Source organism: Hipposideros armiger, unplaced genomic scaffold (genome assembly GCF_001890085.2).
Source record: "Hipposideros armiger isolate ML-2016 unplaced genomic scaffold, ASM189008v1 scaffold_349, whole genome shotgun sequence".
NCBI classification, from domain to species: domain Eukaryota; kingdom Metazoa; phylum Chordata; class Mammalia; order Chiroptera; family Hipposideridae; genus Hipposideros; species Hipposideros armiger.
The window spans coordinates 308506-380594 of record NW_017731699.1 but is presented as its reverse complement, the minus strand read 5'-3'; the positions used below and the strand labels follow the sequence as shown (position 1 = coordinate 380594).

Genomic DNA, 72089 nt, shown 5'->3' with positions numbered 1-72089 from the left:
ATATTGAAGTACCTTCCAAGTGTCTGGCATTGAGCTATATTCCAATAGTGGTGACTCCTAATATGTATACACTTGGGGATTATTTTTTTGACAGACAAGCAGGGAGTAACACACTTAAGCCTAAAGTTAGTGTAGACGTGGACATTTGCTCAAAATGTTAAAACAACACCTCTGTGGAAATGACTAGATCTACAAGTGTGTGCTCCCAACACTTCAGTAAAAATCTGTTCTGTGATGGTACCATCATGGGATTAAACAGAGAGAACCCATTTCTGGCTTGCTCTGCTCTTCCAAGCAGGCTGGTTAAGCTAAGAGTACTTCCCCTGAACTGAGCAGAACCTCGGGGGGAGGAGAGGAGAGGTAAACAACATCACCTGGAGCCGGTTTTGCCCAGTTCACCAAGAGTGAGCTCCCCCTCACATCCGGGACGCACCAGGAGCTTCCCAAATTCTCGCCCTGGGTGAACCTTCTCAAGGACCTGAAAATCCTTAAAACCAAATTTGCACCCATCAATTCCCTTTTCCCTCACACCCATTCAGTCACCTCAGACTGCTCTGCTTCCTCCAGGGTGATGTTCGGTTGAGTTTCCAGTTGTGCCATTTGCAAATAAATGCCTATTTTCTTGACCTCGCACTTGCAGAGACGTGTCCATTTTAACAGATGTGTTGGAAATCACCTGTTTTCTCATTGCAGATTCCGTGCTTGTGGTGAAGGCGAGGCAGCCAAAGCCTTTCTTTGCTGCAGGAAATACATTTGAGATGACTTGCAAAGTGTCTTCCAAGAATATTAAGTCACCGCGGTACTCTGTTCTCATCACGGCTGAGAAGCCTGTCGGGGACCTCTCCAGTCCCAACGAAACCAAGTACATCATCTCCCTGGACCAGGATTCTGTGGTGAAGCTGGAGAACTGGACAGATGCCTCACGGGTGGATGGTGTTGTGTTAGAGAAAGTGCAGGAGGATGAGTTCCGCTATCGAATGTACCAGACTCAGGTGTCGGATGCAGGGCTGTACCGTTGCATGGTGACAGCTTGGTCTCCTGTCAGGGGCAGCCTGTGGCGAGAAGCAGCAACCAGCCTCTCCAATCCTATTGAGATAGACTTCCAAACCTCAGGTGAGCAGGGGACACTGTGGGATCATAGATTCAGCTAGAAGGGATCCTAGGGTTCTTTAGATCCAATGTCTTCATTTTTTTAAAACAGGTTTGTTGAGATGATTCGTATGCCATGCAATTTACCCATTTAAAGTGTATAACCCAGTGGCTTTCAGTATATTCACAAAGTTATATAACCATCGCCACAATCAATTGTGAAACGTTACACCCTAGAGCAACCCCACACCGCTTAGCTGCCAGCCTTTAATTCTACCCCCCGACCTCTGGCAACCTCCTATCCCCCAGCCACCACTCTCTATAAACTTGCCTATTCTGGACATTTCACACACGCAGAATTTACTATGTGGTCTTTGTGTCTGGCTTCTTTCACTTAAGCATAATGTTTCCACGGGTCATCCATGTTGTATACAAGCATGTGTCGGCACTTTATTCCTTTCTAGGGCTGAGTAATATTCCATTGTGGACACACCACATTTTGTGTATCCATTTGTCAGCTTGTGGCCATTGACTGATTCCAGTTTTTTTACTATTGTGAAATAATGCTGCTATGAACGTTTCCATACAAATTTTTGTGGGAATATACTACCCTTGTTTTGATACATATACATATATATATATATATTTTTTTTTTTTTAAGATTTTTGTTGGGGAATTTGGGAAGGGAACATTGTGTTTTCCCAGGACCCATCTGCTCCAAGTCAAGTTGTTGTCCTTCAATCTTAGTTGTGGAGAGTGCAGCTTAGCTCCAGGTCCAGTCACTGCTTTCAATTTAGTTGGGGGATGGGGGTGGCGGCGGGGGTGGCATAGTCCATCATCCCATGCGGGAGTTGAACTGGCAACCTTGTTGCACACTGAGCCATCCGGCCACCCGTCGGCAGTTCGCGGCTGCTCAGCTCAAGGTGCCATGTTCAATCTTAGTTGTGAGGGGTGCATCCCGTGCAGGAGTTGAACTGGCAACCTTTGTTAAGAGCACGTGCTCTCACCAGCTCAGCGCAGCTTGGATTCCCACTGGCCCATGTGGGAATCGAACCAGCAACCCTGTTGCTCAGAGCTCATATTCTAACCAACTGAGCCACTCGGCTGGCCCTGACCTTTATTTTTTTAAATAGGTAAATATCTATTTCAGAGTCTTTAGGGAACATGATGGAGTATGAATAAAGAGGGGATGGAACTGAGCTTTCAGAGAGGTTAAATAACTTTCCAAAAGTGGAAGATTCAGACCGAAGACCCCAATCATATCCAGCCCTGTTGCCATCACTCTTACAGGTCCCGAGGATTGAAGGTCATGGGCTATATCTGTTGATCAAAGCAGTATTTCTATACAGGGGCTGAGTATCCCAACCTTATGCCTGACCTTGCTTTTGGACTGGAAAGAGATTTCCCATCAGTCGAGTGGCCAGAGGTGCAGTGGGATGAATGAATTTATCTGCCAGCCTGATTGTTATGAGTAGTTACTAGGGCTGTTCATCTATGGGAAGGTTAATTAAAACAAGGGCATTTTTATGTTGATTCCGAATCGATTTTATCTTTGAGAAGTAAAATGTTCTTATGCTATAAGGTGGAAAGGTACACTTTTTTTTAATGACATAGATACATATTCTCAAATAGAAATATTCTTATTCATTGGTGTAATTCATTAAGCTTTTCTGACAAATTTTGTGTGTGTGTGTGTGTGGGGGGGTGTTTGTGTGTTTCAGCAGGTAGACAATTTAAAAGTCATTGAGCCCCAATCTTATTTAGAATATCAAGGTAAAGGATCATCATTTGTGAGTTTAAAACTGAGTGTTTTCACTAAATCTGCCCTGGATTCCAGTTAGAAATTCCCGAATGCATACATTCATACTCATCTGTAAAAATTCAGGTATTAATTGAATTAGCATAATGAATGCAAGGTATTTGTTGAATTAAATTATTACCATTTATATTAAGGTAAATGAGACCTTAATAAAGTTTGTTTTTTATTTAATACTATTTTGTATAATTATAACCTTTAATAGTATTTAGTGAAATAATCTTCAGACATCTTTTAATTTTAACCTTTAGCTTAATAAAGAGATATTGACTTAACTCTTTAGATTTGGAAGGAGCAGCAAAAGCAGTTCTCTTTTATTGTATATCTGCTTGTTTGGTTTTTAATAAAGGCTCTTTTGAGATATAGTTAACATACTATAAAATTCATCCATGCAAAGTGTAATAGTCAGTGGTTTTTAGTATGTTTATAGAGTTGAACCATCCCCACTGTATAATTCCAGAATTTATTAATCACTCTAAAAAGAAACTATGTACCTATTAGTAGTCACCCCCATTCCCCCACCTCCAGCCCCTGGCAACCACTAATCTACTTTCTATCCATGAATTGAATCATATTGTATGTGGAATTTTGTGATTGGCTTCTTGCATAAACCATAATGTTTTCAAGGTCCATCCATGTTATAGCACGCAGCAGTACTTCATTCCTTTTTATGACTGAATAATATTCCATTGTATGGATATATCACATTTTGTTTATCCATTCATCCATTGATTGGCATTTAGGCTGTTTTCATCTTTTGGCTGTTATGAATAATGCTGACATAAACATTAGTATACAAGTTTTGTGTGGACATAAGTTTTCATTTCTCGCCTAGGAGTGATGCTGGGTCATATGGTGACTTTGTTTAACTCCTTGAGGAATTGCCAAACTATTTTCCAAAGCAGCTACATCATTTTACATTCCCACCAGCCATGTATGAGAATTCTAATTTCTCCACATTCTCACTAACCCTGTTACTCTCCATCTTTTTTATTGTAGCCAACCTAGTGGTGTGAAGTATTGGGTTGTTGGAAAAGTCATGACGTATTTTTTTCTGTTTTTCATTGCAAAAATGTGTCATGACTTTTCCAACAACCCAATAGTATTTCATTGTGGTTTTCTTGCATTTCCCTAATTACTGCTAATGTTGAACATCTTTTAATGTAGTTGTTGGGCGTATATATATCTTCTCTGGAGAAATATCTATTCAAGTCATTTGCCCATTTTTAAATTGAGTCATTTTTTTATCACTGACTAGTAGAATTTTTCATAGAGTTTGGATGCAACTGTTTTTTTTTTAAGATTTTTATTGGGGAATTGGGGGAAGGGGAACAGACAAGTTGCTGTCCTTTTGTTCTTCAGTCTAGTTGTGGAGGCCATTGCTTCACTGGCCCAAGTTGGCACCATTATTGCACTCTTCCTGGGTGAGGCAGATCAGTCGCTGGCTTCTGGACGGTCGCTCACGGTGGCTGCTGGCCGCTCATGCTGGCTGCTGGCTACACACGGTAGCCCATGGCAACCCACTGNACGGTGGCTGCTGGCCGCTCATGCTGGCTGCTGGCTACACACGGTAGCCCATGGCAACCCACTGCCACAGGGGCTGCAGCCTACGCCGTTGCCGGTGACTGACGGCAGCCCAGCTCCAGGTTGAGCTGTTGTTCATCATCTTAGCTGTAGAGGGCAGTGTCACTGGCCCTCATATGAGGGATCCGAACCGGGGTCCTCTGGCATCCCAAGCCAGCTCTTAACCACCGCGCCACTCGGCCGGCCCCTGGATGCAACTTTCTTAACAGATATATAATTTGAAAACATCTTCAACTCTGTGGGTAGTCTTTTTACTTTTTTTTTTTTAATCTTCTTTTTTTAAAATTGGGAAGTTGGGGAAGGGGAACAGTGTTGAGGTATTGGGGAGGGGGACCAGCCAAGTTGTTGTTCTTCAATCTGTGTTGTGGAGGTCGCCAGTCGCCATCTGGCTTCCCATCAGCAGCTCGTGGCCTCTAAGCTCAAGGGCTGTGTTCAACCTTAGTTGTGGGTGGACGTAGCCACCATCCCATGCGGGAGTCAAACCAGCAGCCTTGTTGTTAAGAGCTCATGTTCTATCCACTGAGCCATCCTGGTGGCGGCTCAGCTCAAGGTGCCGAGTTCAGTCTTAGTTGCGGGTGGGCATAGCCACCATCTCATGCGGGAGTCGAACCAGCAGCCTTGTTAAGAGCACACTATCCACTGAGCCATCTGGGCAGCAGCTCAGCTCAAGGTGCCGAGTTCAGTCTTAGTTGCGGGCGGGCGTAGCAGTCTTGTTGTTAGGAGCACGTGCTCTCACCACTGAACCATCCTGCCACCCGTTGGCAGCTCAGTGGCAGCTCAGCTCAGGTGCAGTGTCACTGGCCCATGTGGAAATCAAACTGGTTGCCCTGTTGCTCAGAGCTCGTGCTGTTAAGCTAACTCTTAACCGACTGAGCCACTCGGCTAGCCCCGTTTTACTTTCTTAATGATGTTCTTTGAAGCACCCAACTTTTTAACTTTGATGAAGTCTAATTTATTTTTTCTTTTTGTTGCTTGTGTCTTTGGTATCATATCTAAGAAACCATTGCTTAACCTAAGGTTGTAAAGATTTATGCTTAGGTTTGCTTCCAAGAGTTTTATAGTTTTATCTCTTATATTTTGGGCTATGATCTATTTTGAGTTAATTTTTGTGTGTGGTATGAGAAAGGGATTCAGTTGTATTCTTTTGCATGTGAATACCCAGCTGTCCTATCATCATTTGGTGAAAAGTCTGTTCTTTTCCTCATTGACTTGTCTTGGCACACTTGTCAAAAGTTATTTAACCGTAAAGGTAAGGGTTTATTTCTGGACTCGGGGTTCTATCTCATTGATCTATATGTCTGTTCTTATACCAGTACCACATTGTTTGATTACTGTAGCTTTGTAGTAAGTTTTGAGATTAAGAAGTTTGAGCCTTCCAACTTTGTTCTTTTTCAAGATTGTTTTAATTATTCTGGGCCCCTTGCATTTCCATATGAATTTTAGGTTCAACCCATAAATTTCGGTAAAAAAGACAGCTGGAATTTTGATAGGGATTGTGTTGAATCTGTAGATCAATTTGGAGAGTATTGCCATTTAACAGCATTGTCTTCCAATCTATGAACATGGGATGTCTTTTCATTTATTTGGGTCTTTAAGTTTTGTCAGTGGTGTTTTGTAGTTTTCAGTGTACAGTTCTCTAAGTTCTTTCATTAAATTTATCCTAAATATTTTATTCTTTTTAATGCTATTATAAATGCAGTTGCTTTCTTAATTTCCTTTTCCGTTTGTTCATTGCAAGTGCATAGAAACACAACTGATTTCTGTGTATTGATTTTGTACCCTGCAACCTACCTGAATTTATTAGTTCTAATACCGTGTTTTCCTGAAAATAAGACCTAATCGGAAAATAAGCCCTAGCATGATTTTCAGAGTGCTTGTAATATAAGCCCTACCCCAAAATAAGCCCCAGTTAAGATCGTCAGCCAGACATGACTATTTGAATAAATGTAGATTTTTATACATGAATAAATGAATGAAATGCATCTTTTGGAGCAAAAACTAATAAAAGACCCGGTCTTATTTTCGGGGAAACACGATAGTTCTTTGGTTGATTCCTTAGAATTTTTAAAATACAAGATTATGTCATGTGCAAATAAAGATAGTTTTACTTCTTCCTTTTCAAACTGAATACCTTCTATTTCTTTTTCTTGCCTAATTTTCTTGGCTAGAACCCCTGGGACAATGTTGAATAGCAGTAGCACTTGTTCCTGATCTTAGGGGGAACGTGTTTGGTCATTCACATTAAGTGTTGTGGTAGTGGTGGGTTTTCCATAGAGGCCATTTATCGAGTTGAGGAAGTGTCTTTTCATTCCTAGTTTGTTGAGTGCTTTTATCATGAAGAGGTATTGGGTGTTTTCAAATGTTTTTTCTGTATCTGTTAAGATTTAAATGGTGATGTTTTTTTTCTCTTTTAAATATCCATTTTACTGTCTGTAGGAGTTGATTCCATGTTGTTTTACATTTCTTATTTGTTGTTTCTTTAAAACTGTTATGAGGAAGTGGGGAGACATAAAATCTTTTGTATTTCTAAGTGAGGAATGGAGATTGAATTGATTTCTCAATTCTTTAAGTCTCAGCATGACAGAAAAAGCTACCTTAGCTTCCAGGTTGAATAGACTGTCTAAGGCTTTTATGTTATTTAATCCCTGGAGTTGTCATGGCCAGTTCACAGTTTAAGAGAAGCTGCCATCAAATCCAGCAACCAGCAAATGCCAGAGCCCTGAATAGCTCCCAGCAAATACTGACTTGATACCGAAGAGCCATCACTTCCTAGCAAGCAGCAGCTCGCTGTCAGGCACATCTACCAGCGAGGCCCTGCCCGGTGTCTCTGTGCCCTGGTCCTGGGGCACTTGGCTCTTGGTGTGAGGACTGTGTTTCCCAACGGGCTCTAATGAATCACGACTTTCACCATCAAGGGGAAAATATGGTCTAAATGTGATGATGTTAAAGGTTTGGGTCTTTTAAAAGAATAATAATAAAGGTGTTCTCCTTAATAGAGAAAATGTGAAAAATATAGTGAAATAGAAAGAAGGACAAGAGAATCACCTATATAACCTGTTCACTCGTGGTGTTTCTCTTAGAATTTTTCTCTTGTATGTTGTCTTTATGACTTTGAGGTCAGGCTGTGCATACAATTTTATGACCTGCTCCCCCCGCCTGCCCCCTTTAACGTTATAAGATAAGCATTTTCCAGGTTTCAACATATTCCGGGTAAATATCAACTTAAATGACTATACATACTAGAATTGGTTACCCGTCACCCTATTGATGGACATGCAGGTGGTCTGTAGTTTTCACTTTCCCACAAATACTGCTGTTAGCAGCCTTTGTTTAGGGGCTGGGGTTGGAACATGGCTTGTGTCAGTGTATGTATTTCAAAGCCAAGTGTTCCGTGTACTCTCTGCAGACTAGGAATCTGGGGACATCTAGTGACTCTGGTTGTTCACTTAAATTCTCTGTGCCGTAGTCTGTCACCTCTGAAGTTAACCAGACAGATCCCCTCACCAAAACAGCATGACCACAGAAATGGACCATGAGAAAAATATTTCTCGGCCTGGGATAATGACCCCCATTAACAGTGAGTGGTTGGTTTCGTTAGACGGAAATCCACGCTGTGAGCAGTTCACAGTGAAAGCCTTCCCCTGGTCCTTGTTTGCATGGTGAGCCGTAGCGCAAATGCTCTCGTTCCCACAGCCACAGCCACTGGGGGAAATGAGAACTATACCTTGTGACCCAGAAGGCATTTGAGGTTTTCTTTGGAAATATAAAGGAAAGAAAGTGAAATTTGTCCAAATTACCTAAGTCTCTGTTTGCTGGTTTAAATTAAGTAAATAAAACCTAAATCCATTATGAGAATCTCTTTATGGTTTACCATTTTATATTCTCTCAGAAGGGGCCTGGACACTTTAAGAAAACCCCTTAGTGTAGCTCTATTTTATTACCATGAAATTTCTAGTCAGAGGAAAAAAAAAGGTGGCCCCATTGCTGACCATGGGCGCTCCCAACCTATACAGATGGCCATATCTGGCATGAAGTTGTCCCCGCAGTCGTTACCACAAAGCCAGCTTGGAGCACCTGGATGAATCCTTTGCCACCTCCCTGCTATAAGCAGAGCAAACCCAGGGCGGTAAGAACATGAGGGGACCATGACTGAGAGCCGAGTGAACTGAAGGGCATGACGTCCAGCAGTAGCTAAAGTTACCTTGTCCTCTTTGCTTTCATCCCTTTCCCCATTTCCAGGTGCTGTCCTTTATGTGCTTGATCCCCTAGAGTTAAGACCCCACCTGCTGCTCTCTAGCTAATCGGAACTCTCAGCAGAACCCGCCCAGGGCAGCCTGACCTCTCTATGTTCCGTATTCTACCAGTGCCCCTTTCCTTCCTCCCAGCAAAACACAGATTCCTCATGTGCTTGGTGTTAGGAAAGCAATCTGATGAGTTCATCTTACTACTGATGCTGAAATGAAAATACAGCCTTTGCAATTCTTTGTCTCATTGGGTTATACGACCTTGTACTCCCTTTCTCATGGTCATTTCTTTTAGATGTTTTTATTTTTTTTCAAAAGTACTTTTTTGGGCCAGCCGAGTGGCTCAGTTGGCGAAGAGCTCGCTGAAGAGTGTGAGCTCCCGGCCCGAGCTGAGCTGCCAACAGGTGGCAGGATGGCTCAGCTAAAAAAAATAAAAAGTACTTTTTTTCTTTCTGGTAATCTGATTTAAAAGGTGTGGTACCACTTGTATTCTTAGCTTTGAATGAGTTTCAGAATCAGTGTTCAGGGCCATCTATCTTTGCTTCCCAGGAAACCCAAAGAAAACCCCTAGCGTTGGTATTCTGGAAACTTCTTTAGATTTGCCTGTTCCTAGATATTAGGAATGGAGATAAGATACTGTATTTCCCCATGTATAAGACGCACCCTTTTCCAAAAAATTTGGGGTCTAAAAACTGGGCGCGTCTTATACAGTGGTTGTAGATTTTTTTTTCTTGCATTTTCCACTTTTTCGTGCTTGTTGTCTTTGCGCTCATTGTTTCGCACTTGTTACCTGTATATTATGGTAGGTTACGTTTTGCCACGTTCTGCCCAGAAATGGCTCAGAAAAGATTTTCGTACAGTGCTGAATTCAAGTTAAAAGTGATCCAGTTTGCAAAAGTGAATGGAAATCGTGCTGCTGAACGTAAGTTTGGTCCTCCTCCAACTGAGAAAACAATCCGAGACTGGCTATGGGAAGAAGAAACTACTGAAAATGCCACGGCCGAAGAAGGCCATGAGAGGCAATATATGAAGACAGTGATTCGTCATCAGACACAGAGGAGGACAAGCTAATGGTTGGGAGTTTTGACAGTGATGAGGAGTTGTATGAATTTTATGATGAATAAAACTTGAGTTCAATAACTTTATGTAACACATTATTTTTCAAATTTCAGGCCCCAAAATTAAGGTGTGTCTTATATATGGGAGCATCTTATACATGGGGAAATACAGTAAATGTTGGGCTCTTTAGGATCCGGTTGGCTTAGAGCCATGTCACTCTGTCACCTACAAGTGAGCCATAAAGGGGTTAAAAAAACAAATGCACTAACTGGCCCCTCTCTCTGCCTAAGAAGGGGGCAGGAGCCACAGGTAATTCTCTTACTGTGTTCAGCCTTTACACTTCATATTTTGTTGCTCATATGTGGGCTTATTACCTTACAACTCAGAAGCTTAGAGGGGGCACTGCCTGCAGTGAGAGATGGTACTCTGAGGGAGGGAGTTAGCATGGTTTGGGCAGAAACGTCTCTTGCTTTGGAAGAAGGAAAAGCAGTCTTTTTTAAAAGTGAACTGGATATCAAGAGAGTGTCCTTGGAAAGATGTGCCAGACAAATCCTGTCTGGGTAGTTTTTAAAAGGAGTATCCGTGTCACCTCAGTGTCCCCAGCAGATCGGAGCTGTGCCTGTAGTGGTCCCATGACAGTTGGTGGAAATGTCATCACTGTTGGCATGTCTGTCCCCTTACTGGATTTCCACCGCTCTCAGGGCCCCTGTCCCCAGCGTGCAGCACAATGCGGCTGCCGCTCCACCAAGACCCGGTGTCCCTGACTCAGCCCTAATCCTTCTGATCTCCAAGCCATCTGGCCTGGATGGAAATAAACCACACAGAACCAGAAACAACCCAGGCTGTACCTGAGTGGGAGGTGGGGATGGCCCGCAAATGAAACTATGGCTGTCATCAGAGAAGAGGTGAAACGAAAAGCCGTAAGCAAAGGAATTCTTTCGGAAGAGTTCTGTTTTGGTTGTAATCTTCCAGTGAAGCTCATTGGGATGTGCCTAGGCTTGAGTCTCTCTCAGTAGAAAAACAGCAACCTTGGCACACCCATTTTGTGAGTTTCTAGCCCAATTCCAAGGAAACGGAGGCCCATTTAGATAGCTGTCTGTTAGAGCATCAAGGATGGAATTGAAACAGAAGTGTGAAAGACGCTAATGAGGCGGCATCACTTTCTTCTAGGTCCTGTATTTAACGCCTCCGTGTATTCGGACACGCCATCCGTCATCCGGGGAGATCTGATCAAATTGTTTTGTATCATCACTGTCGAAGGAGCAACATTGGACCCAGGTGCGTCCCTCCACCCTTTCTCCCTCCCCATGTGGCGTTTTGTAAGTGTGTCTTGCGTCATCCCACTATGTTACACTGACATGGAGGTCAGGGATTGGATTGTCTGTTTATCCCCAAACTGCTCAGCTCAGGACTTCGTTCTCTGAAGACGTTTAATAAATACTGTTGAATGGATGAATCTGTCAGTTAGATGATTTTGGAAACACCTGCAGACATTTAATCTGAGTTGTCAAGATGATCAGTGGGCCACTTCCAGGGCTGATTCAAGCTGGTTTGAAATCCGCTGGCAGAGGGCACTTACACAAACCTAGGTGGTACAGGAATTGTCGGTGCTATACTTTTATATGACTAGCAGCACAGTCGGCTTGTTTACACCAGCCTCGCCACAGACACGAGAGGAATGCACTCACCACGTCATCACCAGGCAGTAGGAGTTTTCAGCTCCATTATAATCTTATGTGACCGCCTTCATAAATGTGGTTTGTCGTTGACCACAACGTCACTACGTGGCCCGTGACGACTATGCCTGAGGTGCAGAGGATTGAGAATGCAAAGTAGGATCCGGAAGTGAAAACGAAGGTAAAAGTAGACAAAGACTGCCAGGGAAAGGGAGGGAAATCTTTTTAAAAGTTGGTATCATATAATACCATTTTTACCCTTGAAGTTCATTTATGGGATATACAAAAAATAAATCATTTAAATGCTCTTTCGCAGTAAATTAATGGGTCACCAATTGTGCCCTTGATATAAAAAGTCTTCCCCTCCAGAGTAATTGCCAAAGCTGCAGGTAGCCCTGAATCTCGCAGGTCACACTTCTCCAGAACTTTGCACTGTTGGACTGTGTGGGTGGAAGATTCTGAATAATTAAACACAATTTGTGGTTTAGTTTTTCCTCACGCATCCTATGGGCTGTGATGGAATTCTCTTTTGGAAAGGACGTGTTGTGTCAGTGGGCCAAGTGCCAAGGTGCTCCTATGCCAAGGTGGGCGGAGGGACGGGGCAGAGGGTGGCCTTTCCAGGCGCCATCTTGGGTCAGGTTCTCTGGAAGCAAAGCCTGAGACAAGTGTGTGAGTGATTAATTGAAGATGTGCTCTCTGGAAAACCTTGAGGGAGCAGGGGAATCGAGATAGAGCAGAGAAAGAAGCCAGGCAAAGGTGAATTCGAAACAAGCCTACCTCCCCACGGGGAGCTCTGGGGCACGGGTCGTACCACAGAATATGACCTCCTTGACGTGAGGGACTGGGCTTTTATCCCCCCCAGTCATTGTCCATAGTCTGCATGACTGGAGAATAAGGGTATTTCTTCACTTCCAGGAGGTGGCTTCTGTCAGCTAAGGCCAGTCCTCTGGAGCACAGCCAGGTGTGAGAGCACACAGCGGCTGGGGGCTCAGCACACCAGCAGGTCAGGATGGGGCACCAAGAGCCCCCTCCTGTTAGCAGCACCTACTGGGTTGTTGGAAAAGTCATGACGTATTTTGTCTGTTTTTCAAAGGTCATTTATTTATATAAAGAACAAAGATCAATAAATGATATATTACCCGTTTTGTTCGATAACCTTTTGCCATCTTTCAGTGAGCTTCATAATTCCTCGTTTGTAGAAGGACCTGTCTTTAGTTGTGAAAAACTGAACAAGGTGCTGATTTACAGCCTCATCTGAATTGAACGTTATACCACGCAAGGAGTTTTGAAGAGAGCGAAACAAGTGCAAGTCTGACGGCGCAAGGCCAGGGGAGTATGGTGGGTGTGGCAACACATCCCATCCAAGCTCCAGTAATTTTTGACGGGTGATCAAACTTCTGTATGGTCTCGCGTTGTCGTGATGGAACACAACTCCATTACCATTAACAAGCTCTGGACATTTCTGGATGATGGATTCGTTCAAACTGTCCAATTGCCAACAGTACACATTCGAATTGATTGGTTCCTTGGTAGGAGCTCGAAAAAAACGACACCTTTAAAATCCCACCACACTGAGAGCATAACCTTCCTCTGATGAATGTCAGCTTTCAATGTCATTTGAGGCAAATCATCACGTCAGGACCAAGACTGTTTGTGTAACACATTGTTGTAACCAGTTTACTTCTCATCACCAGTTATCAGTCGCTTCAAAAAAGGATCGTTTTCCTCACATTTAGTGAGTATATTGTAGATGTTTATACACGCCGTCAAATGAACTTCTTTGAGTTCAGGCGGATATCAAGCTTGCTTATGTATCCCAGATTCTTCAGGTGATCGTGATCGCTTGAATGATGGATGGTTAATGTTTCTGCCATCTCTCGTGTTGTGTAACGTGGGTTTGACTCGATCAATGCCTTTATTTTGTCGTCATCAACCTCGGTGGGCCTCCCTGACCAAGGAGCGTCGTTGAGATCAAATCACCAGCACAGAATTTCATGAATCGTTGACGTTCTTGTAGAGCCTTGTCACCGTAAACTTTATGCAACTTTTCACAAGCTTGACGCGTGTTCTTCCCTTTATGGAAGTAAAACAGTAAAATATGGCAAAAATGCACAGTTTGGTCTTCCATCTTCCACTTGTTGTAAAATCTCCAAAACTCAACCAAATCGCTCAATTTTTTTTAAGAATGAAGCTAGAACTGTCAGCTGTCAAATGACATAGCAATAACATTGGTATGAATGACTAGTACTTCCGAAAATGAACTAGCGCCATCTGTCGCAAACATGCGTCATGACTTTTCCGACAACCCAATATTTGTAGAGAGTTGTGTGTTCAGCTGTGGAGATGAGGATGTTGTCTGTGGCAACCATCTTTTATTGAGCACTGACTATGGTCCGGGTGCTGTTCTAAGCATTCTAGAAAGATAACTAACTTAACTATGGTGGTGTCGTTATTTTCATCTTACAGATGAGGAAACGAAGTCACAGTGAATTTAAGGGACTCCCCCAGGTCACACAGCTAACAAGTGCTGGTGTTGGGAGTCAAGTCTGGGTAGCCTGGCCCTGTAGCCTGGCCACCACACTGTAAGGACTGGGGTTAGAGCCTGGGTACAACTAACGAGGGTATGGTGTGACCTTTTGCTTTTGGAAGCACCTGCTGTGACCTCAGTGACAGCGGCCCTGAGCTAGAGTTTTTGTACACGACAGTGATTTTTGGGTGCCTGTTCTGCTCAGGCACCAGGAGGGTGTGACGATGTTGACAGCACTCCCTCTGCCCCGCAGGGAGTTGGTCTTCCTGGCAAAACATGACCTATACACTGGAAACAATCCAATTTTATGCCCAAGTGCCACACTGGGTCAATACGACGAAAAGGAAGGTATTTTGAGCGTCAGAGGAGAGAGCTGTCACCCTGTAGGTAGAGCTGAGATTCGCAATGGCCTTTGATATTTTTAGAGTCAAGTTGAAAAGGAATTGTCATTTGGATAATTTTGTAGAAATACTTGCAAGCATCCAAATGCTATTTAGCTACCTTATGATGTGCTTTTTGAGGTTATTAACAGTCTAGTTTTACTAAATGAGTAAGCATTACTGTGTTTAACAAAAATGGTGTCATTTAACATTTGCGTAGAAAGCCTTGTCAAGCGAATTGAAGATAAAACTGTGGCTTTACAGTCCTCTCTTGCCTGCTGTATGAATCTCAGACCTGACACAGCTAATATCAGCCAGTAACAGTTAAAAGAAGGGGTCAGGAGCTCATGATGTACACTCTGTTTTCACATTCTTTGAGAATTACCACTTGTGCCAAAGTCTCCTCTCTCTTATGCCCATATTAATTTATTTGAGGCTGTTAGAACCTTAATTTTGCAGAGTACTTTACGACTCAGCAGCGTTACTCTCTGGGACTGTTAAACTGTGTTCAATTTTCTCAGCTTGACATTTTTTTCCTCTTGTTCTGAACTTAAGCACTTCTGTGGGGTGGGGAGGGGACCTCAGCGAACACTGAAATCTAAACTGTTTACAACTCTACATTTTGTACGAGTCACTTGACGTACCGTTTGCTCCTTAGGACTTTTCATGTCATGTCCAAGGACCCCGCTTTTTTTGGGAGACAGGGAGTTTTACATCCTGCGTCCTCCCTAGGAGGTTAGTTGGGGTCTGACACTTCCTCCTGTGCTCCTTAGGCTGGGTGGGAGCAGTGGCATGGTTAAGAGGGTGGGCTCCGGAGCTGGACTCCATGGGTTAAGCCTCCCGCTCTGCTAGCTCCTGGCTGTGTGACCTCGAACAATGTATTTGGTGCCGCCCAGGCAAGTAGAGCAGTGCTGGCCCATAGTCGGGTGACATGTGTGTGAGCCGTCCGTGGAATTCCTGCCCATGGCACTGACCCCAGGGTTTTGGTTTGGTAACCCACAGATGACATGGCCTTCGATGTGTCCTGGTTTGCGGTGCACTCCTTCGGTCTAGACAAGGCCCCCGTCCTCCTGTCTTCCCTGGACCGGAAGGGGATTGTGACCACGGCCCAAAGGGACTGGAAGAGCAACCTCAGCCTGGAGCGTGTGAGCGTGCTGGAGTTCTTGCTGCAAGTGCATGGCTCTGAGGACCAGGACTTTGGCAATTACTACTGCTCCGTGATCCCCTGGGTGAAGTCAGCAACAGGTTCCTGGCAGAAGGAGGCAGAGATCTACTCCAAGCCCATGTTTATAACTGTGAAGATGGATGGTAAGAATGACACACACACAAAGAATCCTCTCGGGGCTTGGGGAATGTCTTCTGTCTGTGCTGTGCTGTAGCAGACAGGATCCAGGGTGCCCCCATGTGAGGAACGTGCCACACTGCCAGCACAGCCCGCTTTCTCTCTAGACCTGGCTGGAGCCTGGATCGGACATCTGAGCACAAGCAGCCCTTGCTGTTTTCCCGGCTTTGGTGTCATGTGCTGGAGGCACCACTGGGACATGATTTTTAAGACTTAGTGGGAAGAGGTTTGATGCTTTCTGTACAAACCCACTGTGCTGTGTCTTAGGCTTGGCACGGATTCCGCCAGGCAGAGGCAGAGAATAGTCGAGAGAGCTGGTTCAGGTCTCCAGACGAGGCTGTGAATGGGTCCCCGCCACTCTCGCCCAAATGTTGGTTTTGCTTCTTGAAATGGGAGTCACTCCTGGAAAATTCAGCCATATTAAATCTCAGGCACCTCCCAAGGAGTGATGGTCCTTCTGCAAGGGGGTGACTTGGGATTTGGGGTGTGGGATCTAAACAGTGCATCCCTGACACTCAGTATTCACATTGTAGAAGTCCCTTGCTTGAAGTGACTCCCTGTGAAGACCCAGACTTACCAAACAAGTGAGAGCCTGATTATTCACTTTGCTAGATCATTTACTATAGTGTTACTTAAAATAGCTCCCCTAGTACACTTCAGTTAGTTGATGCATAGAATTGATTTGCATACGGTTTTTTTAAAGGAGACATCTGTTGTGGAATGTGTGGTGCCCTTATACTGACTTTTAAAAGCCAGTCTCTTGCCAAAACCCTAAAAAGCAAATTGACATTCAAAGCCATCGGATAAAATTCTCTCCCCCCTGTCCACCCGCATCCTAGAACTGGGTGGGGAGACATTTGCTCATTTTTTTGGACAGAGAGGGCTGAGCTGCTCCTGTCTCAAGCGCGGTGGTGGGTGCACGATGAATGAGATCTGCGCTTTGGGGGAGACCTCGCCCGGGCAGGGAGGGGAGGCGGTGGGCTTCCCTGAGGCCACCTCCCTGGCATCACTAACCCGGCTTCCCTTTGCTCTCTCCACCCCCCACCCCCCAACCCCACCAGTGCTAAATGCCTTCAAGTACCCGCTGCTGATCGGCGTCGGCCTGTCCACTGTCGTCGGGCTCCTGTCCTGCCTCATCGGGTACTGCAGCTCCCACTGGTGTTGTAAGAAGGAGGTCCGGGAGACGAGGCGCGAGCGCCGCCGGCTCATGTCCATGGAGATGGACTAGACCGGTGCCCGGGATGGGCAGTGACAGGGGGACGTTCCAGGAGCGGTTTGGGCGAGAAGAGGACAGTGATACGTTAAAGCGAAGTGTGTTCCACGAAAAAACCCCGTCCTCTCTAATCTCAGGTGGGACTTGGCGCTCTCTTCTGCATGTCAAGTTCTGAGCGCGGACATGTTTACCAGCACACGGCTTTCCTTCCCACGGCACTTTTCTGAGAACCCATCGAGCGTGTGTTTTCCCCACGGCGGCTTTTTTAATGGTTAACCTCTGCCTAATTTTTTTCTCCTTCTGGTTTATAGATGTCTGACTTGTGTGTGTTTGTATCTTTTGTTTCGAGGGGTTGCGGTGAGGAAGGGGTGATGGCTTTCGGAGTTCTTTGTCTTGGGCGAGACGGTAACTGCCTGCCGGCGAGCCGGCTCCGGGGCAGGAGGCAGGTGTGCAGGGCGCTGCTGGGTGCTCCCCTCTCCTCCGGCTCAGAGACGAGGACGCAGCCCTGTGCCGAAGGCTCACTTGTGGCTTTTACAACCCTGCCCCACCCCTATTTTCAGGGGTTGAGACGACATTTGAAATCTAAACTTGCAGTATGTAACTTCTTCTTGAGCCCAAATGCGTATTTTTAGTTCGTGCTTCTCTGCCCCCTTTCCAGTCCTTTGCTTTATGTGCGAGTGCTGAAATGGCGGCCCTGGAATCTAGAATTTGGCTCTCCACCGAGCACCTTATCTTGCCACCTTAGCCTTAAGAATGAATATGAAGAAAAATACACAGCCACCTCTGTCCAGGGCAGTGAGAGGGTCTGCGAGGAAGAGGGGGTTGGGCACAAGGGAGGGAGCAGACACCCCGTTAGTGCTGAGGCCACTGTGCCCCGAGGGGACCCCGTGGAGCACAGAAGGCAGATCGGGGAAGTAGGTTTCGGCAGTTCATGCCGGGACGATCAGTGGTGCCAGGGGCATGTCAGGCGGAAGAAGCCGCCTCCGTTCCCCTCTCCTGCCCTTCGCAGGAGGCAAAGGCCTTGGCCACCACGGGGCTGCCAGGGGGACCCACAGGTACCCCACGTCCTTCACAGGCTGCCTGATCCCCGTAACGTGAAGGGGAATTGCAGCTTGCCAGACTGACTGACTTCACGGAATCAGAAATTGCCTAGAAGATCCAGGCATTTTCTCTGACCTTTTCAGTCCTTCGGATCGTTGTAAGCTCCCCGTGCAGCGGGTTAGTGAGAAAGGGTATACTTTTGTGGTACGTTTGCTTTCCTCTCAGGCACAGAAGGAAACCCGACCATTTATTACCCTGTGAGCAGCCTACAGAGTAGATCAGAGAGCAGTCCGTTTTGCCCGAGTGCTCACACCAGGAGTGGGACAAAGGGATCCTGAAGTGTCTCGCCCGGCACAGCGCTGGCCTTCTGGAAGCATCCCGGTGGGGTTTTCTGAGGCTTGCTCGCGAGTGACTCATGTCCCACGTTGCACCCCTCTGTGTTGCTGTCCCGGCCCTGACAGATCTGAAGGGGGAAAAAAAAGATGCGTTTGTTTTGAGCAATAAAATAATACAAAACGATGGCCATTCATGTGCGGCTCTTTGTCACAATGGGCCAGACCAGCCGTACCCCTCCCGGCTCACCATCTTCCTGCCCACGATTCGTTCTGCACTTATCGCTGATTCACCCCCAGGAGGCAGATTTCTGCTCGGTTTTTTCTTTTTTGTTTTGCCCACAGAGGCGACCACTCATGTGACAGACATGATTCTGCGCTAATGGTGGCAGCACAGACGCATCCCAAGCCTGGTGTCTGTGGTGGGAAGATGCGGGGTTGGGGGGAGGGCAGGTGTGTTCCTCAGAGTGTGAGTGACTAGAGGAAGAGGAGGAGGCCTCGAGCGCGCTAGACTTGGGTATTTTCTATTTGTCGTTTCCTAACTGTGCTGTTTCAGAGGCGGTGGTCCCAGGTGATTGATTGTACAAACTGGAATTCGAGCACACCTGTCAACAGGTGCTATGTTAGTAGCAGCCGGTGCCCTCGAGCCCTGGCAGTTATCACACTCACTAAAGGAAGATTTAGGATTGTTGCAGTGTGGGTAGACCCTTCTTGGCAGGAGGAAAGGGCACTTAGCTTGGGGCGTGACCAGGTGGCCCCAGGTGTCTGTGAAACCATGGATGGGGCACACCAGATGCTCGGTAGGAGTGAAGGTGACGTGTGCTCACACACTGTACCTTTTCCTTTCAAATTGCTGTTGCTGTTCAGGACTGGGGTTGCTAAGGCATTGACCCCAACCCCACCCCCTGGCCATGGGGCTGGCCCAACTGCAAGCCCTCTGGGGCTAGTTCAAAGAGGGGAGAATTTCCAGGGTTTTGTGCCAAGGCCCCCCATTCCTCCCGGGGACGTCAGTTTGCCTGGAATGCGTGTCCATTTAGAAGTGTGAGATGCACTCTGGTTGTACCAAATGGAGGCCTCCCAGAGTGCGTTTTGGAAGAGCTTCCTGCCAGAAGCACCGGGCTGGACGGAAGAAGGAGCTAGCCATGATTCACACGGATGAAATTGCACTTCTTAACAAAAAGAAACTTTATAAAATGTTTGGGTTTTCTCCTAATCCTAAAAGTCTCCCCAGAAAGAGCCTACGCTATGTTCAGGTAGGAGCCTCAACATTACTTTTAAATTGTTTACTTTATAATGTTTACATACACTTTCCACTTTAAAAAAAAAAGAAAAAGAAAAAATGCAAACTCTGACTTTTTGACCACTCTTCAGATTTTTCATGGGACAGTGGAACTCTGACTCGCCAACTGGATTTCCATCTTAATTTAGAAATTTATTTATTGGTGTCTTTCCTCCCCTCCAGTCCACATGGCGTTCCCTAAGGTCCTGGTGAAGGCCCCTCCTACCCAGACCCTTATCTGTTATCCCTGGTTGCTCTTGCTTCTTGCTTTGCAGGCTGTCTGCAGCCATGATTTTGTCACTGATATCTGTGAGCCAAAGACTGAGCCTTTTGGGCAGGAATAATAATAAGCAATACTACACAACTTGCTCCTTTCAGAAACACTTTTTTGTTAGCTTCACCGATGACAGCAGAGGAAGAAGGGAACTGGGGTTTGGGTACGTTCTCCTCCACTGTTTGACCAAATTCTCAGTGATAAATATTGTGTGCAGATCACTAGGAGAAAAAAGTTGACTTTTTTTTTTTTTTTAAGCGTGGCACATAAGGATCTGCCGACTTTTATGTAGACAAAGAAAGGGTCTCGTGTATTTTTGTCCATATCCAATGTTATATGAACTAATTGTATTGTTTTATACTGTGACCACAAATATTATGCAATGCACCATTTGTTTTTTATTTCATTAAAGGAAGTTTAATTTAAATTGGAGTTGTGTGAGGAACTTGATATGGGTATTACCCTTTCATCTCCCCTGCATGAGGGATTGTGGCTGAATTCCTGTTGCAGCTTTAGCACCTTCTGATCTCACGAGTCCTAGGAAAGCATTGTAGATTTTCACTAAAGATAAAAGAAAGAAATGGATTTAACAGGATCAATATTGAGATTCCCACCAAGTGGAAAAGTGAGGGCCAGACCTCATGGAAGGTCTCTGGGTGTTTCGATAAATTCTCATGACCTTCAGGTCTCCTGTCAGGAAAGAGAAGTTAGACGTTGTTCCTCTCTGCGGATGAGGAAACAAACACCAAAGTTCTGTGACCGTATTGTGACTGAACAGTGTGGTTTTTCTGACTCATAGCCCAGTCTGGAGCCAAACTAGTTCAAAAGGTGCTGGCCCAGGCCCCCGAGTTCAGGGACCTGGACAGAAGGGAGGGCAGGGCACCCCGACTCCCTGCTGGCCCCTGCAGCAGCCGCTCAGCCGTGGCTGGCCTCCCCCCGTCACCCGCTGCCATGTTCTCTCCTGTGTCCTGGTCCGTTTGTGTCCTGGGCAGGGACCACCTCACATTGTGAGGTCTGTGCCCTGATTACTAACCCTGCCCAGGGGTTGGCACCGCCCCAGTCTCGGTGAAGGCACTGGCGGTTTATCAGTGAGTTAGCGCTCTGCTGTTGGAAAGCGCATGTTGTCAGCGAACCCGGAGGGTCCTGCTCACGCCAGGAGGCTGACACAGTCAGAGCTGGGCTTTTGCAGTCCCCGACCTGCTATTGAACCTCTTCCTGCCTCAGCTGAAATGAAAAACAAAACAAAACTTGCTTGCACACCCACTGCGTGCCTAGGCATTGTGCTACGCTCAGGGAACCTGCCTCTCACTTGCCCTCAGGCTCGGCATATACTGCTTGTTTCCCCGTCATCTGCTTAACTCATGCCTCCGCTCTAGGTCCCAGGAGGCTTCTCTGTCCCTCTCTGCTAGGTGGCGCTGCCCTGACCGATGCTCTGGAGGTCTGCGCGTGATGTGAGGACAGGGACCATTCACCGCTGTGGCCCCAGTGCCTAATTGTGACAGTAGGTAACACGGGGGTTCTGATGGCGTGTCATGCACTGGGGGAGGTGCCTCAAGTCTCCCCGAGGTGGTTACAGGAGAAGCTCTCTTGCCTGTTCTCCACGGAACTGGGGCTTCCAAATAACAGCCACTCCATTTCCTGCAACCCGCAGACCAATGCGTGGGCCACACTGGTTTAAAACACAGGTTTTAGTATTATTTAGGGATGGCAGGGCCACCAGCAGATCAGGAGATGACTGCCACTGAAAAGGTAGGTTGTTGTACTCACAGATCCTGAGAGGAGGGGGCACGCCATGCCATGCCAGGGAGGGCTGCACGGGGCAGCACCAGAGGCTGTCAGGAGGCCAAGGGGGCCAGAGAGAGGCAGGCCAGCCGCAGCCCTTATTGCGGTCTTCACAGGAAGGAACCGGGTAAGCAGACTCCGGATGGACTAGTTTGGATCGTTTCAGCTGGCTCTGGAGCGTAGGGGTTGTCTGGTGCCTGTCCCTGGGGTGATGAGAGCAGGGGACAGGGGTCCCCAGCAAGCGTGTGAGCCCAATGGAGGAGTGGGAGGGAGTAAGGGCTCTTGATTGGTTGGTTTGCACATGAAAGGCGTGCTCACAGGCGAATCCTTTCCTTTCTCTAGGAACTGGCTGGGAGGGGCAGTCTCCAGGATCAGCAAGGCTTTAGATGTCCAAGTATCAAAAAACAATAAAATGACTTGATGAATACACTTCCTGCTGGGCGCTTGTATACTGCTCCAGTAGGCCTGGGGGGCTCAGCTCCATCCAGAGAAGCGATGCTCACATGAGCCCTCTCTGTTCTGTTTATTTTCCAACCTATTTGTGCCAACAGTACTGGCTACTACGAGTATATAAATTCATTGAATAGTATGCAAACCAATGAAATATGAGTGCCAAAGAAAGAAGTGTTGATTAAAAAAAAAAGTAGGATGCATTCTCTAGAAAGACAATAGAGGCAAATTGCTTTTCAAAAAATGTTATCAATTTAGGTCCAGGCAAAACAACTTTATAAAAGATTGAGGGGGGACAAATCACAAAAATGTGGAAGGATTCTGTACCCCATTGGCTTCACAGATGGTTTTTAAATCCTTACTCCATGTTAAAGAAATCAAGCCTGAAATTTGTAGAAAAGACATTACAGGTTTGGTTTATGCAAAAAAGTGATAGAAGACTCCAGACAAGAGACCCATATTCAAAGGAAAGACCGGGGCCTGGGCCAAGAGATGGGTGAATGAATTTATATGTGTATGTGGTTGAGGTGGAAATAAAAATTTTAAGACATAGAGGCTTCTTTTTATGATTTCCAACCTTACCTCACGTTTTCTGTTAATTGATCAACTAACAATTCTTAATCATGTCAGACAATGGAGTGTCTGCCGTTCTTTTCCCCATTCTTATAGATGAGAGAATTGAGACTGAAATTAAGTAATTTGCTCAAGATTTGAACTCAGATCTGTCTCCCAAGTCTGTAAATGTTCTAAATCACTACGCCAGCTGCAGGACCTGAGTGTGCTAGGCATTCAGTAAATATTTCTTGAGTAAGAGTTGCGTAAGAACTGGACCCTGCCCTTAGGAAATTCGTGGCCTTTTAGGAGAGGGGGCATGTAAATAACTCATTTTATTACATATAATAAGCAAAATTATAGAAGTTCACTGTCATAGCACAGAGGAAGGAGTGGTGAACTGGAAGGTGTCAAGAAAGGTTTCACCTAGGATATGCATTAAAAAGTTTTTAAATGGTCGTTTACCAGGTAGTGATGGGGGAAGGTTCTAAGCAAAGGGTTGGTTCAACACTAATTGCGGTTTTTGTCATTTCTCCCCCAACCTTTTAAACCGCAATTACTTTTGCACCAACCAATAACATTTGCAAACTTAAAGAGGGAAACGATGCAAAAAGACACGTTCAGAGAAATACTGTGGTTCTGTGTCTGAAGGGTGAGCATTGAAGGGTGAAGTCATGGCAGATATCCCAAGGGCCAGCACGTAAAAGTCAAGTCAAGGAGTTTGGACTTGATCCTCTAGAAATATTTGGGGAGCCCCTGAAAAAGTAATCAGGAGAGTACATGGCAGTGCTTGCACTTTAGATTACTCTGGCAGCAGGGGAGGTGGGGCCACAGGCAAGGCCGGAAGACGAATCAAACCGTTTAGTCCAGGTGAAAAATCGAAGCCCTCAAATTGTGACAACAGGTAGAATGAATTCATTATAGGCATACCTCAGCAATCTTGTGGGTTCAGTTCCAGATTACCTAATAAAGCAAATACTGTAACAGAGAGCATTGTAGTCTTTTTGCTGGTCAAGGGTCTTGCCTTCAGTTTGTAAAACATGCAGGGAGTTGACTGAGATCATTGGATCCTTTCCTGTGGTGTCACTGCTTGCTAGTTCATATGTGTAGACATCAGGCTCAGCCCATACACCTGGGCAAGTCCCACACCTGTGGGGTCGCTAGCCATCAATCAGACCTAAATTGTAAGAGCCCACCTAGGGAAAGGAGCAAAATCATGACCAGCTTCCTGCTGACCCCTCGGGGGTTTCCTTTCCTGTCCTCCAGCCACTCCCTCTCTCACACACATTCTACCTTCTGAAAATTATGAATGGCAAGCTAGAAGGTATAATAGAGCACTGGACAAAAAGTAAGAAGGCTGTCTTAGAACACAGCCATTTCCTAGCCATACAAGCTTGTTAGTTGATTCCTCTGTGCCTCGGTTTTCTCATCTGTAAAATGGGAATAGTAACACCTGTCACTTGGTGACGTGGTTTATTCTATAAAACTGCATTTGTGAAAATGCCTCACAGATCCTGACATGTCAAAGGTCCCTGTTTAAATATTTCTTGGGCCTGGATAGGCATGCTTAGGATAGGAGGCTGCAATAGCTATAATTCCTATGATTCTGAGGAATTAATATTTGGGCATGTCAAACCTGGAAAAAAATATATATCTTCATTAATCTTCCAGGACCTGGGACAGATTTTTTCTTGACTACATTCCTGTGTTGCTTTTTCCAGAACTGGCCTTCTCCTTCCATCTGAATCAAGAGCGGCATTTTTACATTCCTTTCATCTGACACAATTGCAATGCAGTGTTTCCCAAGATAATAGAATAACTGTCCCTTGCCGGCTCTGTTTTTCCTTTCTTTTTTTTTTTTTTCCTTGACAACAGAAAGCTGCTTTTTCTTTTTTTTTCTGTCCAGGAAAGAAGTGACATCACCCTGTGAATGTTAAATTCTGGCAGAAATGGAGCCACTAAAATGGAAATGGAAAAAACAATTTTTTTTGGCCACAGCCAGGTATGAGACGTTGCATAGCATTTACTTGGTTGTGTGTATTTCGGGAATACAGGGTACTCTGTGTTATTGGCAATGATTGTCTCTGTTGGTCAATGCTGATTTCTAAAATAATTCTCTTTTCAGTGCGCTTAGCAGAGTGATTGCATCTATGGTCCCAGTTCTTTACCCGTCCCTTTGCCCTGTCCCTTTGCAGTTCTCTACACTAACGAGATGGAGCCTGTTAACCCATCTCTTACATTTGGGTTTGGCCATGTGACTTGCTTTGATCTGGGAGATGTTAGCAGTCGTGATGCAAGTAGATGCTTTAGAAAATACAGATGTATTTCCCCTAATTCTGTTGGGCCCCTGATGTCACCATGAAAATATGCCCCGGCTACCCTACTAGAGGGATGTGACAAGGATCCAAGCCAAGGTCACCCTAGAGCACCCAGCTCCCTCTAGCTGACCCACAGCCAATTGACTCATAGGGTATTTCTTGCCTGAACCATAAATTGGATACCCAACACACACTGCCTTCGATGGCTACTATTTCTTGAATACAGACGAGAGTTAGGTTCTTGGAGGGCGAGGCCCGTCTTCCCTTCTTTTGTAACCCAAGCCTTGCATAGTACGTTGAAAAGGGAAGTACGGGGACTTTTACTAAACACATTAGTACTTGCAGGTTAACTGACATTGGTGGAACTGATTGTTAGGTATCATTGCTAATGAATAAAACCAATGGGAGATCATTATGTTGATCACCTAAAGCTAATACAATCTTATATGTCAATTATATAATAAAAAAAAAGAGGGAAAAAATAAAGAAAGGATAGACTTGAGAGGCCTCAAGGCCTCCAGCCCTGAGTTTGTGGAATGTTACCCTGCTGCACCATAATTCCCGCTGGGAAAATAAACCCTGGCTTAAAATGCTGCCTGTTCCGGGGAGAGTTTCCTGATTTCCTGTTGTCCTCAAGCTAGACGTGCTCTTTTCCGCCTCCGAATGTCCATACCTCTTCACTTGTGTTTCTCCTGGGGGGCCTCACCTACTTTACCTTGTGTGATACCGTGTTCCCCCGAAAATAAGACCTAGCCAGAGAAGAAGCCGTAGCATGATTCCTCCAGGATATAGAGGGCATATGCACCCCTCACATGAGCGTTTTATGACCTGTGTAAGGGAGAAGGGTGCCTTTTCCACAAACCACTTCAGCTTAAAATATTCAGTATGCCACGGTGCCATATTTTGGCACCTGAAATCATGTGAGGGCTTATTTTCCGGCTCGGTCTTATTTTCGGGGAATCAGGGTAGCTGGTCATGGTCTTGTTTCTTTCCTGCTGACCCCACTGTGCTTCACCATCACAAACAAGTTCCTGAGATCAGAGGCTCCACCTCATTTCCATGTGCATCTCTAGCACTGACAGGATGCTGCCCCTGTAGCACAGCTGGAGCTCTGTTGAGCGTGTGACTCCTTCATCATCTACCTCTCCTCTGTCTTTAGGTTAAATGCCCTAATTCAGGCCCTCGTTCCTGCTCATACAGAAAACTGGAAAAAGGCCTTGTCTCCTTTCCTCATCTCTCAGCCAGGTAGCAAATTCCAAACATGGAATTCAGTTTTAAAGGAAAATCTGACCATACTATTTTCCTGCTAAACAAACAAACAAACCCTCTCAATAGCTCCCTTCTTCGGTGGGCTAAAAGACAAGCTCTTAGGCATGGCATGCGTGGCCCACAGATCTACGCAATCTACCTCTCTGGACCTTTGTCCTTCACACCACCTTCAAGCTTGACTCTAACAGAAGGGCACAGTTGGTGGGACATGATTCATGCTAAAACAGTTTCTCCCCAACTGTACCTGGCCCCTTCCTCCCTAGTTGTCTCTTTTGGCCCAGCCCAGCCCATCCTGACTATCCCACCCACTTCCCCAATTCGCTTTGGGTGCCATATTGATTATTGTGCTTTCAGCATTGCATTGTGATTATCTGGTCAAGTGGACATTTCTTGAGGGCAAAGGCTGGGTCGTTAACACCTTTGTATGTGCACAGCCTACCCCAGCACCCAGAACATAGAAGTACTAAAAACTGTGGGATGGATGGATACAGCCCGAGATCCACCTGTAACTGTGGGCTATCTAAGTGTAGGCTTGACTCGCGTGCTGTTGTCCTCGGTGAGCTCACCCCTTGTCTGGTCTTGTCTCCTAGGACTAGAGTGGGTTGAGTGGGCCAGAGTTCCATGCCCACTTAGGCACTCCCCCGCCATCCTTGGTGCCCAGGCCCACACTGGGCAGATCAAGTTTTACTTAAATGTCGCATGACAGTAGCTGATATTCACTGAGCACTTACCATGTACCAGATATTGTTCCAAGCTTTTGAAGTAAATTAGTGTATTCAATTCTCACAGCAACCTTAGGGGGTACATACTATTAGTATCTCCATTTTATAGATGAGGGTTAGAAAAGGTTAATTAACTTTACTAAGAGCACAAAGCTATCAAAAGGAGAACGTGTGTGCAAACCCAGGCCGCCTGACTCTAGAGTCTGCCATCCTCACTGTCACCTCATGTCTCCCCAGGTTTATGTTTTCCAGGGGTCCTTCTCTAATTTCTCAGGTCTTTCCTCTCCCAAGATGAGAGGAGAGGTAAGAGCTAAGAAGAGAACATTTCTGCTTAATTTATTATTTTTTTATAAATTTTATTGGGGAATAGTATGTTTTCCCAGACCTATCAGCTCCAAGTCAAGTCATTATTTTCAATCTAATTGTAGAGGGCGCACCTCACTGGTCCATGTAAGAATCAAACCGGCTACCTTGGTGTTATGAGCCTGTGCTCTAACCAACTGAGCCAATCGGCCATCCTCTGCTTAATTTTTTATTTATTGAGTTTACTTAAATTCTTTTGTGATTACCTACTGATGCATATTTAGCTAGGATGAGACCTATGTTTTCTTATTTTTGTCTGTATAAACATAAACTTACCCATGAAGAAAACTAGCCTTTTCACATCCGAATCTGATTAGCAAAGAGCCATAATGCAACCAGTTTTGCTTATTGCAAGCCATCTCTGTTTCTCCGTGGGCTGAAAACCACACCACTTCCTCTTGGTAGTGAGAGCACAGTATTTGTCACTTGGCGTCCGAGCAACTTCAGTGACAGCACCAGGAAAGGTCTCTACTGGTCCAAATGGCACGCATCCCATGTGTGGCATCTTTCTTTCTCTTTCTGAGTAAGTGTCGGAATTCTGCATGTTTCTCTTGTTACGGACTAGGCAGCTAACTGGAGGCTGTTGGAGGATGGAACAGGACAATTTGGCCTCTGCAGGAAAAACAGTACCACACCTTGCTGGTGTTGGCAATTAGTTTTGACTTCTGTCTGTATTGCCAGACCTGCCAGTTTTGCTGACTCTGCCTTTACCATGCCTTCTGGGGGTGGCCTATCCCTGGAAATAGTAAGAGGCTTAGCTCCTCAGTATGAGAGGTGAGCTTAAGGCTTGCCTGATGTTAGAGCTTGACGAAGTAAGTGTGCCTTGGGGATGTGGCTGGTTGGAGAGAAAGGTCATTAGAGTACCTCATCATTTTAGGCTAAGCTAAAAGAAGGTTCTAGGCTTCCCCTGTGAGCTCAAGTGGGCATTGATTACTAAGGGACTGGGGGTGGGGGCAGGGAGATTCACTTGGCTCTGCAGAAGGGCATGTGGAGGGGACTTAGCTGGCCCACAGGCATATTTATACACGCTAGAACCAGGTAGAGGAACGGGAAGTTCAGAGGTGAGGGGGAGAACAGATGAGGTGGGCAGGGAATTAAATACGAGAGCAGATAGAGCAGGTAGCACGTACTTTCGTGCTGTGGGTTCCTTTAGCATCGGGTGAGACCTATGGACCCCACCTCAGACTCATTTCTTAAATGGATAAAATAAAATGCATAGGATTATGGGGGAAATCAATCATATTGAATTGCAGTTATCAACACATGTTTAAATTGTGATGTGGTCATTTATTTGCTTCTTTACATATTGTATAACAAGATTTAGAGGTGGTCTATTAATCACCAAACTTCAAATAGCGATGAGTATGAACAATGTTTCAAGATATCTGCAATAACGTTAGTGTGATGTGAAAAGAAGATAGCTATGGTTTGTTGTCTACAGCCACGACTGAAGGAAATTTCTGTTGAGATTAGTGCAAATAAAGCTATATATTTTTTTCCCCACCCAAGTGCATGGACCCTTTAATTCCCTATGTAGACCCAGGTGAAGAACCCCTACTGTACAGAGACTGGACTGAGTTAAGGCAGGGACTTGAATGACTGGGATAGTACGGGAACTAGAACCTACAGCCAGTGTGACCAGGCCTGTGGGTAAAGCATGAAAATGGAGCAGCATTCAGCCAAAGGGATGCTTAATAAACATTGGCTTGAGTTGAACTGGGCTCATGTCTCAAGGGACATTGGATAGTGAGAAGTGAAGATCAGATCTGGGACCTGAGGTGGCCTACAGGGAAAGACCGAGGACCAGGTGCTGGGTGATCAGTGCCCACTAGACTGGCCTGGCAGGTGCGGACGGCCAGGTGGGCGATTGGGATCTTTTGGGGACTGTTGGCTGGTGTGTTCTTCTTTGTCGTCTGATTGTCTGAGTGGGATTCTTAAGTGGGATTCTCAAACCACTTAGTGTATTTGGAGTGTGTGTTTCACTTGTGTATAGGGGGAAACTGGGTTTATATTGGGAAGTCAGACAATTGCAAATTTTCCCTCCCTCCTCCCTTTCCCCCCTCCGTCCCTCCCTCTCCTCTCTCTCTCTCAGGCTGAAAGGCCTGGGGGAAGAAAAATAGTAAACAGGTTCAAAAAGGGGAAGCTACTAGCTTTTCCTTATCCCATGTAAACAATTACCCAAACTGGGTTCTACATTTCCTTCTAAATTCTGACTCATCCTCAGCACTAATTGTGTGTAGAACCGCATGTTTTATGTGAAGAACACATACATCAAGAAGTAACTTGAAAACATTTTGCTAGTTGTCATCATAAATATTGAGGGGGAAACAAAAGACACGAATTAGATGATCAATTGATCCATTGCATTGTTTAGCAAATGTATACTTTGTCCTAATTTATTTCTTCAAATAAATGTAAAGACTGAGTAATCCTGTTAGAATATGGTGCTAGATGAGGTAAATAAGCTCTTGGATTTAGCACTTAGTTTTACCTGCTTGATGTGTCACCTCTCACCCTCACTAGCTGTCCTACAAAAAAAGGCCATTAACATGGGGAGCGTCCTGGGGAGGGGCTATTGTTTGTCTAACTGAGCCTGCATTCATAAAAAAAAAAACCTTACACTCAGTTATGGATAGAATCTGTCTCAACCTCTGAGCATCTAGAGTTTTTTGCATGTGTAAAGAAAAAAAGTTGCTTGTATGAGATGTTCTCCAGGTAGGTTTTGTATAAGATGGAATCATTCGAAGTTGCTCTTTTTGTGTATCAAACATGTTCAAATAGGGGCCATTTTATATGGTTCCGCTCAATAGCTTCCATTCAGATAATACTGAAATGGTCAACTGGGTGTTCCCAGGAATTGACTGAAAGAAAGTCAATGCCATTAGGGCATTCTTCACGGTTCCAAAGTGTGACTCCAATGCAGCGTGTTAGTGCTGAGCGCTGTGCCCGTCCACCAACAAGAACTTGAGCCGCTGTGCAAAGGTACCTGACCCTCTGTGCATTAGAGGAAAAAACAACGGGACAGTCCTCCAAGGTACTTCACCCTCTGAGAGGAGGAGAGATACGTATCACATATCCCATAGAGAATGTATTTTTCTTTTTTATTGGGGAATTGGGGAAGGGCGCCAAGTTGTTGTCCTTCAATCTTAGTTGTGGAGGGCGCAAGCTAGCTCAGCTCCAAGTCCAGTTGCCATCCGGTCGCCTGATGGCAGCTCGCGGCCGCTCAGCTCAAGGTGCCGTGTTCAATCTTAGTTGCGGATGGGCATAGCCCATCATCCCATGTGGGAGTCAAACTGGAAACTTTGCTGTTAGGAGCACGTGTCTCACCAGCTGAGCCATCCTGCCGCCTGTTGGCAGCTCAGCTCGGGCGCAGCTCACTGTCCCATGTGGGAATGGAACCGGCGACTCTGTTGCTCAGAGCTCGCGCTCTAACCAACTGAGCCACTCAGCCAGCCCCAGAGACTCTATTTATAATAAGATGCTTCTGCATATGATCCCAATGCAGAGCCATGAGAACTGACCTCTGTCAGTCGTTCGTTTCCACCTCAAAAACACCTGTAAAACATCTGCACGGTTTCTTTCGCTTTTCTGAGGAAGCGGCGCCGTCCAGGCATGTCCTTGACCTCGTGCCTCCACGAGGACCCTCCTGTGAGGACCGTTCACGTCCTCTCTGGCCTTGCCCATCTCTGCCCGGTACTGCTGCTCTGCCCGTCAGTATGGCACCTGTGGCCCCGCTGGGCCCTCACTGCTTCTCTCTACCCAGCACGCCTTTCTAGCTGCCTTCTTATTCATCTCTTTCCCTTCTACATGAAACTTCTTGAAGTGGTTCACACACTTCCTGCAGTGGCTCCTGACCTTTGAAATCTGCTGCTTCTGCCTGATCGGAGTCTCTTTCACAAGGATCTCCACTGACATCCTTGTCATCAAACTAAAAGGACTTTCTCCTGCCTTTAGAATCTCCAGTGTCTCAGCAGCATTTCTCAGGCTGACAAGCCCTTATTGGAATGTCTCCCCTCCTTTGGTTTCCAAGCCCCTGTACCCTGGCTGCCCTCTCACCTCCCAACTCCCCCTTCTGTAGGTTTGGTTCCTCATCCAGCTCCCAAAATAGAGAGGTTTTCTAGTAGTCTGTCTCCAGCCCTCTTCCTTATATTCCCTAACACTTCCCAGTCCTTATACGTAACTGACTTAATCGGCATCCATAGCGCAGAACGCTCCCTAGTTATAAACCAGCATTTACAGGGAGCCATGAGAAACCATGGAGACAGCCAGAGATTTTGCATTTGCAAATCTAGGTTCAAGTCTGGCTCAACCATTTCCAAGTTTTGACTTTGCTAAGCATGGAAATATCACAGAGTTCTTGAAAGGATTAGATTATACACATTTTCAAAGGGCAGACGACTGTAAAGCACAAATATATATATATACCTATACATTTAAATATTTGCTGGCTCTCCTTCCTGTTTGTTCCATGATACACAAATTTAGTGTTTCCAAAATTAAATGCGTTCTCTTCTTTCTCACCCATGAACCCACAACTAACTCTTCCTGATATTTTTTTTTTTAAGATTTTATTGGGGAGTTGGGGGAGAGGGACAGCGTTGGGGAATTGGAGAAGGGGAACAGACAAGTTGCTGACCTTTTGTTCTTCAGTCTAGTTGTGGAGGACATCGCTTCACTGGCCCATGTTGGTATTATCATTGCGCTCTTCCCGGGTGAGGCAGATGGGTCGCCGGCCTCTGGATGGCCGCTCACAGTAGCTCACAGCAGCCCACTGCAGCCTACGCGTTAGCTGGCGACTCACGGCAGCCCAGCTCCAGGTCGAGCTGTTGTTCACCATCTTAGCTGTAGAGGGCAGTGTCACTGGTCCTCATGTGGAATCCAAACCAAGGCCCTGCTGCTCAGAGCTGGCGTCCCAAGCCAGCTCTTAACCAACGTGCCGCTGGGCTGGCCCCTTCCTGATATCTTTATTTCTGCTAACAGTACCATTATTCCCCCAGTCACCCTCATAAAACCTGGGTAGCATCTTTGATTTTTTTCCTGCCTTCCATGCCTCCATGCACCCCTACTACCTCCAAGCCTCCAAGACACTGAAAAACTATACATTTTATCACCACAGTGGCTCTTCAACTGTCGCCCTTTCTTTCCATTTCTATTGCCCTCATCACTTCTCTCCTGGGCTACTATAATTAACCTGATGTCTATTTCTAATTTCCATCATCCTACACATAGTTGTCAGGTTAATTTTCCTAAGAGCTTTCAAACATTTTCAGTAGATTCCCCATTGCCGAATCAATCCAGTTCAAACATTTAATCATGATCGTCAAGTCCTTTGTTCTCTGGATTCCCTAGGCAGTCTTACACCCTTCTGTTGACTCTTCCCCTAATCTAACTGATTACTCCCTATTTTCTGGACAGCTCTCTAGGTTCTTAATCATACATTCGTTGTCATGAAGTATCCTCACCTAACAGGCCCTGTCTCCCCACTTAAATTGTCATAATTTTTCCAGTTCTTCAAAGTTCACTTCTAATACTGTCTCCTTCATAAACCTGACCTCCTTCTCTCCCCAAAATATGTAAGTTCTCCTTCCTTCAAATTTCTCAAAGCACTTCTATTGCATCTCTCTGTGAGGACTATCACCCTTCTAGACTAAAATATAAAATCTAGAAGTCAGAGACCATCCCAAACTCATCTTCACATCTTGGTTCCTGAAGCATCAGAAATACTTTAGGTAGTTGAATAAATAGTTATTGAATTGGCAAAAAAAGAAAAAAGAAAGCAGTAGAAAATGAAGTGCTGGTTTTCACCATAAAACGTTTCAGGTGTGGTACCCATCTCTCTGAAAAATCATGAAAAACGTTGAACAAGTGTTGTCTAGCTACCAAAAATAACATTTGGACACACGCCCTGATATAAACAGGTTAGTGATACCTCAAGAAACCACATTTTTAAAGACATTTTTATTGTGAAATATAACACCTAACAACAGCTAATAAAACATAAATGTGCACCTTAACAAATAAGTAAAAAGTACAAACCGGGTAATCACTACCCAGGTCGAGAAGTAGGAAATTGCTAGGACCCTGGAACCACCCATCCACCCACCACCCTGCCTCTGCCCCACTCAGATCACAACCCTCCCCCACCACACACAACCCCTTTTTGACTTTCATGATAACCACTTCCTAGCTTTTCTGTTTTTTAAAAGTGTTCTTATCCTTTATGTTTGCATCACTAAACAAGTCAGTGTAGTTTTGCCTGTTTTAAAACTTTATAAAGAGTAGACTCATTCTGTATGTAGTCAAAAAGATTAAAAAGTATTTTACATCTTTTATTGAACACAGTCATTTATATTTTTGCAACTCATTACATTTCCTCCACTTTAAAAAAAAAAGATTTTATTGGGGAATTGGGGGAGGGGAACAGCGTTGGGGAATCAGGGAAGGGGAACAGACAAGTTGCTGTCCTTTTGTTCTTCAGTCTAGTTGTGGAGGACGTCGCTTCACTGGCCCATGTTGGTGTTATCATTGCCCCCTTCCTGGGTGAGGCAGTCACTGGCTGGCCATTGGATGGCCGCTCACGGCAGCTCACGCCCACTGCCGGCCAGCCTCACTGCAACCTACGCCGTCGCCGGTGAAGCAGAGCAGCCCAGCTCCAGGTCGAGCTGTTGTTCACCATCTTAGCTGTAGAGGGCGCAGCGTCACTGGCCCTCATGTGGGATCCAAACCCAGGCCCTGCTGCTCAGAGCTGGCATCCCAAGCCAACTCCTAACCAACGCGCCACTCGGCCGGCCCTCATTTCTTCCACTTTCATTTCTGTATATTTCATTTTATGAGTGTACCAGAGTTTCTCTATTCTTCTGTTGATGGACATATGGGTGGTCTCTGGTTTGGAGGTTATAACGAACAGTACAGTTATGGGTATTCTTTTACATGTAGCCTACTGCTCAGTACATACATTTCACAAAGATATATGTCTACGACTGGCTGGCATTGCTGAAAATGTTTTAAATGGCCTCTGTAGTAGACTATTTTGGTAAGTATTAATTTCAATTTTTCTCAGATGGTCTAACTTCTATTCCTAAGTATAATTTAAATATATCATATTAATTGGAATTTATGAATAAATTAGTGTATTTTAAATTATTACTGGAAGTGTGCATGCTTGGTTGGCTGTTTGTTTTTCAGTTTTGCACTGAGCACACAAGTGCAATTTTTAGTCGACTGTATCAGGTAACTACTTACCCCTTCTGCCCACTTTTTTACAGGCCCCCTTCCATCACAATTGTTTGTGTCCCAGAATTCCTACACTCAGACTTGTCCTGGGTTCTGTGACTTTTTCTTCACTCCTGTCTCTTTTGCTCTTTATGCTGTAGAGTCACACAGCTAAGTGTATGCTCTGAGTCTTCCATATCGTCTCCTGAACTTCATTCTGTTGATTCCTTCAAACTAGCACTCGCTCCCGGGGACTTGTCTGATGTCTTTTCACCCCACCTGCCCCTCCACACCCTCCCTCTCACCCCACTCACCCTCCCTCCCCCCGGAAAGATCCAGCTTACCCTCGTGGCATCTCTGTCTTTGTTCTTTGTTCTCTCTGTAACATGAAATAAACTAGCTTTTTTATTTTTTTAAAGATTTTATTGGGGAATTGGGGAAGGGGAACAGCCAAGCTGTTGTCCTTCAACCTTAGTTGTGGAGGGCGCAGCTAGCTCAGCTCCAAGTCCAGTCTCCATCCGACTGCCAATCGGCAGCTCATGGCTGCTCAGCTCAAGGTGCCGTGTTCAATCTTAGTTGCAGGTGGGCGAAGCCACCATCCCATGTGGGAGTCGAACTGGCAGCCTTGTTTTTAGGAGCAAGTGCTCCCACCAGCTGAGCCATCCTGCCGCCTAGCTTTTAATGTTAACATAAGCACATACATTTTAACTTCTGAAAAACACTTCAAAATGTTGAAAATGTGTATGTCAGAGGAAATGTTGCCGTTTAAGAATGTTTTCTCCTTTAAATCTAATACATGAGATTGGTCCCAACAGGAAACATCCCACAATGATCCCGACTGAAAATCTGGGGTAAGAGAAGAATTCAAATAAATTCTAGTTCCAGATCCTACTGGATTTGACAGCCATCTTTATGAAGCTTTTCAATAAAGCTGTTGTAGCTCTTTAAAAAAAAAAAATTACAAAGCCAGCAAACCTCCACAGCATAGAAAGGAAGTGCTACTGTCTCTCCAGGTGCTAATTTTAGCTAGTCTTACATCAGACCTGGCCAGGAGCTACAAATAGTTACAATCAATCAGCAGGAAAAAGCATGGATGGCACTGCAGGCAGCGCTGGAGACCTGCCTCTCCAGCACTCACTCCCGTGAGAACAGGTATCCAGGAATCTGAGGCTCGAGGAAGCATATGCTGAATTTTCCCATAAAAATAATGTAATGGTGAATTATCATACATTGCCTTTACTTTAAAAGACGTGCACTTAGATAAACAGATTGGTTGCATGGTAAGGGCCATGTTCCATTGATGAAACTAAATCTGTTTTTTAAAGGGACTAGAGATTACGAGGGAAGTTATAAAAGAACAATTAACTCATCCAGCCATTACACTGCTCCTCAGCCTGAAGAGGTGCGGGACCTTTGAGTTGGTTACAGCTGATAACCTGCGATCTCATTTACGAGAATTGTGATACTGGGAGCTACATACGGCAGCACCCTGGGAGCCGAAGCACTAATCTATCTTTATTCCCCCTTTCTTTCTCCTCCTTGCAAGCTAAACTCAGCTTTGGCCAGAGAGAAGTAACAGTTCAGAAAGGACCACTATTTAGAGCCGAAGGTTACCCCACCAGCATCGGCTGCAATGTAACTGGCTACAAGGGACCTTCCGAGCAGCATTTCCAGTGGTCTGTTTGCCTATCGACAGCCCCGGCCCGCAAAGTTCAGATCGTCAGCACCAAGGATGCCACCTTCACTTACGCAGTGTACACACAGCGGGTACGAAACAGGGAAATCTACATCGAGAGGGTTCGGGGTGACTCAGTCTTCTTGCACATCTCCAAGCTCCAGATGAAGGACTCGGGCGAGTATGAGTGTGACACACCGAACACTGACGGGAAATACTATGGGAATTACAGTGCAAAGACTAATCTAATTGGTAAGCTGTCTGCCCTCTGCTAGGCAGGGTCTCTGTCCTCACAATGCCTTGCATTGTAACATGGTTTTATATTGTGCTGTTTGCTTTGACCAAAGAGCCCACGTACCCCTCTGGGTGTTTTAGAGATTTGTCCCAAATAGGTGTCTCATATTCTCTAAAACTCTCAGTTCATTTTTCCAGTCATCTTTGCCCTGAAGACTGAGATAGCGTGTGGTCTTCCCAAGGCCTTGTCCACAGGTATCCAAAGGTTGATAATAGCAACAGTATCAGACAAAGCTTTGCGCGTTCTCCCCATGTCATGTCTCCCCTGGAGGCAGAACAGTAACTTGCTAAGAGAGCAGGTATTAATATCATAGATGATAAGTCATTAACTTAGAAATGCTTATTTTCAAACTACCATTCTCTAGCATATTTACCCAAGGGGAGAGAGTCATCATTCTTGCAAGTACCATTTTGTCCCTTTGCCTAGAATATCTTATCACCCCCACCCCACTCCACCCCCCACTTTTCAGCCTAGCAAACTCCTACATATACTTCAGGACCCCGTTTAGATGTTACTTATCCTGTGAAACCTGTCCTGACAATCTCAGGCAGTATTCCCATCTTTGTTTCCTCTTGATTTTCTATTCACACCAGTCTTCTTAGTACTCACCCAGTTTACGTGGTAATTGGCTACTTCTCTGACTCTCTCCTACCTCACCCTGAGCTCCATAAGAAGAGAAAGTTTATCTCAGCCCCTTGCATGGTAGCTAGCTAGCCCTGACTAGATGCTCAGTAAATATTCATTGGTTAAATCTCACTGTTGCTCTCACTTAAGCTTAGGCTGCGTGATTTCCTTTGAGAAAGGAGAGGATGGTAGGGTAGTAGGATGGTCATCATAACTTTGGTGAGGGTTGCATTTTGGATCTGAAGGCTAGATTATAACACATTATTTCAGAAGTCCATTTTATAAAAGAGCAGGTGAAGGCCCAGGGAAGGGAAGTGACTTGCTCCAGTTCATGTAGTCAAATAGGGACAGATTTAGGATCAGAATCTAGGTCTTCTAGCTCCCAGTGTGTTTCCCCTTTAAATGCTCTGTGTCTCAGTAGCTAAATTTGTTACAGCCTATGCTAAAAATGTAAAGCCAGGGTCGGTACATCAGTAAGCCATTAGCTTTGCCGAGTTGCATGGACTGTGTGTACATAGATGCAATGTTCCTGTTGCCAACAGGGAAAGCATATGGCCAGGAAAGCATACAGCTAGCGAAAAAGCAGCTCTAAAATATGTGCCTTACAGATGGCGGGTCAGGGCGCCATCTTCATCGAAGGAGGCGAGTCTGACAGGGCTCAGCCGATTACCATCATTCCTTTGCTTCCAGTTATTGCAGATACCCTCTCTGCCACCATGAGTTCCCAGACTCTCAGGAAGGAGGAAGGTGAGCCATTAGAACTTACCTGTGAGGCAGCCAAAGCCACAGCTCAACATACTCACCTGTCCGTCGCCTGGTACCTGATGCAGGAGGGAGCAGGAAGTCAAGCCGTGAAGATTATCTCCCTCTCCAGAGAGTTTATGTTGACCCCCGGGCCCTCGTACAAAGAGAGGTTTGCAGCCGGTGACGTGCGGCTGGACAAGCTTGGGGCCATTACCTTCAGGTTGTCCATCAGGAGCCTGCAGCCCTCAGATCAAGGCCAGCTGTTCTGTGAGGCCGCTGAATGGATTCAGGATCCAGACGAAACCTGGACTTGCATCGCGAAAAAGCAGACAGATCAAACAGCTCTGTGGGTCCAGCCGGCAGGTAATAATCTTCTCAGGAAATTTATTAGTATGCTGATCATAGGTATGTGTAGAATAACTTGTTTGTTGTTTTCCTAACTGTTGGATCTTTAAAGAAAAAATCATTTAGAGAACTTGAGTAAATTTTATTTATTTGGGGGAAGCATAAATAAAAGCCCTTCCGCTTGGGCGCTGTCCACAGATAAGACCTATTGAATGCTTGGATGGATTCCACAAGCCATGCCTGGAAATAGTTTTGCTACCACTCTCGCCAGGCTCTGCAAGGAACCTGAGCCTCAAACATGCTAAATGCTCTGTCTAAGGTCACCCAGCTGCTAAGAGATGGAGCTGGGACAGGTGTGTCACCATAGACACCTGGGCCTCACAGTAGCTGCAGCTTCCAATGTGAAGCCTTGTCCTCGTGGTGGGATTTCCTTCCATCTGGTCCCTTTTTCAACTTGGAATGGCGTCACTCTTCATGATCCATTGGCATTTTCATCAGAGGGAACAGAAAGCTTCAGCTGTGACTCCTGGGCCCTCTACATAGGTGTTGGTCCCATAAGAGGAGGTGGCTAACACCATATATATGCATGCTAACATTAACAGCACCGATTCAGGAGTGGATTGGTGACATTTTCTCTCCTTTTTTTAAGGAGGAGTGGTATTCTATTCCATTAAAAATTGTTGGCCTTAAGTGTCCAAGTTACTCTCAGTGAGCTCTGTGGGGCCATATCACATGTGCTTTTTTCTCTCAGCTTTTTGAATGTAAAAATATATATTTATTTTTTTATTTGGCCAATAAAAATTGTATATATTTAACGTGCACAACATGATGTTTTAATATACATATGCATTGTGAAATGATTACCATAGTCAAGCTAATTAACATATCCGTCACCTCACGTAGTTACCTTGTGTGTGTGCTCGCGCGTGTGGTGAGAACACTTAATATCTACTCTTTCAGCAAATTTCAAGTGTACAACATGGTTTTATCCACTGTAGTCACCTCGCTGTACGTTAGACCTCCAGAGATTATTCATCCTGCATAACTGAAACTTTGTACCCGATGACCAACATCTCTCCATCCCCCCATCTCCCAGCCCCTGGCAACGGCCATTCTACTCTGCTTCTGTGACTTCAACGTTTTTCGATTCCACATAGCAGTAAAATCCTGCAGTATTTGCCTTTCTGTGTCTGGCTTGTCTCACTTAGCATAATGTCCTCCATGTTGATCCATTTTTTTTTTTTGAAAATGGCAGGATTTCCTTTTTTCTCATGGCTGAGTAATATTCTATTGTGAACATATATACCACATTTTCTGTATCCGTTCATCCATCTACAGACACTTAGGTTGTTTCCATATCTTGGCTATTATGAATAATGAATATGGTAGTGTGCAGATATCTCTTCAAGATACTGATGTCATGTCCTTTGGATATGTAGCTAGAAGTGGAATTGCTGGATTATATGGTAGTTCTATTTTTAATTTTAGAGGAACCTCCATACTGTTTTCTATAATGGCCATACCAATTTACATTCCCATTAACAGTCCACAAGGGTTCCCTTTTCTCCACATTCTCACCATCACGTGTTATATTTGTCTTTTTACTAATAGCATTTCTAGAAATGTAAGGTAATATCTCGTGGTTTTAATTTGCATTTCCCTGATGATTGGTGATGTTGAGCATCTTATACTTGTTGGCCATTCGTATGTCTTCTTTTAGGGAACGTCAATTCAGGTCCTTTGTCCATTTTTTTAATCAAGTAATTTGTTTTTTTGCTATTGAGTTGTATGAGTTCCTTATATATTTTGTATAGTAACCCCTTGTCAGATATATGGTTTGCAAATACTTTATCCCATTTCATAGATTGTCTCTTCACTCTGTTGCTTATTTCTTTTGCTGTGCAGAAACTTTTTAGTTTGATGCAATCTCACTTGTCTATTTTTGCTTTTGTTGTTGTAAGGGGTCAAAAAAAATCATTGCCTAAACTAGTATCAAGAGGCTTCTTCCTCTATTTTCTTCTAGTAGTTTTACAGTTTCAGGTCTTGCATTTAAATTTTGACTACATTTTGAGTTGATTTTTGAAAGATGGTGTGAGGTAATGATTCAACTTCATTCTTTTGCATGTGGTTGAACAGTTTTCTCGACACCATTTGTTGAAGAGACCATCTTTTTTCCACTGTGTGTTTTCGGCAGTTATCAAAGATCCATTGACATAGATGTATGGATTTATTTCTGAGTCCTGTGTTCTGTCCCATTGGTCTCTATGTCTATTTTTATGTCAGTACCACACTGTTTTTATTATTGTAGTTTTGTAATATATTTTGCAATCAGTAAGTGTGATACCTCCAGCTTTGTCCTTACTCAAAATTGCTTTGCCTATTCAGGGTCTTTTGTGGTTCCATATGAATTTTAGGGTTGTATTTCTATTTCTGTAAAAAAAAATGCCATTAGAATTTTGATAGGTATTGCACTGAATCTGCAGATTGCTTTGGGGGATATGGACATTTTAACAATATTAATTCTTCCAACACATGAACAAAGGATACCTTTCCATTTATTTCTGTCTTTTTCAATTTCTTTCATCAATGTTTTATAGTTTTCAGTATACAGATTGTTCACCTCCTTGGTTAAATTTATCCCTAAATATTGTCTTCTTTTTGAGGCTATAAATATGATTTTTCTTAATTTTTTTCTGATAGTTCATTGTTAGTGTATAGAAATGCAACTAATTTTTTATATGTTGATTTTGTGTCCTTCAATTTTACTGAAATTGTTTATTAGTTTTAACAGTTCTTTTTTTCCTTTGGTAGAGTCTGTTGGGGTGTCTACATATAAGATCATGTCATCTGCAAACAGAGATGATTTTACTTTTATTTTTTGTTTTGTTTTTTCTGATTTGGATGTCTTTTATTTCTTTTTCTGACAAATTGCTCTGGCTAGGACTTCCAGTACTATGTTGAATAGAGGCGGTGAGAGTGGGCAGCCTTGTCTTGTTCCTGGCCTGAGAGGAAAAGCTTTCAGCTTTGCACTGTTAAGAATGATGCTAGCTATAGACTTGTCATACATCACATGTGCTTTTAATTTAGAAAAATTCTAGTGGATATTTTTAGCCAAAAAATAAAGTAAGAAATCACAATTTATAGTAATTCAACATAATATATTGTATATTTTTTATTTAAAAAGATACATTACTGTATATTTTATACATCTATGCATACATCCTGCTTAATAGGATTGCACCCAGAAAACATGTATGCTGTTCTCTCTGTGTGATTTAAGAAGTAGTCAAGGGCATTTTTGGCTCTAGACATTTCTTTGGCTTACCTACTCCTGAGAACTGAACCACATGAAATTCAATCCCTATAATATCCTTACAGAGGGTATCATCTCTCTCTGGTATTGAAAGGACAGATGCAGTGGCCTCCCTAAATACCTGTGTTGCTTTTGTTTTCTAGTGAGAGATTTTCAAGTCAACATTACAACTAAGAGCACATTTATCGCGGGAAAACCCCTAGAACTGGTTTGCTTGGTAGTGGGCAGTGGCCGGGACCCACAGCTTCAGGGTTTTTGGTTCTTCAATGGCACTGAAATGGCTGTTATGGATGCTGGTGGAGTTCTGGTCCTGAAGAAAGACTACGAAGAGAGAGCAAGTCAAGGACAACTCCAGGTTTCAAAGTCAAGCCCCAAGGCTTTTTCTCTCAAGATCTTCACTGCAGGCCCAGAGGATGAAGGCGCCTACAGATGTGCAGTGGCAGAGGTGGCTAGAGCTCAGATGGGCTCCTGGCAAGTGCTTCAGAGAAAGGAGTCACCAGAAAGCCATGTGCACCTGAGGAAGCCAGCAGGTATGTGAAGTCGGGGCCAGACACGATCAGGCTGCTTTCAGATCCTCTCCTTTATTAGTGCAGGATGCCATCATGGACCCAGTGGGGGTCTCCTAAAGAGTCAGGTGTCGATCACATCACTTTGAGAGAAAGTAAAGGAAAGCACCCAAACTTGCTGAGGAACTTAAGCCTTTAAATGGGTCATGACCAGGGACATAACCACTTTACTTCTCTACATCTTAGCTTCCTTGGATGTAAAATAATGATATACAATTAGCTTATCCTTAAATCCCTTCTTGCTGTCTTAGCGCCTTTGATTTTAGTTGCCATTAGTCCTAATTTTTATACATTGGGTTTTTCTTCAAGCAGAGAACACCTTTAATAATGAAGCCCTCTGTCTTTTTGTTGTTCTTGTTGTTGTTTAAGTGATGTGAGTAGAAAACGCTCCACTTTGCCTCCTTCCTGGGGAATAAACACCCACATGACACGCCTGCATGCCTCTGGCATCTTTCAGGCTTTTGTCTATCCTCTGTTATCTTAACTTGATAGAGGGTATGATACTAAGTCTTAATTCTGCATCAAAACATGACTCAGAGTAAGGAATGAAGAGGGAAGCAATAGTGGGCAAACTGTGTCCTATATTTTGCTGTGATGTGGCAAGACACCTGTTCTCATAGGTCTGAATATCTGTAGGCATGAGACTGGAAAAGCCACTCAGCTCTCATTTAGTTAATGAAGGTTAGGTGATCTTAAACATGTTTGAATAATTAATGCTTTTTGTGTGGAGAGAAAACAGACAAATCCACAGCTAATACGGTCATCTCTAGGTATCTGGGGGGTATTGGTTCCAGGGCCCCCTATGAATACCCAAATCTGCTGACCCTCAAGTCCTTATATAAAAAGGCATAGTGTTTGCATATAACCTACACATTTCCTCCTATATACTTTAAATCATCTCTAGATAACTTATAATACCTAATACAATGTAAATGCTATGTAAATAGTTGCTATTTCTATTGTTTTGCTGTTGTTGTACTGTATTGTTTGGGGACTAAGGACAAGAACAAAGGTCTGCACATGCTCAATACAGATGCAGCCATCATAAGCCTAACTCTACAGCACCCATCAGCAACACTGTAACTTTCTTTCGGTATATTTTCAATCGGTTGGTTGAATCTGCAGATATGAAACTGGATGTGGAGGGCTAACCAACCGTATTGGGATTTTCTGGGCTGAGTATTAAATTCAAAGTCTAGAAAGATTAACTTGCCCCAAAACAAAAACAAGCTAAAAATAAAGATATCCTTGTGCTTTCTTCTTGGAGGCATATCCAAAGACAGATAAACTTCCCTTTCATGCTCGCCTGCATTACCCCATTGGCTAGGAAGGAGCCAAGACGCAGACGATTCGGCCTAGTGCAGCAAGGCAGGAAGCACATTGGTGTTAGTTTTCACAGTAAACATTTGGCCTTACTTTCTAGGAATCAAGAAAAGCTATGTAGGCAGTTTTCATATTTACACAGAGCGAAGTCTCTGCTCTGTGCACTGCAGTCTCCCCTGGAACATGCCTGTGACCTTTCTTGAACTCGGTGCATGGGAGTCTGTGCCAAAGGGACCGATAGGTGTGCTTCGTGGCGCACAGACCTTTCAGTGCGGGGAGGTCTTCCAAAGCTGAAAATAGTTCTTTGTGTAGGCTGGAGACCAAACTGGGCCTCATATGTAGAAACAGGGAAAGTTATTCGCAAATGTATTAAGGCTCCTGTGGAGCATTCAGTTTTGAAAGTCAAACCGTTACTTGAAATCCGAGCTGAGTTATCATTCTATGAATATTTTAAACAAAATACTGTGAATGTGTGACTACCCACACTTAGTAAGTTTATTACTTCTTACCAAGAGGCAGGGATGAATGACCACAACGAACTACGGAAACCTCATTTTTTTTGGAGAAAAAAATTGATGTTGGTTTAAATTAATCATAAAGGTTATATTAGAGTACTGAGACTATCAGAAATATTTTTCTAATTTCCAAACTTCAGTTACGAATGTATTTTTAATTTGAAAAAAAATGTAAGTATAATCATGCCTGTACTACCCCAAATTTGGAAGCAGGTTTGCATATAAATTATTAGTGGACATTGACCTTCATTCTGCCATTGTCACTCATATACATCTATATGCATACGTGAAGTAGTAGAAGAAGAAACTCCTTCCTCAGCAGGAAAGAACAATTTGCAAATTCATGTAGATCCTATTTAGATTTCTTTTCTTTTTTTAAAGATTTTTTTGGGGAATTGGAGGAGGGTAACAGCGTTGGGGAACCGGGGAAGGGGAACAAACAAGTTGCTGTCCTTTTGTTCTTCAGTCTAGTTGTGGAGGATGTTGCTTCACTGGCCCATGTTGGTATTATGATCATTGCGCTCTTCCCGGGTGAGGCAGTTGGTCGCCTGCCATTGGACGGCCGCTCACGGCAGCTCTTGCTGGCCGCTCACTCTGGCTGCTGGCCACTCATGGCAGCCCCACTCCAGGTCGAGCTGTTGTTCACCATCTTTGCTGCAGAGGGCACAGCATCACTGGCCCATGTGGGATCCAAACCCGCGGCCCTGCTTCTCAGAGCTCACGCTCCCAAGCCAACTGTTAACCAACTGAGCCACTCGGCCGGCCCCCTATTTAGATTTCTAATGCCAATTTTATTTTGTTTTTCTCTTTTGGCTTTGAACTACTTCTGCCTTCATAAAGTGCCTATTATTACCTACTAATGCTAATAGCTAACCTTTCCTGGGTACTTTCCCTTGCCAGCCATGCTAAGCCCGTTGCCTATGCCATTCGCTTAGTCCTCTCGACAATGCGATAAGGCAGGTGCTATGATCACCCCTGTATTTACAGGAAAGAAAATTGAGGCTCATAGAGGTCCAGTGTGTTGCCAAAGATAATTCTGACTCCAGGGATCTTGGCCTTACACATGAGACTGGGCTGCCTCAAATACATGAACTCCTGAGGTATCTTTGCATTGTCCACAATGCACCCAGCACAAGGCATTGCCTGGGAAGCATTTGATGAATGAATGCCTGCATTTCTACACATCTTGAATTTCCCGTCTGGGAGCCAGGTTTGCACTGATAATTTTACATTGTAGTTCAGATAAAAGAAGGATCTTCCTTCAACAACAACATATATATATATATATATATATATATATATATATATATAATAGTTTTTTATGGTTTTGATGGTAGTATTGTGAACAAAAATCTAGTTTAACAATATTAAGGTTAACAATTTCCCTGCTCAAAACACATAGTAATTAGGGAAAGATAAGGAAGGAGAGGAAGGTCATTTTGAACTGCGAAAGTCAGAATGCCAAAAAAACTAAAACTTAGTAAACACAGTTTCATTGCACGCACCCTAGTTACTCTAACAAAATCTTGCCAGATGTTTTCCCAACTGGATGTGCTTAAGGAATGGCTGGCTTACAAGTCCCTAAAAATAAGGGCAAATTATAAATTGTTTATGTGTCAGTGGGCTCTCCTGATATTCTTTCTGCTGTCTTGTTGCCATGATTTAAGTGTTGAGCAAGTCTTTTTCTTTTTTTTTCTGGGAGTGGTTCAGGAGTCCACAATTTGAATGGTCATAACTTGGTCAATTTCTAATTAATGAGCTCTCACGGTGTTTTAGAAAATTTTTCGTTTACTTGAAATCCTTTTTTCTTCTAAAAACCTGTAATCCACAGCGAGAAGTGTGGCTGTGTCTACCAAGGACAAGCAGCAAGCAGTATGGGAAGGAGAGGGACTAACCCTTCTCTGCAAGGCAGATGGAGCAGAAGGTCTGCTGTCTGTGAGCTGGTGGCACATCCCCCAGGGCCAGACACAGCCAGAGTTTGTGGCTGCCATGGAGCAGGACGGTACCATGCAGCTGGCTGCCTCCTACGGGAAACCCGATAACCACGGCAGCATAAGGCTGGAGAAAAGGGCCTGGGACGCCTTCCAGCTGGAGATCACGTCCACTACCGTCACAGACAGTGGCACCTATGAGTGCAGAGTGTCTGAGAAGACCCAGAACCAGGCCAGAGAGCTAAGCTGGACCCAGAAGATACCGGTCTCTGTGAAATCTCTGCGTAAGTGTCAAAGGAATCCTTTTCTTAACTTACATATCATCAGCACCTTCCATTTGCAGTGGAATTTGTGTGTCACCCTGAATCCCCTCCTTATGGTACATGTGCCCCAGGACACAGAGCATAATCTCTGGCTACCATGTCTGTCAATGGATCTCTAAAGTTTACTCATCTTTATAAAGATCGTCTGATGTAGGGTGCAACCTGTAAGGTGCCGTTCAAAATCGAGTAGACTTATAGAAGAGATATGCCGAGTGGAGCTGAGCCTCATATACTCAGGCTTTTGACAGCTGCAGCCTGGGATTACAGAGTCTCTCTAGCATGTGCAAAAGAGTGTGCTGAACCCATGAGTGGGGGTAAGGGACAGAGGCCATCCACCGGGGCTGAGGAGCGCTCCACCCACTCAGTAGCAGCTGTCTAAGCAGCAGACTGGAGACACACTGCCTGTTTGTTGTCGCTGTTGAGAGCACTCGGAGACGCAGGTCAGCTTTGGAAAACAGAGGTCAGAATTCAGGACAGACTGTCCTGTGAATCAACTGCTAGCCCCCGCCCAAAACACTTGCTACTCCCAATAGTATTTGAATGCACGGGTCAATGTGAAGAGGTGGTAACTAGGAAAAGTTGGCAGTACCATACTTTGATTTGATAAACATTGGAAATTGTGTTTCGCATTCCCACCCACAGAGTCAAGTTTACAAGTTAACCTGATGAGCCGTCACCCACAAGTGAAAGTAACCCACCCCTTTGACCTGTCCTGCGTAGTGGTGGCTGGCTACTCCGACCTTAGGATGCCACTCACCGTGACGTGGCAGTTCCAGCAAGCTGGGTCTCAAGTCATTCACCAGCTTATTCGCATCACCCATAATGGCACTATTGAATGGGGGAATGTTCCATCCCAGTTCCAAAAGAAGACAAAGGTTTCACAGTCTCCACTTCGTTCTCAACTCCTAATCCATGATGCCACTGAGGAGGAGGCGGGGGTGTATCTGTGTCAAGTGGAAGTTTATGACAGAAATTCCTTACGCACAAATGGGCCCGCGAGGGCTTCTGCCATCTCTCACCCACTGAGGATCGCCGTCACTTTACCAGGTAATCACCACTTGAAATTAATCCGTGCTTTTGTTTTTTTAATGGAGGGCGTGGGGATCGAACCAGCAACCTTGGTGTTATGAGCAATGTGCTCTAACCAACTGAGCTAACTGGCCCCCCCGACTCCAAGTCGAGTAGTTATTTCATTCTAGTTGTGGAGGGCACATCTCAGTGGCCCATGGGGTAACTGAACGGGCAACCTTGGTGTTATGAGCACTGTGCTCTTAACCAACTGAGCTAACCCACGGCCCCATCTCTGCTTTAAAAAAAAAAAAATCCTCCCATTTTGGGTAAGTGATAGATTTAAAGCATAAAATACCTTCTCCCTGTGTTTGTACTGTATAAGTAAGTGCCACGTATAAGTGATGTCCAGGCTAACATTGTTAGTATGTGTGGATGGCCATACTGGTTGTTAAAACGTCGAAATACTTTCATACTGGCTAATCATGACTGTTACTCCATGCCCCTTCCCCATCTCCCCATAAGTCCTCACCAGCCAGCAACCCAACGGTTCCACATGGCACAGCAGGGGGCCTCCAGGACCAGCTCCAGTGGAGACGTGCTCTTTCGGACTAGTCCGTCACAGCTCATGCCTTACCAGTCATGAAATGTTTGGGATGTCTCCCCTAGTGGAATGGGTAATAGGAGTTCCATTAGAATACATTTATCTACTTATTTTAATGTGTTAATGTTTAAGAGTTAGAAAATTTATGATTATAGTCAAATGTAATTGACCTTGTTCAGTTGGTAATAGAGCATAGAGGTTAAAAGTAAGACACAACCTAGGCAAAGTTCTACTGGGTCAAGTATCTTCTTTTGTGACTTTTATTCTCTTAGGGCACAGTGTTTAAGAGCCTTTGAAGTCATTTAGATCTGACAAACACTGGATAGCAGCCTAGCTTTGGATGCATCACTTAATCTGTTCAAGCCTTCTTACCTCATCTGTAAATTGCTGATGTGCAGTTTAAAGGTGGTGACTTACATGCACTTTTCACCGTGCACTTATGCGAGCTTAATTGTCCAGCTTCGTCTATACTGCGCTATACTATACTATACTATGGTACAGTACTTGACACACCAAGCAGATGTTCTGATATGGTAGCTATCATCATGCTCTCTGCTGCTGAGCAGTATTTTGGGTAATTGTAATGATCTTTGTTGATTAACTCATGACTTCATTTACTTGTCCTTTCTGTGGATTTTGAAATTGTCAGCCCAAACCTTTCTTCTTGAAACTTCTTTTTTCCTTGGCCTCATGATACAAGAGTTTCGTGGTTTCCTTCCTAACACTCTGACTGCTCCTTCTCATTCTCTTTTGCAGAATTCTCCTCCACTGATCCATTCCTTTGGGTTTCACCCTCAGCTTGCTGCCTTCTCTTTCTATACAGCTTCCTGAAGTGGGCTTATTCCTACCCATGGATTCAACTTATGTGCTGACAACTCCCAAATCCATTATCCTGAAAGGCTTCTCTTCTGATCACCAGACTCACCTATGCAACTGCCTCCCAGACATGTCTGCACTCAATATGTCAAAACATAAACCCACCACTATTATCCCTCCAAAGCTACTCCTTCTACATTGTTCTCTATGTCCCCACCATCCACCTGTGACTTAAGTGGGAAACCTGAGTCATCCACAGCTTCCACATGTCCACCTCGTGTCCAGACTCACATGGCGTGGTATGCAAGGTCCTTTATAATTCGGTACATTTATGTCTTTCCAGCATTATCTCCTTCTACTTTCCATGTTGAACTCCAGGCACTCTGAACTACTTGGGAGTTCCTCAGATACTCTGTGTTCACTCTCACTTTCAAAGTCTTTGTTCAGGTTGCTTCTTCTGTGTGGAATTCCTTCACCCCTCCTCCATCAGACTAATTCCTATTCACCATTAAGGCTTAGCTTAGAGATGCCTCCTCCAGGAAGCCTCCCGACACTCCCATGGTTGGGTTAGGTGGTCCTGGTATGTGCTTTGATAGCCATTTCTGCATATCTCTGTCCTGCTTGGGTGACACAATCCTGTCATCTCTAAGCCTCTGTCCCTGTACTAGTCTCTCCCTCCAGACTGTGAACCCACTGAGGGCAGGTGTCCACAGAGCCTGAACTAGTCTGGCATATGCATAGTATGTACTTAATAAATGCTTATTGAAGGAATAACGACATCAATAAGCAGTTACAAAAGTAGAACCAGTGATGTCAGCAAGAAGTTAGAATAAGGTTTGGAAGCCAGGTTTTATCATTTATCTTTCTGACAAAGCAGAAACGCTGTTGGGGTTAAAGGATAGTTGACTCCATATGTATACGGTATTCCGCAGTTGAGTGGCTGCAAGGAAACCTACAGTTTTAATAGCCGACATACAACTTCCTTTTGTTTGCTCATGTTTGAAGACATACACAAGCAGACTGGCAAACTATGAATCTAGGAATCCTCTGGTTAGTGAACACACAGACAAAGCATTAATAGGACTACTTCCTCTCCATTTGATTTATAAAATGCTACAGAAGCAAAGATGTCTGTGCTTGAATACTGAAGCACTGTCATGTGTGAGAGACTGGACTTTTTTATGTGACCCTTTCTCCCCACTCTGTGCTCCCTTCCTACTCTCCTGGGCAAGGGTAGAATTAGGACCAGAGGATGGAAGTTACGAAGAGGTAAAACTCAGCTTGATATCAGAGAGAACTTTCTAGTAGCCGAGCTGTCCAAAGATGGAATGGGCTTCTGTGTCAGTGAGTTGTTCAGAGGCCAAACAGGCAGTTAGTGGGGCTGCTGGAGATGAAATTCACACATCTGATGGATGTAGGAGGAATTGCTCTAGTTGACCTCTAATGTCCCTTCTACCTTGAAATTCTGTTTTATAACAGTGTAACAAAAGTAACTGTTTCCATTCTTTTAATTTAGAGAGCAAGCTGAAAGTGAATTCAAGCAGTCATGTCCAAGAGATCTCCATCAACTCCAACACTGCTGTGGAATGTAGCATCTTGTCCCAGTCCACTGGAAACCTTCAGTTGGCCGTTATTTGGTATTTCTCTTCTGTTTCCACTAATAATACATCTTGGTTGAGGATCCTGGAAACGAACCAAACCAATGTTGTAAAATATGGGGACGAATTTCACACCCCACGGGAAAAACAAAAATTCCACGCCAAGAAAGTTTCCCAAGACTTGTTTCAGCTGCATATTCTGAATGTGGGAGACAGTGATCAGGGCCAATATCGCTGCTCTGTGCAAGAATGGCTCTTGTCTGCAGACGGCGCTTGGCACAAGCTTGGAGAAGAGACATCAGGTCTGATGGAACTGAAACTCAGGCCCACAGGTAAATCTCGTGAGGATATTCTCACACTTCCTTGTGTAGGATTGCCATCTTCTCTTGGGCAGCTGTTCTGTGGGGTGATCATGTGAAGGTAAAAATATGACCTCCCGTTGCAGGAATAGTGTCTGGTGTTATGAGCAATGTGCTCTAACCAACTGAGCTAACTGGCCCCCCCGACTCCAAGTCGAGTAGTTATTTCATTCTAGTTGTGGAGGGCACATCTCAGTGGCCCATGGGGTAACTGAACGGGCAACCTTGGTGTTATGAGCACTGTGCTCTTAACCAACTGAGCTAACCCACGGCCCCATCTCTGCTTTAAAAAAAAAAAAATCCTCCCATTTTGGGTAAGTGATAGATTTAAAGCATAAAATACCTTCTCCCTGTGTTTGTACTGTATAAGTAAGTGCCACGTATAAGTGATGTCCAGGCTAACATTGTTAGTATGTGTGGATGGCCATACTGGTTGTTAAAACGTCGAAATACTTTCATACTGGCTAATCATGACTGTTACTCCATGCCCCTTCCCCATCTCCCCATAAGTCCTCACCAGCCAGCAACCCAACGGTTCCACATGGCACAGCAGGGGGCCTCCAGGACCAGCTCCAGTGGAGACATGCTCTTTCGGACTAGTCCGTCACAGCTCATGCCTTACCAGTCATGAAATGTTTGGGATGTCTCCCCTAGTGGAATGGGTAATAGGAGTTCCATTAGAATACATTTATCTACTTATTTTAATGTGTTAATGTTTAAGAGTTAGAAAATTTATGATTATAGTCAAATGTAATTGACCTTGTTCAGTTGGTAATAGAGCATAGAGGTTAAAAGTAAGACACAACCTAGGCAAAGTTCTACTGGGTCAAGTATCTTCTTTTGTGACTTTTATTCTCTTAGGGCACAGTGTTTAAGAGCCTTTGAAGTCATTTAGATCTGACAAACACTGGATAGCAGCCTAGCTTTGGATGCATCACTTAATCTGTTCAAGCCTTCTTACCTCATCTGTAAATTGCTGATGTGCAGTTTAAAGGTGGTGACTTACATGCACTTTTCACCGTGCACTTATGCGAGCTTAATTGTCCAGCTTCGTCTATACTGCGCTATACTATACTATACTATGGTACAGTACTTGACACACCAAGCAGATGTTCTGATATGGTAGCTATCATCATGCTCTCTGCTGCTGAGCAGTATTTTGGGTAATTGTAATGATCTTTGTTGATTAACTCATGACTTCATTTACTTGTCCTTTCTGTGGATTTTGAAATTGTCAGCCCAAACCTTTCTTCTTGAAACTTCTTTTTTCCTTGGCCTCATGATACAAGAGTTTCGTGGTTTCCTTCCTAACACTCTGACTGCTCCTTCTCATTCTCTTTTGCAGAATTCTCCTCCACTGATCCATTCCTTTGGGTTTCACCCTCAGCTTGCTGCCTTCTCTTTCTATACAGCTTCCTGAAGTGGGCTTATTCCTACCCATGGATTCAACTTATGTGCTGACAACTCCCAAATCCGTTATCCTGAAAGGCTTCTCTTCTGATCACCAGACTCACCTATGCAACTGCCTCCCAGACATGTCTGCACTCAATATGTCAAAACATAAACCCACCACTATTATCCCTCCAAAGCTACTCCTTCTACATTGTTCTCTATGTCCCCACCATCCACCTGTGACTTAAGTGGGAAACCTGAGTCATCCACAGCTTCCACATGTCCACCTCGTGTCCAGACTCACATGGCGTGGTATGCAAGGTCCTTTATAATTCGGTACATTTATGTCTTTCCAGCATTATCTCCTTCTACTTTCCATGTTGAACTCCAGGCACTCTGAACTACTTGGGAGTTCCTCAGATACTCTGTGTTCACTCTCACTTTCAAAGTCTTTGTTCAGGTTGCTTCTTCTGTGTGGAATTCCTTCACCCCTCCTCCATCAGACTAATTCCTATTCACCATTAAGGCTTAGCTTAGAGATGCCTCCTCCAGGAAGCCTCCCAACACTCCCATGGTTGGGTTAGGTGGTCCTGGTATGTGCTTTGATAGCCATTTCTGCATATCTCTGTCCTGCTTGGGTGACACAATCCTGTCATCTCTAAGCCTCTGTCCCTGTACTAGTCTCTCCCTCCAGACTGTGAACCCACTGAGGGCAGGTGTCCACAGAGCCTGAACTAGTCTGGCATATGCATAGTATGTACTTAATAAATGCTTATTGAAGGAATAACGACATCAATAAGCAGTTACAAAAGTAGAACCAGTGATGTCAGCAAGAAGTTAGAATAAGGTTTGGAAGCCAGGTTTTATCATTTATCTTTCTGACAAAGCAGAAACGCTGTTGGGGTTAAAGGATAGTTGACTCCATATGTATACGGTATTCCACAGTTGAGTGGCTGCAAGGAAACCTACAGTTTTAATAGCCGACATACAACTTCCTTTTGTTTGCTCATGTTTGAAGACATACACAAGCAGACTGGCAAACTATGAATCTAGGAATCCTCTGGTTAGTGAACACACAGACAAAGCATTAATAGGACTACTTCCTCTCCATTTGATTTATAAAATGCTACAGAAGCAAAGATGTCTGTGCTTGAATACTGAAGCACTGTCATGTGTGAGAGACTGGACTTTTTTATGTGACCCTTTCTCCCCACTCTGTGCTCCCTTCCTACTCTCCTGGGCAAGGGTAGAATTAGGACCAGAGGATGGAAGTTATGAAGAGGTAAAACTCAGCTTGATATCAGAGAGAACTTTCTAGTAGCCGAGCTGTCCAAAGATGGAATGGGCTTCTGTGTCAGTGAGTTGTTCAGAGGCCAAACAGGCAGTTAGTGGGGCTGCTGGAGATGAAATTCACACATCTGATGGATGTAGGAGGAATTGCTCTAGTTGACTTCTAATGTCCCTTCTACCTTGAAATTCTGTTTTATAACAGTGTAACAAAAGTAACTGTTTCCATTCTTTTAATTTAGAGAGCAAGCTGAAAGTGAATTCAAGCAGTCATGTCCAAGAGATCTCCATCAACTCCAACACTGCTGTGGAATGTAGCATCTTGTCCCAGTCCACTGGAAACCTTCAGTTGGCCGTTATTTGGTATTTCTCTTCTGTTTCCACTAATAATACATCTTGGTTGAGGATCCTGGAAACGAACCAAACCAATGTTGTAAAATATGGGGACGAATTTCACACCCCACGGGAAAAACAAAAATTCCACGCCAAGAAAGTTTCCCAAGACTTGTTTCAGCTGCATATTCTGAATGTGGGAGACAGTGATCAGGGCCAATATCGCTGCTCTGTGCAAGAATGGCTCTTGTCTGCAGACGGCGCTTGGCACAAGCTTGGAGAAGAGACATCAGGTCTGATGGAACTGAAACTCAGGCCCACAGGTAAATCTCGTGAGGATATTCTCACACTTCCTTGTGTAGGATTGCCATCTTCTCTTGGGCAGCTGTTCTGTGGGGTGATCATGTGAAGGTAAAAATATGACCTCCCGTTGCAGGAATAGTGTCCACCTACACAATGACCTTAGGACCTTGTAGCCCACAGTGTAGGCGAGGGTCACTTAAGGTGAGTCAGTCTGAGGTGTCAAGGAGACTGGATGGGAACAAGATCCCTTTGATTGGTTGGCTGATCAGCCTGGCAGCCTGGTCTCTGCAGCTCTACCCAGGGTATCGTATCTCCAGATCTCTGTAATAACAAGCTGTGTCACTCCACTGGGGCTTTATTGTAATTTGGCAGAGAAAGAGTCATACGAAGCGTATTTCTCCCACTGTGAACAGAAACTGTACAACTCTACAGGGATGTGTGGAGAAATTGCTTTTCAACATTGGGCTGCCTAAACAGAAGGCGAAGAAGAGTAGTTAACCATTGGAATGGCTTACTAAGGAATCTCCTCTTCCTCAGGAGATCTCTAAAAATGTAACGGAAGTGCCATCCACTTGCATTGGTCTAAGAGTGCTGCGGTCTAAATGTGGGCAGCGTTGCATAGCTCTCTCAGTCTTGGTGATGTCACCTCTAATGTTGATTAAAATTAAATGAATGTCAGGCTAAGGTTTGGGAACTGGAGAAGATCCAACAGCATAATGCAAATAAGTTAATCTAGTTTGGCACTTAAAATTCTATTTTCAATGTAGCATCAAAAATAAGATTATAATAAGCACGATTGTGTGTTGGGCACTTAGGGATACAAAGATGTAAGGCACAGCTCTTGCCTGAAGAAGCTCTCAGTCTGCTGGGGGAGCAGGGATCCCCTCTGGCTCCCCTTCTCCGTGTTCTTCAGGCCTTCCTTCCTCTCTCTGCTGAATATGGGTATTCCTCAGGGATAGACCCTGGGTCCATTTTTCTTCGTATTCTCTGCATTTGATTTTTTTTCTTAACCACTACCTTTGGTTTCTACACAGTCACCTTCAGTGAAATAGCTCTAGGTCTTTACTCGTAGCCCTGATCTCCTGAGCTCTAGGTTTTTGTTTTTCCTTTTTCAAACTTTATTGGGGAACAGTGTGTTTTTTCCAGGACCCATCAGCCCCAAGTCAAGTTGTCTTTCAGTCTTAGTTGTGGAGGGCGCAGCTCAGCTCCAAGTCCAGTGGCTGTTTTCAATCTAGTTACGGGGCATGCAGCTCACCACCCCATGCAGGAGTCGAACCGGCAACCTTGTTATTAAGAGCATGTGCTCTATGGGCCAGCTGAGTGGCTCAGTTGGTTAAGAGCGTGAGCTCTGAGCAACAGGGTTGCCGGTTCGATTCCCACGTGGGCAAGTGAGCTGCACCCAAGCTGAGCTGCCAACAGGTGGCAGGATGCCGGTTCGACTCCCACATGGGATGGTGGGCTATGCCCACCCACAGCTAAGATTGAACATGGCACTTGAGCTGAGCTGCCGTGAGCTGCCGATGGGTGGCCGGATGGCGACTGGACTTGGAGCGGAGCTAGCTGTGCCCTCTGCAACTAAGATTGAAGGACAACAGCTTGGCTGTTCCCATTCCCCAATTCCCCAACAGTGTTCCCCTTCCCCAATTCCCCAATAAAAATCTTTTTAAAAAAGAGAGCACACGTGCTCTAACCAACTGAACCATCCATTGGCTCAGCGGCAGCTCAGCTGAAGTTGTTCTCTTCAATCTAGTTGTAGGGGAGTGGAGGGCGGGGGCGCAGCACACCATCCCATGCACGAATAGAACTGGCAACGCTGTTGCTCAGAGCATGCACTCTAACCAACTGAGGCTCCCGGCTGCCCCCTGAGCTCCAGCTCTTTCTACCCACCTGCCTGTTGGACGTTCCTACGTGGATGCCTCAGAGTCTCTCACACCCAGCATGTTCCAAATCGAATTTATCCTCTCTGCCATCCCACACGTCTCATGCACACATTCGTATTGTCCATCTGTGTGGCTGGCATCCCTTCCTCCCAGTTGTGCAAGCCCAATATTGCCAGTGTGTGCGTGCTCCTTTAAGGAGGCAGCCACTTCCGATCTTGTCAGTGCTTCCTAGTCAGAAATGTGGGCCCAGCATTGCCTGGTCTTTTCATATATCAAAAAATGCCTACATTTTTTTCTGGTGACATCACTCAATTTAAGAATGTTCACAACTAATTCAAATGCTCTTAAAATCTTGAGGGTGTCAAATAACACATATCTGAGTGTGGCTGGCTGGGCATGGTACAGAGTTAAGGAAGAGCCCCCAGGGAAAGATACTGAGAAGGGCTGGTCAGAATTGTAGGAGGGACAATTAAATCAAAAGAGGAGAGGATTTCATGAAGAAAATGAACTTCCGTGACAAAAACCACAGAGAAGACAAAGAAAGACTAGAGGGGTTTTTGAGCAGGGAAATTGGGCCGTTATTGCAAGCACTGGGCAGAGTAGAGAGATGGGATTAGAAGGCTGATTGCAGTAAAGTAGGGGGGAATTTGAGGGGAGGAAGCAGATAAAAATTAGCTTATCACATAAACTAATATTTCACATGCTTTGCCATGAAGAGAAGGAGAGAGTAAAGATGGTAACTAAAGAGAATCCAGGATCAGACAAAGTTGTCCTTGTAAAGAGAGCCTGACAAATGTGTTTGTAGTAGAGTTGAAATTTAGTGTGTGCTATAATTTCTTCATTTTGTTTGTAACTACTCTGGCTTTCATTCTAAGTCTTCACCTGCTGGTTAGCAGGAAAATTTTTTTCGAAAGTAAATGTCAAAATCTGTTTAAAACTTATTCTAATCCAATAATTTATTCTCCTTGAGTGGTGTTCTAACACTTGTATAAAAATATTCAGTTTCTTGGATAGCCTTCTCCTTCAGTGCATGGGAGGAGGATAATTTGCTAAAAATGAGGGGTAGCGATGGAATACACGACTTAAGAGGAAGGCTGGAAATTTTTTTTTTAAATAAATTTTATCAGGGAACAGTGTGTTTTTCCCAGACCCATCAGCTCCAAGTCAAGTCATTGTCTTCAATCTAGTTGTGGAGGGCGCAGCTCAGTGGCCCATGTGGGGATCGAGTCAGATCAGCAACCTTGGTGTTATGAACACTGCGCTCTAACCAACTGAGCTAATTGACCACCCAAGGACTGGAAATTTTGAATGGTCCCTCTGGGAAGTAGAAGTGAGAGATGACCAGGGAGAAGTAAAAACAGCAGGGGAGAGCACCCACCGAAGCTGGGTGGTTTTCAGTGGCAGGTCCAGCAGACAAGAAGTAGGGCTAAAGGAAGGACATGGCTTGCTTGATTCATAGCAGAGAATTTTCTATCAAATATGGCAGAGGACAGGGGCCAAAGAAACATGTTAAACATGAAGTTCCTGATATCTGAAGATTACAAGATGGCATCTCCGCAACGAGAACTAGATTTTCCTAAATATTGTTTTTTGTTCTTTAATTTTATTGGGGAACAGCCATGGTCATTGGTTACACATTGCTTTCATGCTACAACGGCATAGTTGACTTTTTTAAGGAAGGCATAGCTCACAGTGGCCCATGTGGGGATCGAACCGGCAACCTTGGTGTTATCAGCACCATGGTCTAGCCAACTGAGCTAACCGGTCACCACCAAGAACTAGATTTTTCAGAGGAGGTGTCCAATCTAAAAATCTGAGTTCTTCCCTCACTTGCTGCCATTTTATTTCCTAGGAAGTAAAGTACGCGTCTCCCGAGTGTACTGGACAGAAAATGCTACCGAGCACAGAGAGATGGCCATCCACTGCAGCCTGGAGAGCTCCGGCAGCTCGGCCTCCCTGTTCTCTGTGATGTGGTACCGACACAGAGAAAATTCTGGAAGTGAAATGCTGGTGCACCTGCAGCATGATGGCTTGCTGGCGTATGGTAAAGAGGGACTCCAGCGTCACCTGCACTGTTACCGTTCGTCCCCGACAGACTTTGTCCTGAAGCTTCACCGGGTGGAGATGGGGGATGCTGGAATGTACTGGTGCAGGGTGACAGAGTGGCAGCTCCATGGCCCTCCAAGCAACTGGGTCAACCAAGCATCAGATGAGTCACAGCACATGGTGCTCACGGTGCTGCCTTCAGGTAAGCAGGGGTTAACCTGCCATGGCTCGTGGTCAGGAGAGATTTTGTCTCCCCTCCCGCTTTCCCACCAGGCTGTATTTTGCTCCTTCGTCGGGCTGAAAACAATTTCAGACTTCCTCAGAAAATGACCCTGCCATTTCCCTCAATAGTAACTCAGTTGGACACACCAGGCCTACCTGAGGTTTTGGCATAGACGCTGAAATGTCAGGGGCGTCTAGATGCTCCCCATTTCGCCTCCCAAAGAAAGAAAGAAACAAACAAACAAATAAGCCCTCAACATGATATCCCTTTAAACAACAAAACAACGTTTGAAGCTGACATCCTTACCTCTTGGCTGGCTCTGGAATCTCAGGACGCTGCTCTGCCATAGGAGTGGGAATGAGGGGAGAGGGACATGGTGACTCTCCGTTTGACCTGGGAGAACCAACAGCAGCTCCATCTAAATGCTCCCCGAGTCAGAAACAAAGCAAAACAAACAAGTAAAACCTTTCTCAATGAATAAGTGACCAGTTTCTTATCTCTCCTGGGACTTTGATGAGGACGGTGTATCCCCTGATTGCACCTTGAAAGGCATTTAAGAATGGAGTGAGTGCACCCTGTCAGCCATGTTTACAGGCTCCAGCAAGGACCCAGACCTGCCCAAGGATGAATGACCCTTCTCTGTGTGGGAAGGTCGTCCTATTCAGCTGAGTGCACAGCTTCAGGAGGGATGTGGAACAGGAGATTGTGGAGGAGAAGAGGGAACCCTTCTAGCCAGTGCAGTGCCAAGCATATAATAGGCACTTATTAAGCATTTGTTAATGAAAGCAAAAATTTCTCCAGCCAGACCAGTAAATCTTTCCTGGCGATGAAATAGCTAGCAGATGTTCGTTCTCTGAGCCACTTCCTCCTGGTGGCGTTGAAGGAGAAGGTGAGAGGTGAGTTATACACTAAACTTACCATGGAAAAGGGCCATTGGAGAGGTAGAGGCGTGGTCTCAGTTCCGTAGACCTTTCCAGAACACCAGCTAGCTTTGGTGACACTCCTTAGGAGGGAAAGAGTGCTGCCGAGAACATAGGGATGCTTCTGAGAAGTGGGGAGAGTGGCAGCCCAGTTATCCCAGCAAGGCTTCTAGAGTGGAAGTCAGAGTGCTCTGATTTGGTCCCTGGGGGCCCATCATCCTCTTCTCCTGTCCAGTCTGCAGCAGGAATTTCCCCCCAGGCCTCCAGGCAGTATTTTTCTTCCTATCACCTTTCTTCCATTTCAACAATTATAGCAAGTCCTATCCCCCCATACATTCCATCCACGTCTTCCCAATGGAATTCCTAGGCTCTGTAGAATCGACAGTTTTAACAGTAGAATAGCTAGATAATAACTGTAAAAAGTATATATTCTGTAACTAGAAAGCACATCTTTGAGCCAGATGGGATCCTTCATGCCATGTACATACTGTTCATCTTTGTGGAATCCTTATAAAACAGGTGTAAGGTTTTGAACAGAGGAGCCCTGGAAAGGAAATGTTAAAAATTGAGTGGGGTTTATATCCTTCTCATTGGCAGAAGCTTGAAAGCCTGTGCCATGACAACCTGGGGGTTTTCATTATAAGGACAGTTAAGGGCTCCCAACGAAATCCTTGTAATATGGTATCTCACTTTCTCTACCTGGGTGTGCCTTTCTGGCAGCTGGGGAGGCAGTGTGGGGAGGTGAAAAATTTCAGGATTGGGAATCAGACAAGCCGAGGCTCTACCGCCTGCCTGCTAGCTATGAAAGCAAGTATCTAGCAGAGCCCCCGGAATATTGTAAGTGCTCAACAAATGTTAACTCCTTTCCTCTTATGCCTCCAAACATCACACACACACACACACACACACACGTATGTACATACATACATACATATGTATATGTCCATTTATGTAACAAAATATTTTAATTTGTTCAATAAATAACTACAGGAGGCTGTAAGGACACAAAACCATGTATTACGGAGTCTGTCCCCACCGAGCTCAGAGTCTGGTGGGGACATGAAGCCCAACCTGAGAAGTCTTGCCAAAGAAGTCATCTCATGATGCTACAGGGGGACCAGAGGCAGGGCCAGGGAGAAGGGCTGGGTGGGGAGGAGGTCTGGGAAGGTTCCCCAGAGTACGGGGCCTATAAAAAAAAGAAACCTATTTTAGGAAAAGGAAAGGGTATGTCAGATGGTCATAGAAAGGGTATGATGGCCAGACACGAGGGAGGGTCCAGATCTCAAATGTGTCGTGCATAGAAAGCTAAGGAAGGTGAACTTTATCATGAAAGTTGCGTATCGCCATTGAACAAGATCAAGCAAGGGAAGGATGCATGAGATTTTAGAAAGCTCCCCACTAGGAGCGGTGATGGTGATAAACTGGAAGGGAGGCAGACGCAGGGCAGGGAGAACTATTTGATATTGATCGTAGAATCCAGAGGAGACAAGACAAAGGCCTGAATGAAGGCAGTGCCCGTGAGGGCTGAGCATAGGACAGGAAATCAGTATTAGGAGGTGTATTCCTAAGGATTTAGAGACGATCAGATGTATGTGGGGAAGGGGGGATAAATGAGAGAGGGGAGGCTCGAGGATGAACATCAGGTTTCTGGCCAATGTGGATGGTGGGGGCATTCTCTAAATGAAGTAGTACAGGAGAAAGGGCTGAAGGGGGAGATTAGTTCAAGTTTGAACACGTGGCTAGACCTGAGTTTGGAGGGCCTGTGAGTTATCTAGGGAGAGCTGCCCAGTAGACATTGGGAACTTCCAAATGAGACCTTTGCCAGACTGCTAGATTAGATGCCACCAATTTAAAGCCAACCATGATGCCCAGGGATGGACCCCTGAGATACCCCACCATTTTTTTTAAATCAGGGGAACCTGTGAAGGAGAATGAAGGGGTAGCCGAGGAGAACCAGGGTTTGGTGGTAGCACAGAAACCAAAGGTAGAGAGGGGATCAAGAGGGAAGCGAGAGCCAACAGGCTCAACTATTGCAAAGAGGTCAGTTAAGCTAAGAATGGAAACATATCCACTGGATTTAACAACATGGGGCAATTGCAGAAAAGTAATGAGGGAAGGCAGACTGAATGAAAGAGATGGAGCATCACGTGCAGATTACACTTAAGAGCTTTAATGTAAAGGGAAAGAGACAACAGTAACAAGTGGCAAGAGGTGTCGGTGAAACTTTGCTTTTGGTTTGATGATGGTTGGGACTTGAGAGCGTTTACATTCTAGAGGGGACAGAGCCAGTGGAGAGGAAGAAGATGAAGAGGAAGAGAACAGATAAGAGGGACCATCCAACATCTTGCATGAACACATACCGCCTCCTGACTGGAGTGCCCCTCCATGCCAGCTTTCCCTGGTCAACGTCTACTCAAACTTCACCTACCGACTTCACTTTCTGAGTTGACTTACCTTATTCTCTTAGTCATCACACCTGTTTAACATCCATTGCACTGTTCAACTGTACATTCTGAGACGGCAGAGACTCTGAGACTCTCGTTCCCAGCACTAGCCTAGGGCCTGGTACATACATAGAAGATGCTCGAATCATAGTGTACTGGCCCTCCTGGGAAGGACCAGCTCTGTGTCATAATGAAGTCCAGGTCAAACATAATACACTACCAATTCTCGCTTCACAAAAGGTTTTCTACCACCCCTATTCGGCGATTCTAGGGTGGGTTAGTTTAGGACTCCATGATAAAACTATGGACCCTATGGTTCAAGTGAAGGCAGAAAAGTTAAGAGGCATTTCCCTGGGGGAACGGACCTTGCGTTTTCTTCTCCATCGTCCTTCCTTAGCTATGACTAAGCCAAAGCAGGAGGTCCAGTTACCTGGGTCTTTTAACCTCATCCTCAGACCCCAGACGTAAATGTCTTATTCTCAAGATTCTCTGTGATTAATTAAGAGGCAAAACGATAGGGCTTTCTGGGGACTGGATTATTTGTAGTAGTATGGTTGTTTGTTACTATTTCCTAGCTTTTATTGGGGTAAGGATATATTTAGAAAGTGAATCCTCAAAGGAAACATGTGCCCCTCCCACACTGAAGTTTCTGGAGAGACCATGCCATTTACCCATCGTACCTCAGTGCCTCCACCAGGGCCTGACACATAGCGCTCAGCAAATGCTTGATGAAAGAATGAGCAAGTGAGTCTTCCATGGGTAGAAACAGATTGCTGTCAGGGGGTTCACTTGTTTTGGGATGCATTTGCTTCCGGGGAGGTGGCCCTACTTTTATTTCATGGCAGGAGCCAACTCCCCTACATGGCATAGTCAGCTGCCCAAGTTTTGGTTGGGGTGGGGGAGGAGTTGGTAGCCCCCTGATTATCCTATACCTTTCTCCTTCTGAAGTCAGTATTTCTATGGTAATATCAAGAAGGACCTCATGATGTGTTTGGCTGTGGGTGGAAGCACGTTATAAACTACACCTCATGATGAAGTGTTCTCATTACATTTTTGGCTCTGTCTTGAAGGCCTTGTACTTTGAGCTTTGGGCACTTACTCAGATTAATTCAAAATGCCAAACCTTAATGGTTTTGAATGTCACTAATTCTAATCCAGATATGGATGAGAGGCAGATGGTGGGAAATGGTGACTGTGGAATCAGAGCAAATACTGTCCTCCCAGGACGGGTAATTTAGAAGCGCTGGAGCTGACAGTTGCTAGCTGTTGGCTAGTCCAGCACTGTGAAGAGCACGCTTTGCTGTCCTTTGATGGTAGATTGTTGTAGGCGGAGCAGCCTCCTCCCCATTAAGATAGCCAAGCCCTCTGGCAGTCCCTTCGCATTGAAGGTTAGAGTCTACGTGGCAGAAAAGCTAAGTACCAGAGTTCTTTCCGCCTTCTGTGCGCCTGCCCCATTGCCCCATCATCACTCCGTCATCCAGCAGTAGTGATACGTGGGTGCTGTGACTCTCGCCTCCCAGTTATCTGTCTCCCCTAACTGGAAAAGGAAGCCAGAGCCTTCTAAGCAAGTACTGGACTCTCAGCTGAGTGTCACCCAGTCCTGTGAGCAGAGGGCTCAGAGATTTAAGGGAGAGACCTGACATGATTGAACATGACCAAGCCTGTGGCCCCTGAGGGAGGAATCAGCAGGTGCAGCTATACCCAGTCTCTCGGAAGAGTGCTGCCTGTGATTTTCCTGACTTTCTCAGTAGTATTCTGGCTGATATTTATTCTTCGCTGACTTAACAAGTGCACTAGGCACTATGTTAAGTGCTTTATTATGTATTATCTAATCACAGTGCTGGAAATTATTATCCTATTTTGATTGATGAGGAAACTCATGATTAGAGAGAGGATAAGCAACTTGTCCAATCTCAATAGTGGTAAGTAGAAGAGCCGGGATTTGAACCCAGCTCTCTTCAAGATGTAGTAGATGCCCAATCACTACTCTGCACTTGAGTAGTGTGAATTATCAAGGCCGATACTCTTACCCACTGGTCTCCAGCTCCATTCTCTCAGCATCAGTGTCTGTACCTCCTTCTTAACCATCTGTCTCCAAATGGATTCAGATAAGACCTGGGAGAATTACTGTCAAGCAGGGCCTTGGAGACAGGGCTCAAGTAGGATGTGGAGAGGGGGCGATAAAGGATTTAAAATTTAGCTTCCTTATTGCCCAGCCGTTCAAAAACAAAAACGAAATTTAAGATGGAGAATATAAATGAGACCAGAGAAAATTCAGGCAACAACTGCAGCTCCTTGCCAGCCCTGGTCAGAGCTGCCAGCCTCATGTTCAGTGTTGATTGTTACTCTGTGTCACAAGATGGCAGCCGCCCCTGGGTTCCTGTGTGTGGAATTCACTCGTGCAGTTGATTCATTCATCAGTCTCCACTGATGACCTATGGACAAAGTGCTGCATAAATCAAAAGATGCGTAAGTCAAAGGACCTGTCCTCCAGGAGTTCACAGTGCAGGAGTTGGACCACTGTTGAGATTCTTTCTTGACTTCCAACAGAGACATTCTTCAAGGTGCAAAATGCATCAGGAATGCTTAAAGTGGAATTCTTCCAGAATGAGATTGGTCAAAATGACCTCAAAACCTTGTGGTTTCATCTCTAAGAGCCTGTAATCCCAGGAATCTTACAGCTTAACCTTTGAAGAAGAAATTGCTTCCATTGTTACAATTTTCCAATGCAAGCACAGCTACCNCCGGACCCTCAGCTTCACTCTTGAATAAGGGTTACTGGCTCTGTCCAATATCAGCTCATAACACACATACCTCTAAGTTTCTCACTTGAAACTTTTTTTCCTGATGGAGGGAAGGTATTCAGTGGAGTGTTAAGTATGGAGGATTCAAATGGAGTAAACCACGAGACGCCCCACCTGGCGACAGAAGGCTAAATGGCAACTGTGATATTTATTGTAGTAAACTTTCCACACAAAAGAAATAGTCAACATTTGAGCCTTCATCTGAAGTAAGCTTCAGCGAGGTACAATTGAGGCTGCTAACTACCCCCGTTAGGGTCTTCCATTTGGACTTTTTGCCCCTTTTAGATGATATGCCCAATGAATACATCAGTAATTTAGTAGTCGAGAATGTGAGCTCTGGATTTAGACAGCTTAGGTTCAAATCCCGATGACATCACTCACGGGCTGTGTAGTCTTTGGCAGTTAATCTCTCTTTGCCTCAATTCCTTCACCTATAAAATGAGGATCATACCCATTTGCTTCATAGGGTTTGTTGTAAGGATTATGAGAGATTTACATGTAAAGGAGTTAGAACTCATAAATATTTAGTATCATCATTATCATTATTGACATCTGTGATAAGCGGCCATTTTAATCCTTTCGACTCCTGAAAAGGAAACCAATACCTGCATTTTACTATCCAATTCTTAACATGATAGTGGAGAGAACAGGGCATGAGGATGAAATGGGAGCATGGGCTTGGTCACAAAATGGGATCATTGCTTGGGTCCTATTAGTCTAAAAGACTAATTTAGGGAAGGGTAAGTCAAGTTTTGGGAAAGAGTCAGGGTATCAAGGCAACGTGGAGAGAGGAACGTTTGGATAAAATTGTCTGAGTGCTTTACGGTTAAATGAGAAGCCAGGATAGTTTAACCCGGGAGTTCCAAGTGAAAATATATAAATATATGGGAGTTAATGGGAAATGAAGTCACCAGAGACTCCGATCCTGAGGTACTTTACACCTGTATTAATTAGCTAATTCAATTTACATGTAGATGTGAGTGCAAATGGCACATTTGCAAAAACAAATGTTATGGCAGATAGCAAATAGTTAGCTTGGGAATTTGTATTAGTCTGCTCAGGCTGCCGTAACAAAATACCATAGACTGGGTGGGTTAAATAACAGAATTTTGTTTTCTCACAGTTTGGGAAGTCCCAGATCAAGGTGCCAGCTGACCGACAAGGGCCCTCCTTCTGGGTTATACACTGCCAATTTCTCACTGTGTCCTCACATGGCAGAGAGGGAGAGGAGAGGGAGAGGGAAAGAGGGAGGGAGGGAGAGAGACGGAGAGAGGGAGGGAGAGAGAAGGAGAGAGGGAGGGAGAGAGATAGGCTGGCTCCTTGGTGTCCCTTCTTATAAGGGCACTAATCCCATAATGAGGGGCCCACCCTTGTGACTCCTCTAAACCTAATTATTTCCCAAAAGCCCCATCTCCAAATGCCCTCACATTGAGAAGTAGAGCATTAACATATGAATTTGGGGGACAAAATTCAGCCCACAGCACTTAGGTAGAGTATACAACAACTTAAACACAAAACCATTCAAGTGAGCAGAATTGCCCCACTTAGCCATCCTCCAGCTCTGCCGTCAGAAACAGGTGATTGCTAAAGTGGCAGGAATGGTGTCANCTGCCCCTTCCTGGTGTTCATTGTCCTGCTCGGTTCCCTCCTCTGCTTATACTGGAAGGCCAGGAAGTTGTCAGCACTGAGTCTAAACGCCCAGAAAGACAAGGCTTTCTGGATGGACTTGACAGGGGCTACAGACAGGCCCACCGACAGAAGGGGAGAGGAAGAGGGAGAGGAAGAGGGAGACAACTGAATCCTAGAGGCACCTGCAACACTGTGGGAAAAGTGCGGACTTTGCACTTGGGCTGACCGGGGTGTGAGCGAACCCTGGTTCTGCCCTTCTCTGTGCTTGTGGCCTTGGGTAAGTTACCTAGGAATCAGAGGGGACATTTACTGAGCACGGATGTGGTGCCGGGCACTGCTACGTGTGTCTGTGTGTGACCTCATCTACCCCTTGCATCCCTCCCAGGAGCTAGATGGCATCATTACCCTGTTTTCTGTTCATCACGCCTCCTGGAGGCTCGGGTTCCCCATTTGTGGGGAGAGAAGTCCCGCCCTTCCGCAGCCTCTGGGGATTAAACGAGACCCTGTGGCCAAACCCGGGGGAGACTTCCCTCTCTGCTCTCCTCCTCTTACATCACCGATTCCCTGGAAAACACCAGCGTCCACGCTTGTTCCAGGTCGTCTTTTGCCTCCAGATAAGAGGAGTAAGAAAAGGCCTGATGTCTGCAACGCGATGCCCTTCCTGCCATCAAATCTGCCTCCAAAAAAAAAAAAGGTGACTTCCTCCAAGACAGAAATCCAGTTTTCTTCCTCTATCCCATCTATAAATGCCACTCAAGGGCAAGCTCTGTCTGCATAGTAGGCCCTTAATCAATATTGGTTCTTTGATGAAATATAAAGCATTTTGTAGCCTGAGTTTCTTTCTTTCTATTTCTCTATAAGACATACTAAGTCATTGCTAAAGAAAACTTTTTTTTTCTTTTTTTTTAAATTTTGCAACAGTGCTCCAGTCAGCCCTCCACTGTCTCATATTCCCCCTTCCTCTCGACACCAAAAGGGCCATCTGGCTCCTGGTGCTTAGCCAAAGCTTTATTCTCTTTGACCTGACAGTGCTAGGTGTTAGGAAAGGGTGTTGTGGCAGTTATTTGGGGGAAGAGGGGTCAACAGTGCTGCCATCCCCTCCCCCTCCAGCAGGAGCTAAGAGTTCAGGGGGAGCAGTGGGTCAAGCATGGTTCCTCAGTATCCCCTGTTCTCAGCCAGGAGAAGTCCTGGGGGTGGGGGTATGGGCAGTGTCATGGCTTAAGGCTTTTAACAACTGTCCCCCAGGAGATAACAACTGACCCCTCTGGCCTGAGGTCCTTTCACCTTTGTTTCAAAAGCTGCTCAGGCTCTGTCATAGGCAGCAATGAAAATCAATCAGTGTCACCTAACAGACTTGAGAAAACACCTCTATTTATTATCTATGTGACCAACAGCATTGCTTTAACACTCGGTAATTTGCATTTCCACGGAGAGCAATTTATTTTTAATTATTTTATCGGGCGAATGCATCCTCTCCAAACATAATTAGTTCCTGTGCAAGGGGATTATTGGTGGCTATGAGAACTCCCACAGTAGACCTACCTACCAGTTCCTCCAATCCATCTTTCTTTATGGCCTCATTTGAGATACTCCAAATGTTTCCTTAAACTTGGCAACACATTAGATTCTTCTCTCTCAGGCGAGGGAGTACATTTGTCAGAAAACAAAGCTAACCGTTAAGACTTCTTAGAACGTATGCTTACCTCCTCCCACTCCCTACCCGTTTTTCTAGAAACCTGCATTTTAATTGGAATATTGAAGGAAGGAGAGTAGAACAGAACCCAGCCAGAGAATCAGAATCAATTCTGGGGCTGTGCCCTTCCCCTCTTCGCCTGGATACCGCCTTCAACTCTTAGCTCCACCACCCCTTTTTCGTGTTTAAATCCAGCACAGAGATGCACAGACCAGACACTCAAATTTCCAGCTGCTCCCCACAGAGCAGATCTTGGGAATGACCGTTTCCCGGGGAGCAGCCCTTGTGGGCACTGGGGTGGGTGTGAGGGGTCCAGTGGTGACTCAGGCAGACACAGGTCCGCTTCTCTGGGGTTGTCACCTTGTTTGTTCTGTACCCTTTCCATGGGATCTGGAGCTCCTTAGATTTTCTAAGGAGCCACATTTACACTCCTTTGGCCCATAGTAAGTGTTCAGGTGACTAAAAGCCCACAGTCTTCTTTTTTCTTTTTGAAACTTCTAGAATAAAATTTGTTTTCACCCAACTCAGTAGATAGTTACATGAAACCTCTTCTGGCTCCAGTTACGTATGTGTTCATTTTCGTTGTTAAAACTTAATGGAGAACTTCCCTTGGACGCGTTGATTTCCACTTACCTATCCTGTGTCACCACCTGGTTTTCCTTTGAGCTTCTTGTGTTATAAATCCTCCTTGGTGACAGGACAAACCTCTGTCTCAGGAGATGGCTATCTACACAGCCCCAGGGCCAAAGATGGTCCACCACCGTCTGTTTTTTTAAAACGCTGATTGTTGGAATACAGCCACTCCCATTTGCCTACGTAGTCTCTGTGGCTGCTGTCCTGACAATTTGGTAGAGCTGAGGGGTTGCCACAGAGACCGCGTGACTGCAAAGCCCAAAATGTTTGCTCTCTGGCCCTTTATGGAATAGTTTGCCCACCGTGCTATTAGTGGCTGATGTTCTGTCTGTCTTAGCCAGGTATTATATTCCTGGGAAACTTGATTTGACTTGTTATATCTGTGTCCATTATATATCTGATTAATAAGTAATCTTAAGGACCGGCGGAGTGGCGCGATGGTTAAGCCCTGGCTTGGGACGCCAGAGGGCCCCGGTTTGGATCCCACATATGAGGGCCAGTGACACTGCCCTCTACAGCTAAGATGCTGAACAACAGCTCAACCTGGAGCTGGGCTGCTGTGAGTCGCCGGCACGGCGTAGGCTGCAGCCCCTGTGGCAGTGGGTTGTCATGGGCTACCGTGTGTAGCCAGCAGCCAGTGTGAGAGGCCAGCAGCCGCAGTGAGTGGCCGTCCAGAAGCCGGCGACTGATCTGCCTCACCCCGGAAGAGCGCAATGATGGTGCCAACTTGGGACAGTGAAGCAACGTCCTCCACAACTAGATTGAAGAACAAAATGACAACAACTTGTCTGTTCCCCTCCCCCAATTCCCCAGCACTGTTCCCATCCCCCCAATTCCCCAATAAAAATCTTTAAAAAAAAAAAAAAGTAATCTTAGCCTCTCCATATTGGGGTTTAGTCCAAGCAGTTCTGAGGTTTGGGCCCTCTCTACCACACCCCTACTAGCGATGGGAAAGTCCACACCATCCTGCTGCGTATTTAACTCCGTGCAGGACAGGATGACACAGAGATGAGTAAAGCAAGAAGAGGCTCAGTATTTTTAGTCTGTTGCGATAGCTATAGGAACAACTGATTTATAGCAGCCCATGGATGTGATGGTAGAAAGTCATGTGCCATAATCATTTCTTACCATTGTGCAGGAGTTGTTCATAATCTAAGAGTTTTATGGCATCTGCATGGGAAAGGGATTGTTATTCCCATCCTGCAGATAAGAAATTGAAGTTCAGAAAGGTTGGGATGTCCCCAGGATCACCCAGCTGTATGCAGAAGAGTAAGAGCTCAAATTGAGGTCTGCTGATAAGTCCTGGGCCCTTTCCACCATAAACACTGTGCTCAAATCCATTGTGATGGGGAAAACCGGGTGATAAAATATCCACCTCACACGGTTGTTTTGAGGATCAAATCAGGTACTTACATGGAGAGAAGTTTTAAACCATTTCAAAGCATAAAGGAATGTCATCATAACCCAAGTTTTTCCAGGCCTTACCTGTCTGTACACATAAATGAAATTAAATCAACAATAATAATCCAAATCCCACAGACTTTTGCCCCCAGGCTGCTTATAGAGAGTCTTGGCCATCTAGAAAGCGGTCTTCAAGAATTTCAGGGGAGGGGGCAGCCGGGTGGCTCAGTTGGCTAGAGCGCGAGCTCTGAGCAACAGGGTTGCCGGTTCAATTTCCACATGGGCCAGTGAGCTGCACCCTCTGCAACTAAATTGAAGACAATGACTTGAGCTGAGCTGCCGGTTGGCGGCCAGATGGCTCAGTTGGTTAGCGCGCATGCTCTTAGCAACAAGGTTGCCAGTTTGACTCCTGCATGGGATGGTGGGCTGCGTTCCCCCCCCCACCCCCCGCTGCAACTAAGACTGAAAACAGTGACTGAACTTGGAGCTGAGCTGCACCCTCCACAACTAGATTGAAGGACAACTTGACTTGGAGCTGATGGGTCCTGGGAAAAACACACTGTTCCCCAATAAAGTTAAAAAAAAATGTTAAAAAAAAAAAGAATTTCAGGGGATTCCCTGGGATTCTGGGACTTCATATGAGTTCACAAATGAGTCTGCTTGCATGTGGTTCCCTGCGTTCTGTCCAGCTCCATGGGCTTCCAACAGTGGTTGGGCTGCTGGAGCACATGAGATGCCATGCTGGATGGTGCCCAGTGGTAAGCACAGAAAAGCACCTCCCTCTCATTCTGTCTTTGCATTACACTCTGGATGGCACATGAATCCAAGTTTGCTTGGGCCCCTTCTCTCTAAAGGTTCTCTTGTGAAAACAGCTCCTTTAGTTTTTGCCTCTTATCTCCTTTATCCATAGGGTCCAGACACCAGCCAGTCTCGGACCAGTCTGGGTGAGAGACAGACCTCATACTACGTTCTCCATTTCCCCTTGTCGGCTTCCAGGAACCTCTGTATTAACCTCTTCATTACAGTCCCCCTTTCCCTCCTGCAGGTGGGTCATGCAAATGGGTAGGCTCCCCACTCATCAGACAGGTCCAGAGAAGGTACATTCACTGGAGGCTCAGCTGGGATTTCTGTTTTGCTGGCTATTCACTTTTACCCTTAATGCAGCGAAGTGCCCTGGGCATTGAAAAACCAGAAACAATTTCACAAAGGAGATTTCATTTGAACTGGGCTTTGAAAGTCAAGAAATATTTTGACAGGAGATGAGGGAAGAGGGGTACAGTAGTCTGGAGGCAGAGATAGACCAAAAAAAACTACTACAGTAAAACCTTGGATTGCGAATAACGTGGTTTGCGAGTGCCTGCAAGACGAGCAAACATTTCTAATACACTTTAACACAGTAAACGAGCAATGTCTTGCAATATAAGCAGTTTGTTTCTGGAATGAATTATGCTCGTAAACCAAGGTATTACTGTACATAGAATAGCTTTGGTTTGATTTAACGGTCGGATTTGTGGAAGGGAGCAATGGGAGATAAATATGGAAGGGCACAATTCTGGGGGTGGGGAGGGACAGGAGAACAGGTCTGTGTAAGAACTTGGACTTTCTTTGGTGGAAAATGGTGAGTCTTTGAATGTTATTTGGTAGGGAAGGAGCAGCTGTGCTTTAGGAGAATGAAAACAGCAGCATCATAGACGATGGGTGGGGGTTGGGGTGAGGGTTGTGGCAGGCAGTACCAAGCCAAAGCAGGGCAGCCAACCCACCAACATCCCAACATACGTGACAATATAGATGAATCTCACAGCATTTGTTGAGTGAAAGAAGCCAGAAACAAAGTATACGCACTGTATGATTCCATTTATCTGGAGTCCAAGAAACAGCAAAATTAATCTATAGCGACGGAAGTCAGAATAATGATTACCTGTGGCAGGGTGAGTATGGACTCAGGAGTAGCATGAAGGAATCTTCTGGGGGAATGGAAATGTTTTGTATCTTTGTGTAGGTGGTGGTTTCATTATTGTATATACATATGTAAAAATTTACTGAGCTGTCTTTTCAAGATTTGAGTACTTTATGTAAATAATCATACATAGTATGTATTATACACTATATATAAGTGTATATAATTATATACTCATATAGTGTATAATACATGTTACATATTATAGAAAATAAATTACATATAACTATGTTATAAATATATAAGTACAAGTATATAATATACTGGGGGTGCCAAAAAATGTATACATTTTAAGAGACATTATGTATTACTTTTTGAAGTTGAGTTGAATTTATAGTAGCAATGCATAGTATGATGTTTGCTCAAAAGAAAGCATTAATCAAATGAATGCTAGCGTCATTCATTGTATTACAATTTTAATACAGTTTTTCCTTTCTTAAAATGTATATGTACATTTTTTGGCACCCTCTGTATAGTAATGAATAACTTTATGTAAATAACTTAAACTTGAATTTTTTTAAAAAAAGCATGTTTCTTTCAAAATGTATTTGAAAACCAACTAGATGACCAACACAGAGTGA

At 44.8% G+C, this 72089-nt stretch overlaps 2 protein-coding genes across 2 annotated transcripts in view; both read left to right on the top strand.

Moving 5' to 3' along the window:
* Positions 1-20283, top strand: part of PTGFRN (prostaglandin F2 receptor inhibitor) — an 83467-nt gene extending 63184 nt beyond the window's left edge. The window contains exons 6-9 of the mRNA XM_019661453.1: positions 694-1113; positions 10963-11070; positions 15378-15683; positions 16779-20283. Of these exons, the coding sequence (XP_019516998.1) occupies positions 694-1113; positions 10963-11070; positions 15378-15683; positions 16779-16945 (1001 nt within the window). The 3' untranslated portion in view covers positions 16946-20283. The remainder of the gene's footprint in view (positions 1-693; positions 1114-10962; positions 11071-15377; positions 15684-16778) is intronic.
* A 7470-nt stretch (positions 20284-27753) lies between these two features.
* Positions 27754-68634, top strand: CD101 (CD101 molecule). Its single transcript, XM_019661452.1, has 10 exons — positions 27754-27835; positions 36071-36451; positions 37809-38225; positions 41664-42050; positions 45756-46139; positions 46821-47225; positions 50123-50536; positions 57611-58006; positions 58911-58923; positions 65792-68634. The coding sequence occupies exons 1-10, from the start codon at positions 27793-27795 to the stop codon at positions 65991-65993; spliced, it is 3042 nt and encodes a 1013-aa protein (XP_019516997.1). The 5' UTR covers positions 27754-27792; the 3' UTR covers positions 65994-68634.
* The last annotated feature ends 3455 nt before the right edge of the window (positions 68635-72089 follow it).